The sequence below is a fragment of the Mauremys mutica genome, chromosome 2, assembly GCF_020497125.1.
Source record: "Mauremys mutica isolate MM-2020 ecotype Southern chromosome 2, ASM2049712v1, whole genome shotgun sequence".
In the NCBI taxonomy this organism is placed as follows: Eukaryota; Metazoa; Chordata; order Testudines; family Geoemydidae; genus Mauremys; species Mauremys mutica.
In genome coordinates this window covers 146,080,751-146,141,698 of record NC_059073.1, presented here as the reverse complement: position 1 = coordinate 146,141,698, position 60,948 = coordinate 146,080,751, and the positions used below count along the sequence as shown (strand labels likewise).

Genomic DNA, 60,948 nt, shown 5'->3' with positions numbered 1-60,948 from the left:
ACCTGCTGCCTATTAATTTCACTGGTAACCCCTAGTCCTTGTGTTCTGAATAAATAACATGTCCTTATTTACTTTCTCCACACCAGTCATGATTTTATAGACCTCTATCATATTCCCCCTTAGTGGTCTCTTTTCCAAGCTGAAAAGTCCCAATCTTATTAATTGTTTCTCATACGGAAGCCATTTCATACCCCTAATAATTTTTGTTGCCCTTTTCTGAACTTTTTTTGTGATGGGGCGACCACATCTCTGCTTCAGCTAGTACCAGTGATATCCAATGTGTGTAACTGGATCAGAACGAACAGTATTAGTCATTTCCTCTTACTACCTGCACCAGTGAATCTGGATTTGGAGATGAATAGACCATCGGATTGGGGGGAAGGGAATTTACTCTCCATGTCTGTTCAGGCCTAAGATTTCCACAGTAGAGGTTGCCGCTGCTCCAGACACCATAGGTTCAGAAGGAGAGCTAGTCTTCAGCAGTGGATTTCCTCCTCTATTCCACTTGAAGGTTTCCCCAGTTTTAAAGGGAGTGCTTTACCTTTTCATAAGAGGATTTCAGTCTTAGGTGGATTAATGGATAGCCGCCAGCCCCACATGGCCCTCTGAGTGGCAAAAAGAAGGAAAATCAGTCATCTGGTTCAGTGCTCTCACAGGTGTACTTTAACCTTCCCAGAGGACTGTCCTGTCCTGGGAGAAGGAGTTCACCTTCCATTAACTTTTACTCAGGCCTGGTCTACACTAAGGGCGGGGGTCGAACTAGGGTACGCAAGTTCAGCTACGCGAATAGCGTAGCTGAACTCAAAGTACCCTAGTTCGAACTACTTACCCGTCCAGACGCCGCGGGATCAAAGTCCGCGGCTCCAAGGTCGACTCCGCCACCGCCGTTTGCAGTGGTGGAGTTCCGGAGTCGACCGGAGCGTGCGGGGAGTTCGAACTATCGCGTCTAGATTTGCGTCTAGAGAAGCAGCTCGGCGGGGGGCGGGGGGTCGTTTTGCAGCGGCTGCTTATCTGGTCTGTGAGGAAAAAAACAAAGAGGGCTATTTGCTTTAGGGGGTCGGAACATGCAAGGCAGCTGCTGACAGTGTCCGCTCTAAAAATCCACTCTCTCTCTCCCCCACGCTCCCTGTCACACTCCACCCCCCCGTTTTGAAAAGCACGTTGCTGACACTTGAACGCTGGGATAGCTGCCCATAATGCACCGCTCTCAATGCCGCTGCAGATGCTGCAAATGTGGCCATGACAGTGCGCTGGTAGCTGTCAGTGTGGCCAGACTGCAGCGCTGTACCTCAGCAGGAAAAATTTACAATGTGAGGAAAAGGGTGTATTGCCGTCTCTGCCACTAGCTAGGGTGATCAGATGTCCTGTTTTTCGGGACTTTTTCTTATATAGGCATCTATACTCCCCCACACCCCGTATTGTTTTTTCACAGTTGCTATCTGGTAACCCTACCACTAGCTCTTCTACTTGCCTCTGTGGGTGTCAGGCCCAAACAGGGATCCTGACCCTGGAAGCCTCCTCACAGATCCTGGTCTTGACTTGCTATGAATGCAGTCTGGATGTCCCTGCTGAAGAAAGCCAGGCAGGGCCAGCTTTAGGCACCACGGGGCCTGATTCAAAGGAGCTGCTGCCGAAGTCCCAGGACTTTGGCGGCAGCTCCTTTGGGACTTTGCGGGGCCCTCTTAGGGGTGCGGCCTGATTTCAGGGAATCACCCTAAAGCCGGCCCTGAAGCCAGGCAGGAGGAACCATCTAGCCGGACAGGTGTCTGCTCGTGGAGTCTCTCAGGGGACAGACTAGAGCCTTGTAGGAGGAGATGGCTCAGCTGCAAAGCACCCACGACCATGAGGACTTCAGTGACAGGCTGCATAGGGAGACATCTGGGCTTGAGGAAGCGAGCCAGCGAGAGGGGAGGGAGAACCCGCAGCTGCTCAGGTAGGGGACTGGCTGCTGCCCACCTGGGGCAGTGGTGTTTGGAGACGCTCTTCAGGGGGGATGGCGGCCTGCTGGCCTGGCCATGTGCTGCCTGCCTGGAACCCACACGGGCACTGACCCCTAGCGCGCGGGGAGCGAGGGTGCCGGGGCCGCGCGCACAAGCGGTGATGCTGCAGGGCGGGGGCCGCGGAGACCCCCCCCCCCGGGCTCGCTCCCCGCCGCAGGCAGCTCCCTGGCCAGCCCACGAGCTGCCGCGCAGGACCCCTGCGTCTCCAAGGCGCCCGCGCTGGCTCACAAGGCGGGGCGGCGCGTGCGCCACAGACAGACGGCGCCGCGCACCAATGGGCGGCCGGGGCCGGCCGGCGGGAGGCCAATGGGGCGGGCGGGCAGGCCCACGTGGGAGAGGTCGGCGGCGCGCGGTAGCGGTTAACCTCTCGGTAGGCGGCAGGGCTGGGCCTGAGGCGGTGGGTGCGGGGGCGGATTCCTGCCCGGGCGGGGCGCGGCGGCGGCGGCGGGGGGCCTTGGTAACGGCGGCCGGGCGGCGCGTGGAGGCCGCGCGGTAACGGGCTCTGCTCTCTCGCGCTAGGAGGCCGCGCGGCTCGGGCGGGATGTTCCACCCGCTGCAGCGGAGGCCGCCCGCCAGCATCTACTCCTACTGCGCCCGCTGGGAGGCCCGCCCGGGGCCGGGGCCCGTCCTGTGGAGCCGCTACCAGTGGCTGCTGGGCTGGTTCCAGAGGGAGCCCGGGAAATGCCCCGGCCCGAAGAGCCTCCTGTCCCTCCTGGCCAGTCAGTGCAGCTACGTGACGGGCCAGCGGGTGCGGCGGGCCCAGCAGATCGGGCAGCTCTACGGGAACATCTACTCGGAGCGGGCGCGCTGGAGCCTCTTCAGCGGCCTGTGGCGCAGGTTCCAGGCCCGGCACGCCAGCGCCTGCAAGCTGATGGCCGCCCTCGCCGGGGTCTTCCTGTGGGAAGAGGAGCGGATCCAGGAGGAGGAGTTGCGAAGGTGGGTCTTTCTGGGGTCCCCCCCCCCAGGGCACTAGCAGCCCCTGGTCCCGGGGGTGGGTTACCGTGATCAGGAAGAGGAACCTGTGATCTCATGTTCCTTAAAATAAGTTTATCACTAGGAGCCCCGCGTTAAGGCAGTTCCCCCCCCCCCCATGCAGAGACCTTTCAGAGATTTGCCTTTGACGTTAAAAGTGCTAGCGAAGTCCGTACAAACTGAAATGTCAGACAATGACTTGTTCATACTGCTCTATATGCTCTACACTGAAATGTAATTACAATTTATATTCCAATCGGTTTATTTTATAATTATGATAAAAATGAGACTACATTTGTCAGTGATAGTGTGCTGTGACACTTTTCTTTTGTATTTTTATGTCTGATTTTGTAAGCAAGTAGGTTTTAAGTGAGGTGTAACTTGGGGGTACACAAGGCAAATCAGACTCCTGAAAGGGGGACAGTTGTCTGGAAAGGCTGAGAGCCACTGCCTTTATGTACTAGAAAATCAAGGCCATAATTCTGGTATGGATGGATGAGATGACTGGCTACAGCCTTTCCATCTCTAGCCTCTGATCTAAAACGTATCCATTCTTTAATAACAAGAGTAGGGGCAGTTCATGTTTTAAATACCTGATTAACGGTTTTGTGATTGATTGGGCCTCAGAAACATGGATGGGGGTGATATGTCATATACTTTAGCTTGAAACTGCCTGTAGAATGAAGGATTTGAGGGAGGTACAGAGATTGCAGGCCATTCCTGTCTTGGTGCCATCTTATCCAGATGTTTAAACTTGTTTGCATAATGTGTGTTTAACCTGTAAGAAAAGATGCACTCTATTAAATCACGAACTCTTAGAAGTGAAATAACCCTTCCATTTGCACCCATATTTGCTACTTTGTCTTTTAAAGGTTAAACAAAACTCTTCATGGCTTTGTATATATTTGAAATACCAAGAATGTTATCTGTTTTTTTCTATTTCTTTTTGAGGGGCTCAAGTGGGTTTCATGAGTTCTCTTAGGACCCAATGTTGTAAACAGGTAGGCAGGTGGGTCCTGATCCAATGCCCAGTGAAGTAATAGGAATTTTTCCATTGACTTAGATGGGTGTTGGATCAGGCTTACCATCAAGGCTACTCATGGGACTGTGTACAGTAGTTATTAAGATTCATTCTTTTGTATCAGAAAAGTCATGAAACTTTGTAATTAATATATTTTAAAAAATATGCAACTATAAATTAGTTTATGGAAGTCCCTAAAGCTGTATTCGTGAGACTAGCTACCAGTCATTTTCTTCAGCTTTGTGGTATTAATCACACATTATGGTTGATGCTTTTCTTCTGTCTTCCTCTTCTGTCTTGTCAGTTGAATTCTGTTATCTCTCTTTTTTACATTTAGATGCATAATCTGTTGGCTCATTAAAACTCTGATAGTGAGCTTTTCTACTTTTATTTTATATCTATTTTCCTTATTTTAATATCTTAATATTTAGTTTAATGTTGATGATTGAAGAGGCTTTTCCCTTCCTTAGTAGTTTAAAAAAACAAACCATGCTTTTAAAACTATCAGGTTTGGTAGCAGGGAATAAACTGCTCCAGTAAACTTCAGAAAGTTCCACCACATTTCTAAGTAATGTTTTTTCCTTCTCTGTAGAACTGACTGGATGAGTAAGTTTTTCTAGTACCAAAATTTCCCACCAGAGTGGATAAAAATCCATTATTTTGTTAAATCAGTTTTTATTTTGTTTAAATTGTTTGTTTATTTAAAAAAAAACTGTTGAAAATATCTGAATTTAATACAAAATATGTTAAGGCCTAAATTTGCTATGATTTCTTAACATTAAATAAAAAATAAATATGCTGAGTCCATGAGCCTCTATCAAAAACTTGGAGTTAAAGGCTGCTTTTCTATATAAAGACAGATGTGTCTTCCCCCTGATTCTAACTTTTGAGGTCATGCTGTATAAATGTGGCACAGTAGGTCAGCCTAAGTAATTTAGGAGACTTCCATTTTCAAGATTTGGGCTCCAGTGACTTTCACTTAGGCATATTTGAAAAATTTCCCAGGCTGACTTAAAATCAGTTTAATTCACTAACTACAGTTTATCCCTCTGTTTAATAAATGATTTTTTGTTGATGTGCAACATATTTTGGATACATAAACTTCTTATCAAAACATTTAAAGTTCTTTTATTTAAAATAACTTTAATCTGCTGTTGTTGGCCTGTAGGTTTTTTTACAATCCAGGGGATCATGAGAAGTTTGATTCCACAAGTTTGATACTGTGTTATCCAGTACATCAAGTTTTTAATGTGACTATCTTGGTATAATAATGCTTAATGTTTGGTTAAGCCAAGCCTCCCTTTTACCGTGCCCCCCTTTGTAAAGTAGATTGCTTAAACCTTGAGTTTCTTATTTCCCCAAATGAATTGGTTTATCATGGATTGCCATTGACCCAAGAGACTTCCTAGAACTAAAATGGGGAGTGTTTGGAAAAAGAAATTAATTTGGAGTCATATCTCCTTTTTAACTCTATAGATTGAGTTGAATATGTTGTTCAAAGCTATTTGCATTTGTTTAAAAGAAATCTGAATTTCTCTATCATGGTTCAGTTGCTTGAGGTCTGTGATGTCATAGGTTTTTACTAGTTGTTGTAGATGAGGTAGACAAGACCTGAATTTTTAAGTGTAGAAAGAAATGGAAGTTTTTTTCTCATCATAAAGAAGTGCCAAACAACGGAGTAGTGGGTGAGGTAAAACCCCTTTTTTGGGGTTCCTTTTGCAGGCCACCTTGAAAGCCAGTTTCTAGTACTGTAAAAATTACTAATGGCTCTGCCCTTTCTTGTGAGGGGAGTGATTCTTCAATAAAATCAGCTGCATACAGACTTCCTTGCTCAGTGTTTGTTTCACTTAATTTTAACTGGGAATTGTAGGAGCTTTGAAAAGCAGATTAAAAACTAGTTTATTTAACTGTATGGTATCTACTTCTGAAATGCTGTTCAACCACCAGCACACACACAGCTGGGATTTTTTCATCTGAGACCTCAAAGCACTTGACAATGGTGTGAATGTGTCATTCCCATTTTACAGATTGAGGTCAAATAGGAAGGCCGACAAAATCAGGAGAGGAACCTGAGAATCAGGGTGCATTGATTTTAAATCAAATGTGATTAAAATCATGGTTCAGCAAGAAGAAAACCTGGATTGAAATAATCAGTTTTAATCTTCTTTTGCATTTGTAAATCTTCTTTATTTTCCTAAAGAAAGATTGATTCTCATTGGTTGGTAACCATTAAAACGTGTTGTTTTGCAACATAATATAGTCTTCAGTAACTGGTTTATTAAACCAAGGAATATTATCTGTAGTAAATTAAATGAAGGAATTGTTTCTGGTCACCATGTCCTTCAAGATTTCAGAACTTGTAAATCTCATCCTCATGTCACATTTTTATTCATACACTGGAAGAGGAAAACAAGCTTTCTTAACTTTGAATAGAGTTGAAAAAGTGAGAAACTGATTTCAACCTATTAATTGACCTGAACTACACCTCAACCCCGATATAACACTGTCTTCAGGAGCCAAAAAATCTTACTGCGTTGTAGGTCAAACCGTGTTATATCGAACTTGCTTTGATCTGCCGGAGTGCACAGCCCCCCTCCCTGAAGCACTACATTACCGTGTTATATCTGAATTCATGTTACATCAATGTAGAGGCGTACTTGAATAAACTGAAATGAAGCAAACATTCTCTCTGCATGTGCAGAAGAGTCTACTGCTGTCAAAAGCTGGGTTAGCACTTCAAACTCTGGTTCCAAGTGCTTAGCCAGTGACTTGCACCAGCTCAGTAGTTTGACTTTCTTTAAAACTTCAGCAGCAAACGTGCCATTTTAATATTTTTATTTAAATTATAATATTATAATTCAGACCTTAATATAAACCAATATCAAATTTAATTTGAAATGATAAAAAGGAAAAATGTATTGGATTTAAATAAAAATCTGATTTAAATTAAAAAACAAAACCCTTTTTATTTGGCTCCCAGCAGCCCTCTTCTAGTTCTGTGCTGAGATTGCACTTTTACTTGCTGATCCTACATGTACCCTTCCATATGCTACAATTTTAACACTCAGGCGTCTGTCAGTTGAATACTTTTATGTGAATGTGCTCCTCTGCCTAATCCTGTTTTACTGTCACATTTCTCATGAAGTTCTCAGTAGTTTGAGCATTGGCCTGCTAAACCCAGGGTTGTGAGTTCAGTCCTTGAGGGGACCATTTAGTGGTCTGGGGCAAAAATTTGAGCAGGGGGTTGGACTAAATGACCTCCTGAGGTCCCTTCTAATCCTGATATTCTAAGTTATAGAGCAGCTTAAATAAAAATAAAGATCTATTCATTAGTAACTGATCTAAACCCTTGAAATGGGTGTCTGATGTTATAGTATCAAATCTAAATAAAGATCTCGGACAAGAATTTGTAGTTACATTTTAAGACAGCATTATCCTGTGGCAACTTCTGAAAAGGGGCAATTTAAGGGTCTCAGCATGCAGTGAGTATCCTGTTAGGAAGAAATGTAAAGAACATAAGGTTTTTTCCTATGTACAGTACAGCACTAAGCTATATATAAACTTATTTTTAAATAATGAGCAAGCAATCCAAAATTACTACCTATTCTATAGGCATAGGCGGATTAGAGATTTGTGGAGCCCTGGGCCAGAGCAAGTGGGGACCCCCCCACCCTTTCTGCCTGCAGACCCCCCCTGTGGGCCTCTAGCAGGTGCATTGTGGACAGTCACTAGAGAACTGAGTGTCTTTGGTTCTAGAACTCAGGCCTTTAATACTAACTTAGTGCTGATGTGAGGCCTTTTACAGAGAATAAATGACTGGCTGGAAAAGAGCCTGAGTTAAGGTTGTTTTTTTATTATTAAACAACATCTCAAGTAGATCTGTACTGAATATTCATTAGAAATCATGTTTCTCTTCCCTTCTCTTCTTTTCTCTTCTCCCCCCCCCATATTGTCCCTCTACAGTAGCATCTGATTATCATCTTGCATGCTTTTTCTAAATGGACTGTTTGGGAATAGTGACAGACCTTAGCCACAGCTGAGGATGTAATGATGTAATGGAGAGAGTTGAACATGGCGTACAGATCTGATATATATTCAGAGTGCAAGTGATGTCATCTGTTACATACAGGGAGTCCTCAGACTTATAACGCAATTCTGAGGAACAAATTGTGTCGTAAGTCGAAACCGCTTTTCCCATAGGAATCAATGGTGTGAAGGGGCTGAACCAAGGCTTGATACACTGTTTTCACTGCAATAGCCCAGATCTTTGTACTAAATGAAATCATAGGTGACTAATATTGGAACATCAATGTATTTACTGTACACTGTAGTTTGTAAACCGCATTCAAATAAACATATAAACTCATATACGCTGCTCAGAATGCCAGCAACACAGGCTCAGAAAGCCAGGCAGAATGGCGCACATGCTGAGCCTCAGCCAATCACTGTTCAAGCTTTCTGATTGGCTGAGCCCAGGGCGCAGAGCCAATAAAAAACAAGCATCAATAAGCTACCCTGCTGCCTTGAAGCCAATCAGAAGTGACCCCTTCCATCTCAATACCAGTATAACTCAACCAGGAAGTGATTTCAAGCAAACTGTGCAAATTGAGCACCAAATCAAGTGTCGTAAGGGCAAAATGAGCAGTAAAATTGAAAAGCGTCTGGCGTAAGTTGGGCATCGTAAGTCCGTGGACTCCTTATATTTGGGAGCTTCCACTGCTGAGCCTTCAGATACTGGAAGCATCAAGTCTTGAAACCTGACTAGCCCCAAGTTAGCTGCCCATCAGGTCATGTGGGATGTACTGTAGGAAATACTATATGCTGGAGCTGAGTGCTTCACTAATGGTACTATCTATGGAGTGATAGATGAAAAGTGTCTGCAAAAATTGTCCAGGGAGTTTGTTCGTCTCCTTCCCTTCCCCCCCCCAGGGAACCAGAAATTCCCAACCATGAAATGCAGAACTCCTGGAATTTTGTTTGGAAGCTCTTAATATTTACACGTCTGCTGTACTCGTGGGTTTATTTTTAGGTTGTAAATGCTGCAACAGGGACTGTCTCATTCTGCGTCCAGTTTGCTGGGCACCTTAGCAATGCAGCCAGAGCATTTATTTGCCAGCCAGAAATTACTTTAGCACAGGTTCAGTATAGGGAAATGTAGGCTGCTGCCTGACATTGGTAATTTGTGCACTTTGATTGACCTTTGCAGGTTGCTACAAGGCAAACAGTGACCCAGGAAGGGAGGGGCCTGGTTTGAGAACCTTCTATACTGATTCTGCCAAGTTGCTTTTGTGAACGCTTTTATCTGTTCCAGGTGCCTGCTGAAGTCTGGTGCCAAGGTCAGAAGTGACTTATATGATTATAGAAATACAAACTGCAGCCAGGCTTTTCCCCTCCCTCCAAAATAAAAAAAACAAATTAAAGGGAATTTTTAAGGCAATTTAGTCTCCCTGCTGTCCTGGCTAAACTTTGTTCTGGGTAACTACATCCTGCCTACCTACAACTCTCCCTTCAATTGAATAAGATTCATCGATTCCAAGCCAGAAGGGATCATTATGATCATCTAGTCCAGGGATCGGCAACCTTTCAGAAGTGGTATGCCGAATCTTCATTTATTCACTCTAATTTAAGGTTTCGCGTGCCGGTAATACATGTTAACAATTTTAGAAGGTCTCTTTCTAGAAGTCTATAATATACAACTAAACTACTGTTGTATGTAAAGTAAATAAGGCTTTAAAAATGTTTAAGAAGCTTCATTTAAAATTAAATTAAAATGCGGAGTCCCCCGGACCGGTGGCCAGTCTGAGTGCCACTGAAAATCAGCTCGTGTGCTGCCTTCGGTACCCGTGCCATAGGTTGCCTACCCCTGATCTAGTCTGACCTCCTGTATAACACAGGCCAGAGAGCTTCCCTGAGTTAATTCCTAGAGCAGATCTCTCAGAAAAACATCCTGTCTCGATTTAAAAATTGTCAGATTGAAAATCTACAGAGGCTCTTGGTGAATTGTTCCACTGGTTAATTACCTTCACTATTTAAAATGTACACCTTATTTCTAGTCTGAATTTGTCTAGCTTCAAATTCCAGCCATTGGAGTATTGTGTTCTACCTTTCTCTGTTAGACTGAAGAGCCCATGATCAAATATTCATTCCTCATCTAGATACTTAAACTAATCACATCACTGCTTAACCTTCTCTTTGTTAAGCTAAACAGACTTTAAGATCTCAGTATATCACTTGTAAGGCACGCTTTCTAATCCTTTAGTCATTCTTGTGGCTCTTCTCTCCAATTTGTCAACATCTTGAACTATGGGCACCAGAACTGGACACAGTATTCCAACAGCAGTCATACCAGTGCCAAATGCAGAGGTGGAATAACCTGTCTACTCCTACTCAAGAGTCCCCTCTTCATTGATTTCATTAGCTCTTCTGGCCACCACATAAGATTGGAAGCTCACGTTCAGCCGATTATCCACCATGACCCCCAAATATTTTGCTAGTCATTGCTTCCCAGGGTAGTCCCGCATCCTGTAAGTGTGGCCTATGGTTTTTGTTCCTAGATGTATACATTGACATTTAGCCATATTAAAATGCATATGGTTTGCTTGCACCCAGTTTACCAAGCAACGCTGAAACAGTGACCTGTCATCTTCATTACTTACCTCTCCCCTAAGTTAGCTGCCAATTTTATCACTGATAGTTTTAATAAAAAATTAATTAAACCATACAGGAACTGATCCCTGCAAGACTCTACTGGAAATATATCCTTTTGATGACAGTTCCCCATTTAGATACATTTTTGAGACTTATCAGTTAGGCAGTTTTTAATCCATTTAATTTGTGTCAATTTAATTTTATATCCTTCAAGCTTTTTATTCAAAGTGTCACGTATACCAAGTCAAATGCCTTACAGAAGGTACATCAACACTAACTTTTTTCAGCCAATCTCATCAAAAAAGATATCAAGTTAGTTTGATGTGATCTATTTTATATAATCTCATGTTGATTGGCTTTAATTGTTTCCTATCTTTAATGCTTTAATCGCGGGTTGACTCCTTTGTCAAAACTGTTATGTAGTGTCTGCTCTGCTTAGGTACTTGTATCGCACCAATCATTGGGGGAATCTGAGCATCTTCCAGAGGTACATAAATTCATGTGTCTGGCCTCTGTTGCACATGGCGCCTTTTCCATTCCTCTCCTCTCCCCAAGGGGAAAATTGAGTGTTGCACAATGCTTTTATTAGTCAAAGCAGGCAGTGTGTACCTTGCTTTTGCAATGGGAAGTGAGGCTTACAATAGTTTTTAAATCAAGTGGCAGTGAGTTCCATAGTCTTGCACTGGTCTTTCAGATTGTGCAGGAGACTACCTCTCTCCTTGTAATGTGCAGGACTACTGTGCCATGGGAGGGAGAGGATGACCATGGTCATGATCTGATTGTGACTATCCCATTCCTAAACTATTATGACCTTTGAAGATAAGGACCAAGATCCTGAACCAGGTGGGATAGTCAGATCATTGGGGGGGGGTGTAGAGTGTGCAGGACAGGTTTGATGTCACTATGTGATGTTAAAGCCCAGAGCTGGCTGCCAGTTGATGTTGGAGTGAAGAGTGGTGTGGGACTTCACCACAGCAGGCAGGGTAATTGCCTTAGCAGCAGCCCCGCTATAATCGACTGGGGGAATCCCCAGGATCGACCAGTTGCTTGTGATCAATGGGTTGGTGACCACTGCTTTAGAAGAAGGTGCAAGGAACCCTAGGCCTTGTTTTCATTAGGGCTACTTGCAAACATTTCACCCTGGTGCAGTAGCACTAGTAGCAGCAGTGCAAGTGTTGGCATTGATAGGGCTCACATCACCTCCGGTTTAGAGCCACTCTGAGCATAGTTAAGGAGTGAGAATGGTTCACTTGCAGGAAGTGACTGGATTAGTCAGAGAGCCCATGAGCTACTGGCATGGCAGCTGCAGCCGGAATGACTCTTAGTGTACTTGAAGGAAATGGCAAGATTGGCTGCACAGTAAAGTCAATGGATCTTTGGGAGTGTTACTGTACCACTGCAGTAGTATGAATGTACCAGAATTAAACACTTTGTCTCTTATCTGGTAGAGTTGCACTAACACTTCTGTAGTATTTGGCTACCAAAGATGCTGCCATCAGGGAAACACCATTCCCCTACTGCTGGCTCCAATAAGATATCTTGCAGGGGCCAGCCTGGGCGGCTTTCTAAGGGCTTTCTGCATAACGAATACATGAGGAGACATAGGGCAAGTCTACAGTGCAAAATTAAGTCAACCTAAGAACGTTGACATACAGCCACTGTAGTAATTAAAATCACTCTTGCATGTCTACATTATGCTTTTTGTGTCGGCGGTGCACATCCTCACTAGCAGTGCTTTCGTCGATGCAAAGAGCAGTGCATTTTGGGTAGCTATCCCACTGTGCAACTTGCCACCATCTAGCGCAGAGTGTTTTGGGAAGGCTTTGCAATGCCTCATGGAGGCAAACAAGTCATGCAGGGTTGATTGAAACCATGTTCCCAATGTCCCTTGAGGCAATTTTCTCCCTCCCATAATTTTATCTGCATCCTATAATGTTCTGCCCCTCTTTCCAAAAGCCCCATGTTTGCCATATCTCTGAGGAGCATGAATCTGATTCATCACAGCAGTGCAAAGCTGTGTGTTCCAAGCACAGTATGGCTGATCCTGCAGTATTTGCAGAGCCGCCAGAGACGTCGCGGGGAACAAGATGATGCCTTGGAGGTCTGATTTTTGTGGGACATAAGATACAATTCAAGGTTATTGTTAGCATTCACGGAGCAGCCGCAGATGGTGGAGTGTCAGTTATGGGCCTGAGAAACAAGCACTGACTGACGGATTGCATCATTGTGCAGGTATGGGATGACAAACAGTGGCTGCAGAACTTCTGGATGCACGAGGCCACACTCCTGGAAGTGTGTGTGGAGCTTGCCCCAGCCCTCCAGTGTAGTGACTCCAAAATGAAAGCTGCACTGACAATGGAGAAGCAAGTGACATTGCTGTGTGGAAGCTTGCAATGACCGATTGCTATCAATCGGTCAAGAATCAATTTGGTATTGGGAAATAGACTATGAGGGTTGCTGTGATGCAGCTGTGAAAGGCCATTAATCACATCCTGCTATGAAGGACTGTGATTCTGGGAAGTGTGCAGGACATAGTGGATAGTATTACAGCAATGGGGTTCCCAAACTCAGGGTGGGAGGGGAAGGGAGGCAATAGATGGAATGCATATCCCTATTTTGGTACCAGACCACTTTGCCACAGAGTACACCAACAGAAAGGGCTACTTTTCAATGGTATTGCAAGCTTAGTGGATCACTGGGGACATTTTACCAATATCAACGTGGGCTGGTCGGGGAAGGTGCATGATGCATGGTTTAAGAACACAGGCCTGTTCAGAAAGCTGCAAGCAGGGACTTTCTTTCGAGACAAGAAGATTACCATTGGGGATGTTGAAATGCCAATAGTAATCCTGGGAGACCCAGGCTACCTCTTACTCGTGTGGCTCATCAAACCATCCACCTCAACAGCAGCCAGGGGTATTTCAGCTACAGGCTCAGCAGGTGGAGAATGATAGTTGAATGTTCCTTTGCTGTTTGAAAGGCAGCTGGTGATGCCTGGGGGTGTGTGGATGGGGCAAGAGTCCTGCGGAGGAGGGGTGGATAGGGGGTGGGGGCTAGGCCATACCTGGCTGTTTGAGGAGGCACAGCCGCCCCTAACTGGCCCTCCATACAATTTCCAAAACCCTCAGGCCAAATCATTTCCCCCCGCCCTCTGGCATAGAGAATTCTAGGAAATACTTCTTGCTGAGTCTATCTTTCTCAAGGGGAAAGTATTTCTGATCTCGTGGAAAGCTTCAGTCCATCTGTACAAGGACCAGGCTCCTTTGCAGTTGCCTCCCCCTCCACGGGCAGTTTGGCTTCCTAAGGAGCAGCACTGCCATTAATGGCTGCCCCACTGTGCCCCTTTTTCCCTTCTCTTCTCCCCAAGAAAAGGTCTTTGCAATCCCCATCAATGCTTTCACTTGGAATCCTGCCACGCCTAGCGGGCAGCATGAAGAGCCCTTACCAGATTGAGGGAAAGAGTATACAGTGGAGCTGCTGTCCCATTCCTGGCCTGGCTTCTGAGTTTTGTTTCCTTGGCCAGGGAGTGTGGGGCCCATTGCTGGCACCTTTGGGGAATCCTATTGTAACATGGCTGCTGCTGGGATAAATGAAGCCAGAAAATGCTTTTCTGGCATCATAGGCTGTGTATGTAGCAAAATACTAGGTGGTCCTGGCCTCTTCTGTGGCAGGGCCTTGGCACTAACTAGCACAGTCTTTTCCTCTGTTCCCACCCCAGGTCTGCAGAGGAGATGAAGCACATGGAGGAAGTCTCCAGGCTGTTCCATGGCAGCGGGGGAGAGCACCAGAAGCTGGGTCCCAAAACCCATGTGGATATAACAGCCACTCGCGAGGAGCATCCCTGGGAGATGGTGATGGACAAGAAACACTTCAAGTTGTGGAGGCGTCCAATAGAAGGGACCCACCTGTATCAGTACAGAGGTAATTCCTCCATTCCCCCTTGCCTAACCATGTGTGTTGTCAGTCATGGTATGATGCCTGTTCAGATGCTGCATGGTGTGCCTGGCTCTTAAATGCTGAGCAAAAATTCAGTGTGGCCTGTCCTAAAACCTACTTCCTTCTTCCTCTCCCGACATCACGCTGCTCCCTCTCCCAGCTTTTCACTGGAATCTCTATCCTCCCCCATATTGTCCCTCTCCAGTCACGGCCTCTCCTCCCCTCTGTAGTGTGATTCCAGCCCTGATAGCAGCTTCTGGAAAAGACCTTTCCCATGTGATCCCATTGAACTGAGATACAAACTGGCTTATATCTGTGGTCTCAAGACTCTTTTGTTTCCCTTTACTGCAGTCTTTGGGACATATACAGATGTGACTCCCAGGCAGTTCTTCAATGTGCAGGTGAGTGTTTCTGGGCCCATATCTCTAATTCCAGGATGCATGATGTGGTGGAAATAAAATACCACTCTACCCACAGCATTTAACAGAACATCCACATAGGAGGGGCAGAGAAGTGGCAGCCACTGCATGCAGGTCCCAGGGCTTTCTTTGTTGTGATGCCTGCAGGGGGATGATTTGCTCTGTATTAACAATCCAACTGTAGTTCACCTGGCAGTGGACCTATTTGGCTTTACATATGTATACAGCTTCTGCTTACCTCCTGTTAGCTTTATGCCTTGTCTGGCTGGTAATCTCTTTAGGCTCCGTCATTAAGTAAATCCCTCGTATGAACCTCATGCTCCCTCCCCACATTTATTACCTGGTACACCTCTACCTCGATATAACGCAACCTGATGTAACACGAATTCGGATATAACGCAGTAAAGCAGTGCTCTGGGGGCAGGGGGCTGTGTGCTCTGGTGGCTCAAAGCCAGTTTGATATAATGCAGCTTCACCTATAACACAGTAAGATTTTTTGGCTCCTGAGGACAGCGTTATATCGATGTAGAGGTGTATGTCTTCTCTGGTGAATCAAAAATAGTTGACAAGATAGAGCTGCTTAAACTAGTTGACTCTATTTTCCTCCATGGTAGCCATCCTGGTCCAGCAGATAGGGCATGGCATTTGGATTCAGGAGACATGAATTCTGGATAAAAGATACTTTTCCATATAATGCATAATTAAACTGTGAAACCTGCTGCTATAGGATGTTGAGACCAGAAACTCGGCAAGATTCAAAAAAGGGTTTGAACATTTTATATGGCTAGCAAGAATATCCAGAGTTGCAATTGTTAATGCTGCCAAACCTGTCCTTTAAACCCACACTGCTCTCATATCCCACCTCACTGCTGGCACAACCTAGTATTAGAGAAACAAGGTGAGGGAAGTAATATCGTTTTTTATTGGACCAACTTCTGTTGGTGAAAGAGAAGCTTTTGATCTGCACAGAGCTGCTCTTTAGGTCTGGGAAAGGTGCTGGGGGCAAGTGTACACTACAAAGTTAAATTGACCTGAGGTTACATTGATTTACAGCCACCACAGTAATTAAACTACTTTTGCATGTCCACACTACGCTCCTTGTGTCAGCGGTGCGCATCTTCAGCAGGAGCGCTTGCACCGATTGAACTGTCAGTGTGGGGCATTGTGGAATAGCTTCTGAAAGGCAGAAACAATCGATGCAAGCAACTCGGTGTCTACACTGGCACTGCATCGACTGAGGCCATGTCCACACTTACAAGCTTTCAGCGGCACAGCTGTAAGGGCACTTGCGTAGCTGCATTATGCCATTGGGAGAGATCTCTCTCATGAACATAATAAAAGCAGCTCAATGAATGGCGGTAACTATGTCAGCGGGAGAGCGTCCAGAGGAGCCATGAAATTGACAAGCCAGCCAACAGCCGACGTAAGGAATGCAGTGTCTACACAGACACTGTCGCCCTATCTACATTGACATAAGCCCCGTGCCTCTCTCGTGGAGATGCAGTTATGTCAGTGTAGTAGGGCTCTTACCTCAGTGGGAGCAAGGCTGTAGTGTAGACACGGACATAGTTAGGTCGAGATAAGCTGCCTTAGGCCTTGTCTGCCTTTTGCCAACAAAAATTGTGTAGCTTTTGTTGACAAAACAGTGGAGGGTGTACACACTACAATGCTACTTTTGCTGACAAAACCCTCCTGTTTTGTCAACAAAATAAAACCACCTTGACAAGAGGCATAGAGCTTTTTGCAGCAAAGTTTTAATGACAGCATCAGTGTAGACATCACATTTTGGTTTTGTTTGCTGTAAATGGCCTCCAGGAGGTGTCCCACAATGCCCATCCTGACTTCTCTGGTCAGTAATTCGAACTCCACTGCCCTGCAGCCAGGTACGCAAACATCCCCCTTTAAAGGCCTAGGAATTTTTGAAATTCTACTTCCTGTTTGCTCAGTGTGGAGAGCTCACTTCGCATCTTCCCAGCTGACCAAGGTGGCTGCAAGTAGCAAACGCTCTCCCACTTGGACCATAGCAGAGCTGTTGGATCTGCTGTGTATATAGGGAGAGGAGGCTGTCCTGTCCTAGCTGCAGTCCAGCTGTAGGAACTTGGATACCTACGGGGAGATTTCTTGTGGTGTGTGAGATAAGGGCTCCGATCAGGACGCTGCAGTGCAGAGCGAAGGTAAAGGAGCTGAGGCAGGCATACAAGAAGGCAAGGGAGGCAAACTGTCGCTCCGGTGGTGTACCGAAGACCTGCTGCTTCTCTAAGGAGCTGAACACCATCCTTGACCGCAACCCCACCGCCAGTAGTCCCCTGGGTACCTTGGCAGGGCTGGAGGCAGCAGACAGTAGACCTAACCCCAAGGACGAAGTCATGGATGAGGAGATGGAGTTGTAGGACGATGTGGAGCCCACAGCTGTTTGTCAGGTGGCGCGGCAAGTCAGGAACTCTTCTTCACTCCGGAAGTGTCTAGCCAGTCCCAGCAGTCCCTTTCCAGCGAGTAAGAAGGAGAGGAGACACCGGTAAGTGATCTTTTTGAGTTGATGCTGCTTGGTTATATGACGTGCAGCTGCCCTTTGCTTTGTATACTGGAGAAGTGGGTGAAGGGATAGAAATGTACAAGGATAGCTGAGTTTGAGCGTGTTCCAAGTTACCCTGCGCAGCTAAGCAGTGTGGTGGAACAGTGTGATGCACACTGAGATTTCACAGGAATCCTCCAGAGAGATCTCTAGGAAACTTTCTTGGAGGTACTCTCCAATCCTCTGCTGAAGGTTCCTTGGCAGAGCTCCTTTGTTCTGTCCCCCATTGTAGGAAAATTTCCCACGCCACTTGGCAGTCACTTGTTCAGGGACCAAAGAGGCACACGGGTGAGCAGCATAGGGACCAAGTCTGAAGGCGCACATGTGCAGTAGATGCACCCTAGTGTCCTTGCTTACCCTCAGGAGTGATATCTGCTTCAGTGACCCCTGCCTGAGGAAAATGGTGGCAGAATCTACAATATTGTCCCTACTCCCCTGCACTGATCCCCTTAAAACATCACCTACACTCTTTGCTGCAGCTTGAATGCCTCCCACCCACTCAAGCCAAACTCACTGCGTTTATTGTGTTTGGCAAGGTGCGTGCTTGCTAAGGGTCAGTGAGAAAGTGATTGGTATGTTACAAGAGGGGTATTTTACTGTAATGATTCAGTGCTGTGCATGAACTAACAATCTTGCTTCTGTGTATTTTTCCTTGTGCTTCTGCAGATGTGGCCTTCAGGGGGAGCACCTCTGGCAGATAAGGAAGCAACCAAGCCGTAGCAAGGAAGACCTGTTCCGAAAGGTGCTCCAATCCTCTGAGGCAGAAAGAATGAGGCATGCGTTCAAAAGGCCTATGAGCAGATGATAAGTCATGGAAGAGCAAACAGATGCTGAAGTCCCTAATCACACTGCAGTCAGAACAGATGCGTGCTCTCCCCCATGCAGCCAAACTGTCTTCCAGGCCCTCCCCAAACTCCTCCCATACATTTCTTTCAACTTTTCAGAACATCTCGGTATCCCGTTCTCTCCACCTCTTCAGACAGCTTCCAAAATGGTAGTTGGACGTATGCCCAGCTCTGAGAGCTTACCTTGTCCTTCACTGATCTCTCTCTTCCCACCAAGCCTTTTGGTGTGTTAATTGGTGTTTAATAAAAACACACTCTGAAAGATAACCAGTCTTTGTGCCCTACACCTATTGATTGCAACTGGTAGTAAAACATAGGCTTGAGTTTAATCATTTGCTTACTGCAAATCCTGCTTAGGAATCATGTCAAGAATTAGGTAAACAAACAAAACTCCGATTAATGAAGCATGGCAGATTGCTGTATAGAAATACACATTACTGGTTCTCGTTATCAAAACATTGCCTCAGAGCCTCCCTGATTCGAATTGCCCCCTGTTGTGCCCCTCTAATAGCCCTTGTATCAGCCTGCCCAAAACCAGCAGCCAGGTGATCTGCCTCAGCACTCCACCCCAGGCAAACCTTTCACCCTTAGCCTCACAAAGATTATGGAGCAGGCAGCTATGACTGTTGGAATGTTTTCCTCACTTAGATCTTACCTGCCATAAAGGCATCACCAACATGTTTTTAATCTGCCAGATGTACATTCCATGGTCTTTCTGCACCTATGCAGTCTGTTGGCGCGCTCCTTTCTGCTGTCCGGGTTTCTCATGTAAGGCTTCATGAGCCGTGGGAGTGAGGGGTACGTTGGGTCTCCCAGGGTCAGTCTGGGCATTTCATCGTCCCCCACTGGAATCTTCTGGTCTGGAAAGAAAGTCCCTGCTTTCAGCTTTCTGTACAAGTCAGTGTTCCTTAAGATGCTTGTGTCATGAACCTTCCCAGACCACCCCGCATTGATGTCAGTGAAATGCCCATAGTGATCAACAAGAGCCTGCAATACCCTGGAGAAGTACCCCTTTCTACGATGTACTCCCTTGCAAGATCGTCCAGGGCCAAAATGGGAATATGCATTCCATCTATCACCCTGGCACAGTTAGGGGATCCCATTTCTGCAAAACCATTCACTATGTCATGCACATTTCACGGTCCTTCATAGCAGGATGCAATTAATGGCCTTGCACACTTGCATTAACGCAGTCCCCACAGTCTACTTTCCTAATCCAATCTGATTTGCAACCAACTGGATGGAGTTGCCAGCTTCCATACTGCCATCGCCACATGCTTCTCCACCGAGCAGGCTCCTCTCATCTTGGTATCCTTGCACTGCAGGGCTGGAGCAAGCAACACACATAGTTCCAGGAAGATGGCTTTCTGCAGCCACTGCTTGTCATTCCAGACCTGCATAATGATGCAGTCCCACCACTCAGTGCTTGTTTTCCAAGCTCAAAAGCACCAATCCACTATGTGCAGCTGCTCTGTGAATGCCAAAAGTAATCTGATGGTGGTTTCTTTCTATGGCACGCAGCAGGTCAGGCAACTCTGATTCCTGTTCAGATTGGGAGCTTGTGCTATATTGTATGTCCATCCGCGATGTGTTCATAACCACATGACCACAACAGTAGAGAGGAGTGTGGGATCCATCCCTTCGCACACAGATGGGCGCACAGTAAACGGGGGGCTGTTGAAAAATACCACAAAATACAGTCAGAAGACCATGGAAATACTGGGACCCAAAATAATGCATCATGGGACGTTGAGCCCACACCCATGATGAGCTGCGATCCACTCCACCTTCCCACAAGTTCTAGCTGCAGAAGGTGGTGAGCAGCACAGTGCGATAGCTATCCACAGTGCACTGCTCTCACTGTCAGTGCAAGCACCAAATGTGGACTTGCTCTGCTGACAGAGGGTACGTAGTATGAACGTGCAATAGTGATGTTGTTTATAGCATTTTTGATCATAGACATAAGTTTTGTCAACAACACTGTCAAGGCCTTAGATTGACGTAAGCTGCCTTATCAGCCTAACTGTAGCAGAGACCAGGGGTTAGTATCACAGCTAAATACAGGGTGGAACAGATTGTTTAGCATAAGTAGTTAACAGATTGTAAGAAACAATTCAAAGTGAAGTAGCCTGTTAACACCTCTGCTGTCATAGAACAAAAAAGTGGGGGGGGGGTTTAGTGGACTACAGCTTGTTGTAATAAGCCATAAATCCAATGTATGTCTTCAGACTGATTTTTTTTTAATGTCTAGTAAAATTATGAATTTAAGCTCCCAAGCTCGTATTTTGAAGGCGTTGTGCAGGTTTTCTTTGAGGACAAGGGCTGAGGTGTCAGATCTGGAGTGATCATTTTGTGAAAGTGTTTGTCTACAGGTGATGCAGTGTTTTTTATTTTACCATTTTTCTGTGTAAGTGGAATGAGAGTGGGTCACCAAGAAGATTCTAGTATTGGCCTACATTGTTTTCCGTGTGATGGTCTGTCGTAGGCCTCTAGAGTCTACCTCTAGGGCCTTCTATCCCCAGTCCCCCTCAGTAGACCATCTGCTTCCCAAAGCAACATTATAGAGGGGAAAAGCTATAAAGTCCTGTGTCCCTGCTGCAGTAGCCATCCCCGCCACTGTGTGTTTCTTCCCAGCAAGAGTATCTTAGGGGAACTTCCTGTAATACTCCCTGGCTCCCAAAAGCAGTCTTTTATTTTTGGTAAGTATAAGGAACTGCTCATTCTTCTGCCTTTATAAGGTGGGGAAGACGGGTACCTCCTCCAGCCATAACTTCGACTATACAAGAAACGTGCTACAGCTTCACCCCATAACACAATTGTCATATGTTCTTCCCTTGTTCTGTAGCTGGACACTGAGTACAGGAAGAAATGGGATTCACTGGTCATCAAACTGGATGTGATTGAGAGAGACCTGACCACTGGCTCGGAGGTGATTCACTGGGTAACTCACTTCCCGGTGAGTGTTCCTTCCTTCCTCTCTCACCCCCATGGCTTTCTTATGGCCTGTCTGGTGTTAGAAGGGACTGACTTGCATGTCTTTGTTCCTTTAGTACCCGATGTATTCACGGGACTACGTGTATGTTCGGCGGTACAACGTGGACCAGGAAAACAATCTGATGGTGCTGGTGTCACGGTATGGATCACTGTCACACCTAGCTTTGTAGTGTGAGGATGGGGTTGTCCTTAGACTCACTGTCACTGTGACAAAGATAGCATTGGCATTGTTTCTTTTGTAGGCCTTGCGCCTTTGCCATGCTTTTACCTGGGTCAGTGAGTTGTTATAGGTGCTGCCAGCCATGCCTATAAATCATTAAATTTGTCTGACACTTCCCAGTATAAGACCTTGTTTTCAAATTTGCTGTGCTGTGCTGGGTGTCTGGAATGAGACTGGTGCTGGTTCCGCTGTTTCTGAGAATGAGGCTTGGGAAAAACGTTTTGTAATATTAAATTCTGATGACCTGTTCTTTGAAAAGCTCTTGTGCTCCTGCATCTTGGAAGAGGGACATGAAATTTGGCAGGAAGGGTGGACTTTAGATTAGGGACGTGCCTTTTGCTGAGCCTGTGACAATCTGCCCTTATTTGACCAAGTTGTAACTCTTTGAAAAATCTTAGTTCACACATGCTCAGTAGAGACACTTCTTTGATTTTTTTGGTAAACTAAAATCTCTGAAGATTCGATGTGCACTGTGCATGCTCCAGCATCTTCAGCTCGTAGTGCTGACCAGGCTCTGCTTGTGCCATCTCCACAGTATAACTAAGCAATACCCGGTAGCCCTGGGCTGGAGGGAGTGAAGCTGGACTCTCCCCGTTATTGGCAGCTTTGTGCCAGGGTAGGGCTGGTCACCAAAACTGAGAGCAAGGAGTCTTTCTTTCTCCCAAGCTTTCAATGACCCTCATGCTGGCACCCAGCTAGTGTGAAGGAGTAAGCCACATGACTCAAATGTGGTGGGGAGAGGGGAAAAGCTGGACCTGGGGGGTGAGGGGGAGTAGGCTGGAACAAGAAGCTTTGAAGTGGAGGTGGGGGAACAGTCTGGGACTGGAGGCTGGCACAGGGGTGGGGACTGGGACTGCAGGGAGGGGGCTGAGCCAGTGGGAGTGAGAAGTGTGTGTGGAGGGGGGGGGAAGAGAGGGACTGGAGGCCATTGAGGGGGGAGAAGATGGGCCTGGGGAGAACTGGAATAGCTGGGCAAGGAGGCTGGGGATAGAGTCTGGAGGGGGTGAGGAGAATAGACAGAGACAAGGAGCCATGGGTAAGGACAGGCCTGGGAGGGGGACAGTGCAGAAAGGTTCCAACTTGGGCGCAAGGCAAAAGAGTGTCTCCACTAGAGCCTCAGTGCAGCCTTAATTCAGTCTTATGCCTATGCCCTAGTATATAGTCTCTAATTACATGGATATGTACCATCCTGCCTTTATACAGCACTATTGACGTTTGCTGCATAGACCATCAAACGCTGTCCCTGCTGTGAGGCACGTCCAATCTAGGTTTGATGGCAGACAAGGGCATGGGAGTGAGGGAAGTTTAGATGGTGACAGATCAAGAAGTTATTCTTTTTGCACTGTGTGCGTCGTGTTCCACTTCTTTGTTATGTTGATGTGGAGGAGGTTGTTTGGAGGAAGTGGGCTTTGAGATTTTTGAAGAGGAGTGAGAAGGTCTTTCCAGGATTAGGAGAGAGCGAGTGGGATGCTTGTGGGAGGAGGGCATGAAGGAAGCTGGAACTGACTGAGCACAAGGCCCAGGCATGGTGCTTGGATTCTGCTATGGCTGCGCAAGCCTCCTGCCTTGTGGTCCATGGAATGGCCTCTGCTCTGCTGGCTGAAGGATGAGCGATGTTCTTGATCCAGTAGTGGAGGAAAGAATGAGAGCTTCACAGGGGGATGTGGCTCCAAAATTGGAAAGGCCAGGGCTTCTCATGTCCCTTGTCAGAACCCCTTCTGTCATATCTAGCATGGTGAGGAAGAGCCCAGTGTCTGGATACCACTGGGTTAGGAGAGAATACTGGAGAGGGCTATCTAGTGTGTGTTTTAGTCACATACGTAGCAATATCTGGTTCATATACACACAGACACTATTTTAAAATGCCTTCTCAATGGCAGGGGAGGCAGGGTGGATAATAGGGCAGGTCAGTTTCCTGTTCTTCCACAGACTGGCTGTGTGAACTTGGGCAAGTCACTTCATGTCCCTGCCTCAGTTTCCCCATTAGTAAAATAGGGATGATATTGCCCTCTTTTGTAAAACGCTGTGAGTTAGGTATTACTATAAATGGCCTGTTGGAGCCTCTCTAAATGACTGCAAAATTTCAAGAGGCTCTCTGAGAATAACTTGGGTTCTCACCGTTGTGGAGAGAGTCCACATTTTATCATATGTGATGACTAGTACAGTCTGTCAGCATCTGTCCATTTAGACCCAGGTCTGAAGCTAACCTCAGGAAGGGTTACCCAGGGTTATAAATACCCTTTCCCATCTTGTGTATATTCCAGAGCAGTGGAGCACCCAGGCATCCCAGAAGATCCCGAGTTCGTGCGGGTCCGAACCTATGAATCCCAGATGGTTATCCGACCACACAAGACATTCGATGAGGTGAGTTCCTGGCCAGCCTGGAAAACCAGGGGAACAGTCACCTGTCGTTAAGGCCTCCCCAGTGGAACCCGAGTCAGTACAGGAGCTCTTTTTGAAAGGTGGTAACTGAATGTGCTGACTAAAGCTCTGCGGTCTGCAGCTGCTGCACCAGGGATACCAGCTCTAAGTATCAAGGGGAGAGCTGTGTGGATTCGCCTAGCCCTAATGACAAGAAACCACTCTGACGGGACCCAGGATTGTGAGGCCCTGCACAATTGGCTGCTTTTAGCATAAGGAAGTCTTGTCTGGGCCTGCTGTGGATCAGCTCCCTGAAACCACCAGCCTCTGGCAGCACAAGTACAGCCTTCCAGACCCCACAAGCCTTGTGCTGTATGTACCGGTAGCAATAGGCACGCACCAACCTGAGAGCTCCAAGTGTTCCCTGAAATGTCCAGCCCCTCATCCACTGAACACTCAGAATTCCCAAAGGAACAGGACACACCAGCTTGTCAGGGTCAACTCAGGGCCACCTCTTAGCTTAGCACCGCAGGACTGAGTTATATTTATAGTGAAAACAAGAATAAAGAACAGAGAATCAAGTGATACTGAGTAAAAATGTTGGCGAAATGGTTACATATAAAAGAGTATATGATTCTTTCTGAAGACTAAACTTGACAAGTTACTGTCTTGTCTAAAGAAGTTTTCCACCCAAATTTCTCTCCAGCTTTTTCAGCCAAAACTAGCTGAGATTCCAATTTCATGAAGCAAATTCGTTGTGCACTTATGCTGGAATCTATCACCTAGGAAGTGTCTTCTACTGTTTTGGGGCACAAAGAACAAACCTGTGATATGGTGGTTTTCCTCCCCTCCCCACCCCACACACACACTTGTTCTCTTCCTGTTAGTTTCTCTTTGACACTTCTTACAATCCTTCATTGGCATTCAGTTCAGATTGGTGATAGGTGGCTCATTGTGAAACATGTAATTCTTAATTTGAATTTAAGCAGACAGGTAAACATCTCTTGTCTGACAGAAAACTTTTCACCTTTTGTCGGTGACCAGTGCCTAGCTATTCTTTGAGAACATATTTTCAGTATATATGGATACTATGCAAGGAGTTATGTATACACACATTTACAGTTGCATTGTGACATAGGCTTTTATTTTATGATGCTCTCTTGGTGAGCTACCATGTACAGTCAGACTCAATTGTAACCTCCATGCCCCTTGCCAGTTGGCACCAAGAGATTCCTGGTTCACAATCACAAAGCTGTGACTTCCTTGGTTTTGACCCAAAGTCAAAGGTGACAGTTTAGCCAAGATTGTCATAGATTCCAAGGCCAGAAGAAACCACTGTGATCATGTCCTCTGACCTGCATAACATGGACACTTTTTCAAAGTGTTGTGTTCTGTTACTATTGAGTGACTGATTTTTGGGTGCCCAAATTGAGACTCCTCCTAAGTGCTGAGCACACACCCTCTAAAAATCAGGCCCCTTTAAGGGGTCTCAAGCACCCAAAATCACTAGTCACTCTTGGAAATCTTGGCCCTTGTGCTTCAACCACTTGGGAGGAGCTGTTATGTGGTCTTAGCAGAATACACAGCAACCTAGATCTGCCCCTTGGACTCTGGCTGGTCAACCTGTCTAGCAGCTAGCTGATTGGAACCAAGATTTGAGAGTAATCCCCCTCCCATTTGTGTATTATGCTCTTATTTCTGAACCCAGTATCTCTAATTTTATTGCTGTTATGTATTCAAAAGGCTTCTTATCAGCTGCCTCTCTCAGATCCTCCTGCTCAGGGTTTTGTAGTGTGGTCAGGGTAAATGACACGTTCAACACTTCACAAACTAACCCTCAGCTCTCCCAGGAAGGAGCTGACTAAATATGCTGTCATCATATGGGTTCATGTGGGAAAATGGAGCAAATGGGTGAAGCAACTTGCTAAAGACAAGTTAAATCTGATTTCCATACTCTGAGCCCTGTGCTTGCTTCCTCCATGTTGCGTCAGTCTTCGTGTTTTTGTGGATCTCTATCAAAGCTCAGCATGTCAGCCTTCTCTTGCCCCAATTGAAGAGAAACTGGAGGAGGAAAATGGTTCAGACTTAAAACATATAATGCCTATAGTATCTGCAGAGACTCTAGTCAGGATTCTGATGTATTTGCTTTCAGTCCTCATGCTTCCTGGCTAGAAGTGGTAGCCAGGAAGAAAGTTCCCTGTGTGGTATAGTGTTGTGCAATTAAAACACCTTCCTGTGAGTTATTTGGCACTGGAGGCTGGCTGAGATGGGGGCTTTATCTGCCCTGTTTAGGTAGTGGCTTTGTAAGATCAGCCCTGGTTGCTGAGAGGTTCTTGTGACAGGTCAGGTATCACTAAACTTACTCCTCTTGCAGAACGGCTTTGATTACCTGCTGACGTACAGCGACAATCCACAGACAGTGTTCCCGCGCTACTGTGTCAGCTGGATGGTCTCTAGTGGTGAGTCGCTGGCTCTAACCCTTCGCTGTGGTCTAGGGATGTAAAATAGTAACCGGTTAACCAGTAAGCATTAGTCTCACCAGTTAACTCAGCCTAACCATTAACCCCCAGCCCTTGGCGGGCCGGTGCAGCCATGGGCCTGCTGTGCCAGCCAGAGTGGCCCCACGGGCCACTCTCCATTTAATCAGTTAACCAGTTAGCTTTTTAAACAGTACTTGCATCCCTACACTGGTTTGGGAGTCTGGCTCCTTTGAGCAGCATGAGTCCTCCGGCCTCCTTGCTTTTGGAATGAAAGCAGTGGGAGGGTGTTTTGTGGCGAACCTTGCCTGTGTTGGTCAGATGGACCTCCTCTTTTGGGGACTGCAGACAGACTTTAGTACACAAACTAGAGATCTGGCATGGGGGACCTGGGGAATGGGTGGTGAAGGGCCTCAGACTTTTCTGTTGGTTTCTCTATCCCTATGGGGAGGGGGAGGTGCACTATGCAGGGGCTTCAGTTTGAAAAGCCTGAGAAAGATAACTGTATAGGAGAGCTGCCCAGCGGTGCTGGTTCACACTGATTTCCCTTGACCAGCAATCAAGGGGAAATGAGACTTGGGAAGCTTGTCCATGACTACTTGTCTGTCTGACACTTGAGAGGATTTACCTACTTTCCCATTGTGGCCTCTGTACCTCCAATCCGTGCACTCTGGAATGGCGTTCCTTCCCCCTCGCACCAGGTGATCTGCCCACCCCAGGGGCAGTTGAAGGCACACTGCCAAGGTTGAGACCCGCAGGCTGGAACTTGCTATTACAAAAAAATCACTATTTGTAAGATCAGGAAGAAGCTGAACAAACTCTCATCCCTTCCGAAAAGCTTCCCAGGGTGACTCTCGGAGCACTCAAGTAGGCTTGGCTCACTGGCCACTGCAGATGCACATGGTGTGTGTGAGTCTCCCTCGAGAGTGGGTGAAAACATAGAAGCTGCCTGCTCCTGGGATTGGAGTGGAAGGGCTGTGCAGCAAGGTGACTTTTATACCCGAATGCTCTGCTCAGAACCTCTGAGACACAGTCCATCCATTCAGTAGCTTAATCAACCCACTACCAATTAAAGGACTTTAGTTTCCCACCTCCAGACTCTATTCACATAGGCCCAAAAGCCTGTGTAAAATGAATGCTCCAAAGTTTGGGCTCTTTCGGACCAACAACATGAGGGAGTGCTAGAGACAAGGACCTTAACTGAAAACACCTTGCCACCAGCTGGGTCCTGCTTACACCAGGGTCTATTAGTTTGAGAACCATTACTGATGTTATCTGCAGACCATGGCAGCGCATCTTCTCAGTAGCATGGGCTACAGTAAGCAGAGCAGGTCTGGCATCCATTCCCTGTGGTGGCTTCCCATCAAATAGCAAGTCAAAATCAAACTCTCAGTTCTTGCTTTCAAGCTGCTCAGTGGTCTGGGTCCCGCATATCTAACTGAGGCTAAAGCCCTGGCAGGGAAGACACTGGTCAGCATCTTTGCATCTTGGGCATGATGGAAAACTCTTCCATGGGGTGAAGCACTTTTGTAGAGGAGACAGAGCTTTCTCAGGGGATGGTCTGCAGCTGTGGAATGAAATCTCCACCTGCTTAAACCTCCTCCCCTTCCCCTCCAAGTACCAGGTGCACTCCTCTGACCTATATTGTGGGGGCACTGCTCTCCGGGTGAGAACGAGCCACACATGTTGCTTGTTAGTCACATTACAATGTGAGTGACTGAAAGCACTAGGATACTACAGTTATGAGGATGGGATAAGAACCTGTGTAGAAATACATTAAACCATTAAGATTGCAAAGTCAAGCGCTCAAGTAGGGAAATGCAGAATTAAGGTTGCCCAAGGGAGCCAAATTAAGGGCTCCTGGACATCTGCACTATAATAAAATGAGATCATGTAATGAAATACTATTTCCCCATGGTACCCATCTCCTTCAGTTCAATGTTTCTCTTGATCCCCCTCATTCAATATGTGCCCTCAGGCTTTGCTTACCACACACCATCCAAAACCTGCACTGGATGGACCCAGAACTTGGAATTTCCTCCTGGCTGTTTCTATGGTGCTCTTACTGTAGCATTTGAGTGCTTCACAAACATTCATGAATGTCCTTTCACCACCCCCTTGTGAGAGTAGGTGATGCTGGTATGCCTATTTTTGCAGCTGAGGTACAGAATAAGACCAAAATTGCCAAGTGTTCACTAACTTTGGGTGCCCAGCTTGTGATACCTAAGATCTGGGTGGTATCGTCCTGTCTTCTCCCCCCCGCCCTGAAATACTTAGCATTTTTCTAGTCCTCTGTCTGATCAAAGAATAGCTCTGCTCTACTTCCATTGCAGTTCTGCACATCTGGACCTATGTGTCTCCTAGCACCCGGAAAAGGAGGAATAAACACACACCATCTGACTTTTGCGACAAATGAGGCAGAGGTCCTACAGACAGCCTCTGTCACTACACAACCCTGATCCATTCCCAGAGCACAAGGTCTGGGTGCTCTGGGAAAAAAAGTATGTGATCATGTAACCAAAAACTATCCTAATACAGACACACAAAGGGGCAAATGAAGGTTTAGAAAAGCTATTTAGAACTATTTAGAAAAGCTGGATGAGCACAAATCCATGGGGCCGGATGCGCTGCATCCGAGGGTGCTAAAGGAGTTGGCAGATGTGATTGCAGAGCCATTGGCCATTTTCTTTGAAAACTCATGGCGATCAGGGGAGGTCCCGGATGACTGGAAAAAGGCTAATGTAGTGCCCATCTTTAAAAAAGGGGAAGGAGGATCTGGGGAATTACAGGCCAGTCAGCCTCACCTTAGTCCCTGGAAAAATCATGGAGCAGGTCCTCAAGGAATCAATTCTGAAGCACTTAGAGGAGAGGAAAGTGATCAGGAACAGTCAGCATGGATTCACCAAGGGCAAGTTATGCCTGACTAACCTAATTGCCTTCTATAAGATAACTGGGTCTGTGGATGAGTGGAAAGCAGTGGATGTGTTATTCCTTGACTTTAGCAAAGCTTTTGATAGTCTCCCGCAGTATTTTTGCCGGCAAGTTATAGTGTGGGTGGGATGAATGGACTATAAGGTGGATAGAACGCTGGCTAGATCGTCGGGCTCAACGGGTAGTGATCAATGGCTTCATGTCTAGTTGGCAGCCAATATCAAGTGGCATGCCCCAAGGGTCAGTCCTGGGGCCGGTTTTGTTCAATATCTTCATTAATGATCTGGCAGATGGTATGGGCTGCACCCTCAGCAAGTTTGCAGATGACACTAAACTGGGAGGAGTGGTAGATAAACTGGAGAGTAGGGACAGGATACAGAGGGACCTAGACAAATTAGAGGATTGGGCCAAAAGAAACCTGATGAGGTTCAAGTGCAGAGTCCTGCACTTAGGACTGAAGAGGGATAGCTGGCAGGGAGGGATAGCTCAGTGGTTTGATCATTGGCCTGCTAAACCCAGGGTTGTGAGTTCAATCCTTGAGGGGGCCACTTAGGGATCTGGGGCAAAATCAGTACTTGGTCCTGCTAGTGAAGGCAGGGGGCTGGACTCGATGACCTTTCAAGGTTCCTTCCAGTTCTAGGAGAATGGTATATCTCCAATTATAATAAGAATCCCATGCACTGCTGCAGGCTAGGGACTGAGCGGCTAGGCAGCAGTTCTGCAGAAAAGGGCCTAGGGGTTACAGTGGCCGAGAAGCTGGATATGAGTCAGCAGTGTGCCCTTGTTGCCAAGAAGGCTAACGGCATTTTGGGCTGTATAATTAGGAGCACTGCCAGCAGATCGAGGGACGTGATCATTCCCCTCTATTCGACATTGGTGAGGCCTCATCTAGAGTACTGTCCTTTTTTGGGCCCCACACTACAAGAAGGATGTGGAAAAATTGGAAAGTGTCCAGCGGAGGGCAACAAAAATGATTAGGGGGCTGGAGCACATGACTTACGAGGAGAGGCTGAGGGAACTGGGATTGTTTAGTCTGCAGAAGAGAAGAATGAGGGGGGATTTGATAGCTGCTTTCAACTACCTGAAAGGGGGTTCCAAAAAGGATGGATCTAGACTGTTCTCAGTGGTACATAAGAACGGCCGTTCTGGATCAGAGCAAAGGTCCATCTAGCCCAGTATCCTGTCTACCAACAGCGGTCAATGCCAGGTGCCCCAGAGGGAGTGAACCTAACAGGTAATGATCAAGTGACCTCTCTATTGCCATCCATCTCCATCCTCTGACAAACAGAGGCTAGGGACACCATTCTTACCCATCCTGGCTAATAGCCATTAATGGACTTAACCTCCATGAATTTATCCTGTTCTCTTTTAAATGCTGTTATAGTCCTAGCCTTCACAACCTCCTCAGGCAAGGAGTTCCACAGGTTGACTGTGCGCTGTGTGAAGAACTTCCTTTTATTTGTTTTAAACCTGCTGCCCATTAATTTCATTTGGTGGCCCCTAGTTCATGTATTATGGGAACAAGTAAATACTTTTCCTTATTTACTTTCTCCATATCACTCATGATTTTATATATGTCTATCATATCCCCCCCCTTAGTCTCCTCTTTTCCAAGCTGAAAAGTCCTAGCCTCTTTAATCTCTCCTCATATGGGACCCATTCCAAACCCCTAATCATTTTAGTTGTCCTCCTCTGAACCTTTTCTAGTGCCAGTATCTCTTTTTTGAGATGAGGAGACCACATCTGTACGCAGTATTCAAGATGTGGGTGTACAATGGATTTATACAAGGGCAATAAGATACTCAGTCGTCCTTTCTATCCCTTTTTTAATGATTCCTAACATCCTGTTTGCTTTTTTGACCGCTGCTGCAGACTGCGTGGGCGTCTTCAGAGAACTATCCACAATGACTCCAAGATCTTTTTCCTGATTCTTTGTAGCTAAATTAGCCCCCATCATATTGTATGTATAGTTGGGGTTATTTTTTCCAATGTGCATTACTTTACATTTATCCACATTATATTTCATTTGCCATTTTGTTGCCCAATCACTTAGTTTTGTGAGAGCTTTTTGAAGTTCTTCTCAGTCTGCTTTGGTCTTAACTATCTTGAGCAGTTTAGTATCATCTGCAAACTTTGCCACCTCACTTTTTACCCCTTTCTCCAGCTCACTTTTGAATAAGTTGAATAGGATTGGTCCTAGACACTACTAGTTACTCCTCTCCATTCTGAGGATTTACCATTTATTCCTATCCTTTGTTCCCTGTCTTTTAACTAGTTCTTAATCCATGAAAGGACCTTCCCTCTTATCCCATGATGACTTAATTTATGCAAGAGCCTTTGGTGACAGACCTTGTCAAAGGCTTTCTGGAAATCTAAGTACACTATGTTCACTGGAAAAAGAACAGAAGTACTTGTGGCACCTTAGAGACTAACAAATAAATAAATGCTCAAATTTTTTTAGTCTCTAAGGTGCCACAAGTACTCCTGTTCTTTTTGCGGATACAGACTAACACGGCTGCTACTCTGAAATATGTCCACTGGATCCCCCTTGTCCACATGTTTGACCCCTTCAAAGAACTCTAATAGATTAGTAAGACACTATTTCTCTTTACAGAAACCATGTTGACTTTTGCCCAACAATTTATGTTCTTCTGTGTGTGTCTGACAATTTTATTCTTTACTATTGTTTCAACTAATTTGCCCAGTACGGACGTTAGACTTACTGGTCTGTAATTGCCGGGATCACCTCTAGAGCCCTTTTTAAAATATTGGCGTTACATTAGCTATCTTCCAGTCATTGAGTACAGAAGCCGATTTAAAGGACAGGTTACAAACCATAGTTAATAGTTCCGCACCTTCACATTTGAGTTCTCTTAGGTGAATGCCATCTGGTTTTGGTGACTTGTTAATGTTGAGTTTATCAATTAATTCCAAAATCTTCTCTAGTGACACCTCAATCTGTGACAATTCCTCCAATTTATCACCTACAAAAGCTGCCTCAGGTTTAGGAATCTCCCTAACATCGTCAGCGGTGAAGACTGAAGCAAAGAATCCATTTAGTTTCTCCGCTATGACTTTTATTGTCCTTTAAACACTCCTTTTGTATCTCGATCATTGTTTAGCAGGCTTCCTGCTTCTGATGTACTTAAAAAATATTTTATTACCTTTTGAGTTTTTGGCTAGCCATTCTTCAAACTCCTCTTTGGCTTTTCTTATTACATTTTTACACTTAATTAGGCAGTGTTTATGTTCCTTTCTATTTACCTTGCTAGGATTTGACTTCCACTTTTTAAAAGATGCCTTTTTATCTCTCACTGCTTCTTTTACATGGTGGTTAAGCCACAGTGGCTCTCTTTTTTTTTTAGTTCTTTTACTGTGGTTTTTTAAGTTGGGCCTCTATTATGGTGTCTTTGAAAAGCGTCCATGTAGCTTGTAGGGATTTCACTTTAGTCACTGTATCTTTTAATTTTTGCATCGTTCCCCTTTCTGAAATTAAATGCCACAGTGTTGGCTGTTGAGATGGTCTTCCCACCACAGGGATGTTAAAGCTTGTTATATTATGGTCACTATTTCCAAGTGGTCCTGTTATAGTTACCTCTTGGACCAGCTCCTGTGCTCCACTCAGGACTAAATCGAGAGTTGCCTCTCCCACGTGGGTTCCCGTACCAGCTGCTCCAAGAAGCAGTCATAAAGTATCGAGAAATTTTGTCTCTGCATTTCATCCTGAGGTGACATGTTTCCAGTCAGTATGGGGATAATTGAAATCACCCACTATTATTGAGTTCTTAATTTTGATAGCCTCTCTAATCTCCCTTAGCATTTAATCGTCACTATCACTGTCCTGGTCAGGTGGTCGATAATAGATCCCTAATGTTATATTCTTATTAGAGCATGAAATTACTATCCATAGAGATGACAGAACAAGGAGCAATGGTCTCAAGTTGCAGTGGGGGAGGTCTTGGTTGGATATTAGAAAACACTATTTCACTAGGAGGGTGGTGAAGCACTGGAATGGGTTACCTAGGGAGGTGGTGGAATCTCCTTCCTTAGAGGTTTTTAAGGTCAGGCTTGACAAAGCCCTGGCTGGGATGATTTAATTGGGGATTGGTCCTGCTTTGAGCAGGGGGTTGGACTAGATGACCTGAGGTCCCTTCCAACCCTGATAGTCATAGAATAAGGTTTCCTTGGCAACCTTAATTCTGTCATTTCCTAACTGTTGAGTGCTTGACTTTGCATCTTTAATGTTCTTTCAGTGTAGCTTTTTTGGGAAGTAACTTCCCAATTTAAAAAAAAGAAAAGAAAAAAGCTGAAGAAACAACTTCTCTCACTGTAGAATCAGACTGACGTGCCCATATGCCATCAGCAGGATTCAGCCCTCTCCCACTTGAGCTGGCAAAGGGGAATAGTACAATTACTACCTCCAACTCCATGTGGACCTGTGCTAAAGGGGGGTGGCACTTTGCCAGTGGTTTCACAGAAATTTACTGACAGCAGAGGAGTCTGGAGCCTGAGAACTCCATGGCTTGATACCAGGTTTTGGGGAAGTATACTCTAGTGGCTATAGACGATTCTGTTCCTGTACCCCAGCCTGCTTGTCCCCACCCTCTAGTTCCCATAAGCCCACCCTCGTTTTCTCACTCGTCTACAGAGATGCTTCTTCCTTCTACCTCCTTATTTCCTGGGTACCAGAAGGGGGAGCACTCAGCAAAGGAGAGGCAGGCTCCCTGCTCTAGGTTCCAGTGGCATAGCAACAGTCAGGAGGAGCAATTGCAGGTCAAGTCCAGATCAGCCCCAGGATGGAGTAGACTCACTTGGGGATGACACATGGGGGTTGTGAGGGGATGGAGCATGTTCAGTGCAGATGGAATCTAGGGTGATTTAGTGAACTTCAAGTCTCTAAAGTGCAAACTGAGACTTCTTCAGATGCTTGCGATTTGGCCAAATTTGGATTAATTTTTCACAGGGATGGCACAAGTCACATCCCTAACACCACACTACCTCCTCAGCCAAATTTCAAGACCCTGCTGCAAAGCATGGGGATGTCAGAGCTCCTCCTGTGAAGTGTTTTTGGAAGACTTTGTTTTAACTAACCTCCTCCTCAGAAATGACTGAACAGTTTAGCTGAAACTTCCCAGACAAATTCAGCTGGAGGCAGACACCTGTCATGAGAAATTTCAACCCAAAGTGTTAATGTTTGGCAGATTTATACGCAACTGAAAAGAGGGTATTTTAATGGAAAGTGTTGGGCAACCTTAATCTAGCTTTGCATAGAACAGAATAGGAAGTTTGCTGCCCCATCAAGTCCTCCTTGATTTGATGGCATCTCTGTGAACAAGAGTGTACACCTTCCTGTGAGTGCGCTTTCCCTCACTGCCCCATTGGCCCTGCTCGAGAGGAGGAAACTCGGCAAGTCACCTCACCTCTGTTCCTCGATCAATGTGTCGGTGATTGAGTTGGGAGTTCCTGGCTCCCACACTTATTCCTGCCTCTTAATTAGTCAGCTGGCTCAATAGCTCCGGGGGCATGGAGGTGCCTAGGTTTTGCGGGGATGGATGCTCCACTTTGTGTGCTACCCACTGGATGGATTGTTTTGGCGGCTGTTTGTGTTGAGGTATGAGCCTGTTCTGGGGCAGTCCAGATGTCCCCTCCCTGCACTTCCTTGGTACTCACTGTCACTGCCTTTCCTGCTAGGCATGCCCGACTTCCTGGAGAAGCTGCACACAGCGGCTCTGAAAGCGAAGAGGATGGAGATCGAAGTGCGGGACTACATCTCTGCCAAACCCATTGAGAACAGCAGCAGCAGCAGCGAGGGGAAGGCGAGCATGCCCGGTGCAGAGCGCAAGAATGAAGACACCCACAGCCCTGCGCAGCTTGAGTACGCCTAAGGGCTGGCTGTGCCTCCTGCGTCAGCACCCTAGCCTCTGCTCCTGGATCCACGGAGCAGGGCCGATGGGGAGCTGTGACGTCAGTGTAGCCACTGGACCTTAGTTCAGCCATTCTCCTTTTGACTCCAAACCCCTCCTCGCCTCTGTCTTCTGCTGCATGTGGGGAGAGGGGTCTCTCCCCTGTTTGAGCCTTGTTCGGAGCGAAGCCTGGCCATTGAAACACAACATTGTGTAATATCCTCTTTGTGCTGGTGTTTTGTCTCTGGTGAGGGGATGCCCTAGAAAAACATCTGTATGGACAACATGTCTCTCCCTCCTTCCTCCTCCCCTTTGAGCTAGTGTTGGGCACAGATGCCACTGGCTCCTGAAGCTCCAGGGCAGTTCAGCTCTGCAGTGTCGGGGGCCGTGTGTAGAGAACCTTAGCCGCAGGGTTGGTGTGATCGTCTGCAGCCAGCCCCAAACGGGTTAACGCGGGTGGGGGCAGGGGGATGGGATCTGTGTTCAGTGACTGTGTGTGTGTGTACTGCAGTGTTCCTCTGCCATGTGAGGGGAGCGTTCCTCTGCTGGCCAAGCACCTTTCCCCTGGAGCTGCCCTGGCCTCAGCTGGAAGTGGAGAGCTGTGTCTGGCAGGGGTTGTGGCCGTGCTCAGTGCTGCCCACTGGAACAGGATGATGCCTCCTTGGGAACCAGCACCATTGCAACTGTCACCATATTTTTGCCTGTGGTTTTCTGGTGGGAAGAATGAAGGACACTTGGCTGCATTACTACCTGTAGCTCTGCGGCCTGGCGTGGGAGAGGGACTTGGTATCGCTTGGGCAGGGAGCATGGATTAGGAGGCCTGGTTCAGCTGCCTTCTTACCTCCGTGGCTTTTTATTTTGATTTTTTCCCTGGGAGGGTCCAGCTCCTGCTGCTGTGAATGCCCTGCTACCATAACTAACAAGGGAACAGAAAACTGCCAGCAGCTGCCTCTTGTGCTGAGTTAGCTGCACCTCTCTTGTTGGATCAAGACACTCCTGCAATTATAGCTCCTACCCAGCTTCCCTTGTGTTGGGAGAGGAGGTACCTCCCAGGCATACCAATAAGGGGAAGCTGTCTAGATGCAGCCAGGCTGAGGGTCGCTTGCAGCTCTTGCTTTGGTAGGGAGGGGTCTGGAGCAATCTAGGAAAGTGGTTAAACCTTAATAAATGAATAAGCTCTTGTAGCAATGACTGAACAGCATATTGGGTCAGGCTAATTGCATGTGTTCACCCCAGAGGTTCCCGTTCTGCAGTGTAGTCCCGGTTTGGATCTAGAGGAGAGACCAAGAGTTCTCCCTGTCCTGTGTATTTCCTGTTACCCAGAATGTACTAGCCAGTGTGTTCCAGCCTTTTTCTCCTTGTGATAAGCAGAGTTTGGGAGAGGGGCTTCTCCCCATGTCCAGTCCCCACCCTGTGTGTGTGGGGCGGGGGGGACGCACACAGTCTAAATGCTCTTCCAGGGGGCTGAAGCCTCATGCTTTAACAGACCTAACTGCACCATCACAGAGAGAGACTCCATGAATTCTCCTGTGCTGTAGGGAGCTGCTGTTCATGGCACTTGCATAGTGGGGCTCCCCTCTCAGTGCAGGGAGTTGAGGGGTTAGGGTCAGAGCTTTCTGCCACCTCCCATTCGGGATATACCTGGTCCCAGAGGAAACAGAATTCTGTGCTGATAGCCCCCAGTGGTCAGGTACCCCCCCACCCCACTCCCTTATAGCATGCGGTTTGAAGTCCCATGTAGGACAGACAGCATGAGCCAGGTGGGCTCCCACAAACAGATGCTGCTGTGGTGCCAGAAAGCAACTCTTCCCACCTCCCCTTTCCTTCAAGGGCCTGGCTACCGTGTGGTACAGTGGGAGGGGGCTTGACTCTCATCCAAGTGCAATTGAGGGGTGCTGTGTGTTGGAGGCCTCGTGGCTCCTCGGTTCCTGTTTGTGGCTATTGAGGTCCATTAACATAGTCATTCTGGATTTGTTACAGCTTCACTCAAACCTGGCATTTCTATGAAAACGGATGTGTGAATAAACTTATACTGGTACAAACCCGAATGGAGTTGTAGCATCCTTAGGCTGAGAGGGAGAGTGTGGAGCTGGCAATGGGGCAGCTGGAAGGAGTTAATTGCCTCTGGCTCTGGCCAGCTGCTTCTCAAAGATATGCAGGGCCCAGCTGAGGAGGGGGAATGTGTCTTCCAAGGAACAACAGCAATTGGTGCACTGCGAAGCACCCTGCTTGCCAGGAGATCTAGATACAGCCTCATACGTGGATGGCACATGTTCTTGCATGCCAGGTGAGTGGTGTCAGTTCAGGGCAACTGCACCTGTATTCCCTCTCCATGATCTGGAAGGGTAACCACTCTAGGGTCCCAGCTCCCCAGCTGTCCCTTCTTGGGCAGAGACCTGCCTACCTCTCTCCTGAATGGGCTTTTCCCAGCCAGCACAGTTCCCTGCCTACACTGTATTCCACAGAAAGCCAGATGGCCATTTCTCCAGTTTGTCCAGATCATTTTGAATTTTAATCCTATCCTCCAAAGCACTTCCAACCCCACTCAGCTTGGTATCATCTGCAGACTTTAGAAATGTACTGTATGCCATTATCTAAATCATTGATGAAGAAATCGAACAGAATCGGACCCAGAACCGATCCCTGCGGGACCCCACTCGTTATGCCCTTCCGGCATGACTGTGAACCACTGATAACTGCTCTCCGGGAACGGTTTTCCAACCAGTTTTGCACCCATCTTATAGTAGCTCCATATAGGTTGCATTTCCCTAGTATGTTTATGAGAAGGTCATGCAAGACAATATCAAAAGTTAAAGTCAAGATATACCTTATCTACTGCTTTTTTTTTTTCTCTTCTCCCTCTCTCCCTCCCCCCCCCCACCCCCCCAAATCCGCTAGGCTTGCTACCCTGTCAAGGAAAGCCATCAGGTTGGTTTGATACAATTTTGTTTTTGACAAATCCATGCTGGCTGTTACTACCTTATATTGTCTAGGTGTTTGCAAATTGATTTAATTATTTGCTCCATTATCTTTCTGGGTACAGAAGTTAATCTGATTGGTCTGTAATTCCCTGGATTGTCCTTATTTCCCTTTTTATAGATTGGAAGAGGGCAAATCTAGTGCCAGTCTTCAGGAATCTCTCCCATCTTCCATGACTTTTCAAAGATAATGGCTAATGGATCAGATATCTTCTCAGTCAGCTCCTTGGGTATTCTAGGATGCATTTCATCAGGCTCTGGTGACTTGAAGACATCTAATTTGTCCAAGTAATTTGTAACATGTTCTTTCTCTATTTTATCCTCTTCTGATCCTACCTGATTTTCACTGGCATTCACTGTTAGATGTCCAATCACCACCAACCTTCTTCGTGAAAGCTGAAACGAAGTCATTAAGCACCTCTGCCATTTCCACATTTTCTGCTGTTTTTCCCTCCCTCATTAACAGGCTTGCCCTATCCTGAGTCTTCCTTCTGGAAAACTCCAGAAGAAATTCGCAAGACCTTCAATCCCAAGAATGACTTCATGTACCTGTGCTTCCTCTTCAGTGAACAGAACCAGTGGTGTGAACAGAAGTGAAGTTCTTATGCTTGACCTTCTAATGCTGTAAAAATCGTTCCAAATACTCGTTGCACTGCTTTGTTTATAATTGTTAATATTAGACAAATGCAGCAGCAAATGAAGTTGTATTAACAGGATTTTTTTCCCTGTGCATGTGTAGAGGTTTTTTTGAGTATAGTTTTTAAACCCTAGGGTTGAGTTTTTACCAGTGTAATCAGTACATACAACCCTCCCCATGAGGTAGTACCTCTTTGGAGGTGTTACAACATGTGTGAATAGGCCTAAACACAAATTTTGCACTCCCACCCCATGACAGTGGGAATTTTTGTAATTTGTATTAAGCCTGTGTATGCTAGTGTTACCCAATGTATGGACAAGGACACTGCTCTCAGCGCAAGCTCAGAGGCATAGAACAGCTTGTGTTGACCAAATTATATCACTGTCTACGCTACAGCCTTGTCCTGCCAATGTAAGTGCCCTACTATACCCACACAAGCCCTATGCGTGTCATGGAGGTGGAGTTAAGGCAAGGCAGTGGCTGTGTACATGGCATTTCTTACGTTAGCTGAAAGCCTGGCTCATGCTGCTGCTTGGTCTCTACTCTAAGTAGGGCTGCCACCTAGTATCCTAGCTTGGGTTGTCACCTGGGCTCTCTGCTGGGAGCCCTGTTGCCCCCAGGGTTATGGCTCCATGCTCTCCCTGGGATTCCAGGTGGCCCCCAGACACTTTGCTCCCAGCTCTCCATCAGATGTAAGAAGCCCTAGGCATCTGCCCACCTGCTCCTGGCTGGGAGCGGGGAGATTGGGGGGGTGCAGCTGGACTCCCACTGAGGAGCTGCGCAGAGCAGAGAGACCTGGCTTTCAGCCGCCCACACACACGGTTCCTCTTAAGTTGGTGGCAGCAGCACTGACAGAAGGAGCCTGTAAATCAACCTAACAGGTCGATTTAAGAGTGTGGTGTAGACATGCCCTAAATGGGTCATTGGAAAAAGACTGGCTGCGCCAGACCCCATCTTAGTGGAGAATTGATGACAACACTGGCAAAGCGAATCAGCAGGATGCTGACCCCTAGCAAACAAGGAGCCAGAGGCAGAGGGATTTTCACCACCTCTCAGAAGGGAGGCTGGGCCCCATTCCTCAGCTGGAGAACAAAGGATCATAGAATGTCAGGGTTGGAAGGGACCTTAGGACGTATCTAGTCCAACCCCCAAGCCTGACCTTAAAAACCTCTAAGGAAGGAGATTCCACCACCTCCCTAGGGAACCCACTCCAGTGCTTCACCACCCTCCTAGTGAAATAGTGTTTCCTAATATCCAACCTAAGCCTCCCTCACTGCAACTTGAGACCATTACTCCTTGTTCTGTCATCAGGTACCACTGAGAACAGTCTAGATTCATCCTCTTTGGAACCCCCCTTCAGGTAGTTGAAGGCTGCTATCAAATCCCCCCTCATTCTTCTCTTCTGCAGACTAAATAATCCCAGTTCCCTCAGCCTCTCCTCATAAGTCATGTGCTCCAGCCCCCTAATCATTTTTGTTGCCCTCTGCTCCAATTTTTCCACATCTTTCTTGTAGTGGGGGCCCCAAAACTGGACACAGTACTCCAGATGAGGCCTCACCAATGCCGAATAGCGGAATGATCATGTCCCTTGATCTGCTGGCAGTGCCCCTACTTATATGAGATGGGAGGTGGGGGATAAGGGCAGGCTGCTGGAAGGAATCCAGGCTCTCAGCTGGAGTCTGACCAAGTTGCTCAGACTGAGATGCACAGAGCTTGAACATTGTGGTTCACTACTCCTTGGCTGGGCTGTGGGCTGACCAGGCTGGGCTGTGCTTGACCCTTCAGTTCTCGGGGCTATCCTAAGGGCTGCCTAGGCTGGGTTCCAGTTGATTAATAAACCTAGTTCTGACAATGCTATGTGAGTGTGTCTGCAAATGCTGGGGCAAGGTGCATTAGTCCCTGAGGAGTGGGCAAGTCTCCACGAGGGTCTGTCTCAGCCAGACTCAACTGACTGGAGCTCAGGCTGTGAAGCAGGAGTGCTAGAGGTCTAGCTTAAGCAGGCAGTGCAGCCTCATGGCTTACCCTGGAGGAAGAGCGAGACATCTTGGGGGGGGTTGGCACATTCAAGTGTTCTGCTTAGAGCCTGTTCCAATGCTGGGTGTGTAGCGCCGACCCTGTGGATCACACTGTGATACCCTCCACCCCCTTCTAAGTTCCTGGAGCTCTGGGGGAGGGAATCCACAGGAATTACAATCCCAGCCCCCAGTGATACATAAACTTACTGTAATATCTCACAGAGCTAGGGCAGGGAACTGCCATGTCTGCCACATCTTCCCCTAGGGGAGGGACTGCAACTTGGTAGGGTGACAGGCATCCTAGGGGAACCCATAGGCTTACTGGCCACATATATTTCCTGGATGGTGTTTTGGCTGTGATCTTTTATCATTTCAGCCATTCAGATAATAAACATTCTGCTAGCAAACCAGCACCCATCCTTCAAAACTCTGCAGAGTCACTTGACAGCTGTCCTGGGGAAGTTCTCTCTTTGGAACCCACGGGGTTTCCTGCCCCCAAACCACTGGGCAGCATGAATTAAAATGGTTGATGTTTTTTATTATTTGTTATAAATTTCTAAAAATAAACCTGTTCAAAATGAATTTTGAATTTAATACAAAATATGTTAAGGCCTAAATTTTATTATAATCTTGTAAAACATTCAAATAATAAATATGCTGACTCCATGAGTCTCTATCAAAAACGTGTTAAAGGCTGCTTTTCTATATAAAGAAAGAATCAGGGAAAGCATCTAATTTTTAAGGTCGAGCTTTATAACTATGGCACAATAGGTCATATTCTGTATTAAGGGCTGGATCCCGGGGCAGACCCAGAGGCTGTGCTAGTGGGCACAAGAGGCTGGCAAAGTTATCACAGGCATTGGGACCCAGCCTCTGCCTCCAGGATACACCATCATGTATCTCCTCAGGATGGTTCACTGAGCACATAGGCCTATTTTAGAGCTGCTTCCTACTTCAGCTCAGATTGGCTCAAATTATGGATATTTATGACTCCACCCACCACGGAAACTTACTTTCCCGCTCATGGAAACACTGAAGGTTTTGTTTAATAAAAATAAATTTTACAGGCAGCTTGGCACAAATCATGAGCAAAAAGTTAAGGCATTGTCAGAACTGGGTTTATTAATCAAATGGAACCCAGCTAGGCAGTCTTTAGGGTAGCACTGAGAACTGAAGGGTAAAGCACAGCCCAGCCAAGTAAGTGAGTAAACAAGCCATAGCTCATTCCCTATTCTCTAACATACTAGAAATGTGCCGTTACTAAGAACCGGAAAATATTAGGCTATATAATTGCTTAAATACATGTATATGGTTATAGTGTGCCCTTAGAGCAAAGATGTACCAAATCTAGTGTAATGCAGTTCAGGGTCCTGGAAGCAGCCAGGAGTGGGACCCGCTGCTGGCTGCTTCTGGGGCGCAGCGCAGGCTGCGATGCCAGAACAGGCGTGAAGCCTGCCTCTGCACCCCAGCTGTGCTGCTGACTGAGGCGCCGGAGGTGAGTCTGCACCCCAACCCTGTGCCCCAATCTCTGAGCCCCCCCAACCTAAAAACCCTTCCTGCACCTCAACCCCCTCATCCCTGGCCCTACCCCACCCCTGCACCCCCAGCCCAGAGCCTGCAGTCCCCATTTTGTCCTTTTCTGAAAAGCCAAAAGCTCTTCTCTGAGAGACATCTGTGCCCTAAGGGCTATGCTGCTGCCTTCAGGATACCTGGGATGCTACCAACCTGAAACACAAAGTGCCTTGTTCCACAGGATTCCTTTGAGCAGAAAAGCTGAGCCACCTCAGCGGAGCTGCTAAGGATGGGAGCTGGCTAGGGAAAGGACTGGGTACACTGCATGGTGGGAGTGTGCGCGCGGGGTGGGTGGCTTTATAAGGCAGACCTCGGCTACTCTGGCTCAGGGGCTCCCCACAAAGCTAACTCCAAATTAATTTCTAATAAAACTTTTATAAGGGGAGCAACAAGTGCGAGGCTCCTCCCACTACTACAATGTACACGTCACCATCAGGTGGCAAAAGCGAGGAAGATAATGTCTGGAGAGCAGCAGTGCTGCTGGGTGCCCGCAGGTGGCGCTTGCCACGCAGGTCTCTGCATGTGGTTGGGATGAAGGGCTTTGTCACCGGCTCTTCTCTATCCCTTTCAAATCCCAGCCTGGCCTTGGCGCATGGGGCTCTTTCATGTCCAGGGCTGGGCTAGTCAACCCCCTGTTAGCGGCATGGCCAGGGCTGTGAGAATTGCTGATGTTGACTATAATGGAATATCTGCCCAGGACAGGACAGCATAAAAACAACCGGCTTTGCTCCCATCGCTCTGTTTGTTATGCTGCCGTCTGCTGAATAGAATCAAAACGGCTCAGTGGATCACAGTCTCCATACTGCTAAGGGAGATTCTTCTTTAGTGCTGGGGCCAGTGATGTAGGAGAAGGAGGCGGTGATAGAGCTCCCAGCCCGTGTCTAAGTCCCCACCATGGAGTAGCGAACATCTCTGGCTATTTCATTGACTCATAGACTATCAGGGTTGGAAGGGACCTCAGGAGGTATCTAGTCCAACCCCCTGCTCAAAGCAGGACCAAACCCAACTAAATCATCCCAGCCAGGGCTTTGTCAAGCCTGACCTTAAAAACTTCTCAGGAAGGAGATTCCACCACCTCCCTAGGGAACCCATTCCAGTGCTTCACCAGCCTCCTAGTGAAAAAGTTTTTCCTAATATCCAACCTAAACCTCCCCCATTGCAACTTGAGACCATTTCTCCTTGTTCTGTCATCAGGTACCACTGAGAACAGTCTAGATCCATCCTCTTCGGAACCCCCCTTTCAGGTAGTTGAAAGCAGCTATCAAATCCCCCCTCATTCTTCTCTTCTGCAGACTAAACAATCCCAGTTCCCTCAGCCTCTCCTCGTAAGTCATGTGCTCCAGCCCCCTAATCATTTTTGTTGCCCTCCCCTGGACTCTTTCCAATTTTTCCACATCTTTGTAGTGTGGAGCCCAAAACTGGACACAGTACTCCAGATGAGGCCTCACCAATGTCGAATAGAGGGAATGATCACGTCCCTCTATCTGCTGGCAATGCCCCTACTTACACAGCCCAAAATGCTGTTAGCCTTCTTGGCAACAAGGGCACACTGTTGATGCATATCCAGCTTCTCGTCCACTGTAACCCCTAGGTCCTTTTCTGTGGAACTGCTGCCTAGCCATTTGGTCCCTAGTCTGTAAGAGTGAACGGGATTCTTCTGTCTTAAGTGCAGGACTCTGCACTTATCCTTGTTGAACCTCATCAGGTTTCTTTTGGCCCAATCCTCTAATTTGTCTAGGTCCCTCTGGACCCTATCCCTACTCTCCAGCATATCTACCACTCCTCCCAGTTTAGTGTCATCTGCCAGCTTGCTGAGGGTGCAGTCCATGCCATTCTCCAGATCATTAATGAAGATATTGAACAAAACCGGTGCCAGGACTGACCCTTGGGGCACTCCGCTTGAAACCGGCTGCCAATTAGACATGGAACCGTTGATCACTACCCGTTGAGCCCGATAATCTAGCCAGCTTTCTATCCACTTTACAGTCCATTCATCCAGCCCGTACTTCTTTAACTTGTTGGCAAGAATACTGTGGGAGACCGTATCAAAAGCTTTGCTAAAGTCAAGGAATAACACATCCACAGAGCCAGTTATCTCCTCATAGAAGGCAATTAGGTTAGTCAGGCATGACTTGCCCTTGGTGAATCCATGTTGACTGTTCCTGAACACTTTCCTCTCCTCTAAGTGCTTCAGAATTGATTCCTTGAGGATCTGCTCCATGATTTTTCAGGGACTGAGGTGAGGCTGACTGGCCTGTAGTTCCCCAGATCCTCCTTCTTCCCTTTTTTAAAGATGGGCACTACAGTAGCCTTTTTCCAGTCATCCGGGACCTCCCCCATGAGTTTTCAAAGATAATGGCCAATGGCTCTGTAATCACATCCGCCAACTCCTTTTGCACTCTCGGATGCAGCGCATCTGGCCCCATGGACTTGTGCTCGTCCAGCTTTTCTAAATAGTCCCGAACCACGTCTTTCTCCACAGAGGGCTGGTCACCTTCTCCCCATACTGTGCTGCCCAGTGCAGCAGTCTGGGAGCTGACCTTGTTTGTGAAGACAGAGGCAAAAAAATCATTGAGTACATTAGCTTTTTCCACATCCTCTGTCACTAGGTTGCCTCCCTCTTTCAGTACGGGGCCCACACTTTCCTTGACTTCTTTCTTGTTGCTAACGTACCTGAAGAAACCCTTCTTGTTACTCTTAACATCTCTTGCTAGCTGCACCTCCAAGTGTGATTTGGCCTTCCTGATTTCACTCCTGCATGCCTGAGCAATATTTTTATACTTTGCCATGGTCATTTGTCCAATCTTCCACTTCTTGTAAGCTTCTTTTTTGTGTTTAAGATCAGCAAGGATTTCACTGTTAAGCCAAGCTGGTCGCCTGCCATATTTACTATTCTTTCTACACATCGGGATGTTTTTTTCCTGCAACCTCAATAAGGATTCTTTAAAATACAGTCAGCTCTTCTGGACTCCTTTCCCCCTCATGTTATTCACCAAGGGGATCCTGCCCATCAGTTCCCTGAGGGAGTCAAAGTCTGCTTTTCTGAAGTCCAGGGTCTGTATTCTGCTGCTCAAATTTCTTCCTTGTGTCAGGATCCTGAACTCGACCATCTCATGGTCACTGCCTCCCAGGCAGGGGCGGCTCCAGGCCCCAGCACGCCAAGCGCGTGCTTGGGGCAGCATGCCACGGGGGGCGCTCTGCCGATCGCCAGGAGGGCGGCAGGCGGCTCCGGTGGACCTCCCGCAGGCACGCCTGCGGAGGGTCTGCTGGTCCTGCGGCTCCGGTGGTCCACCAAAGCCGTGGGACCAGTGAACCCTCCGCAGGCACGCCTGCGGGAGGTCCACCGGAGCCGCCTGCCGCCCTCCCGGCGACCGGCAGAGCGCCCCCTGCGGCATGCCGCCCTGCTTGGGGCAGTGAAATGTCTAGAGCCGCCACTGCTCCCAGGTTCCCATCCACTTTTGCTTCCCCTACTAATTCTTCCCAGTTTGTGAGCAGCAGGTCAAGAAGAGCTCTGCCCCTAGTTGGTTCCTCCAGCACTTGCACCAGGAAATTGTCTCCTACACTTTCCAAAAACTTTCTGGATTGTCTGTGCACCGCTGTATTGCTCTCCCAGCAGATATCAGGGTGATTAATGTCTCCCATGAGAACCAGGGCCTCAATCTAGTAACTTCTGCTAGTTGCTGGAAGAAAGCCTCGTCCACCTCATCCCCCTGGTCGGGTGGTCTTTAGCAGACTCCCACCACGACATCACCCTTGTTGCTCACACTTCTAAACTTAATCCAGAGACACTCAGGTGTTTCTGCAGTTTCATACTGGAGCTCTGAGCAGTCATACTGCTCTCTTACACTTACATACAATGCAACTCCCCCACCTTTTCTCCCCTGCCTGTCCTTCCTGAACAGTTTATATCCATCCATGACAGTGCTCCAGTCATGTGAGTTATCCCACCAAGTCTCTGTTATTCCAATCACATCATAATTCCTTGACTGTGCCAGGACTTCTAGTTCTCCCTGCTTGTTCCCCAGGCTTCTTGCATTTGTGTATTGGCACTTAAGATAACTCGCTGATTGTCCCGCTTTCTCAGTCTGAGACAGGAGTCTTCCCCTCTTGCGCTCTCCTGCTCGTGCTTCCTCCTGGTATACCACTTCCCCACTTACCTCAGGGCTTTGGTCTCCTTCCCCCAGTGAACCTAGTTTAAAGCCCTCCTCACTAGGTTAGCCAGCCTGCTTGCGAAGATGCTCTTCCCTCTCTTCGTTAGGTGGAGCCCGTCTCTGCCTAGCAATCCTTCTTCTTGGAAGACCATCCCATGGTTGAAGAATCCAAAGCCTTCTCTCCGACACCACCTGCGTAGCCATTCGTTGACTTCCACAATTCGACGATTTCTACCCAGGCCTTTTCCCTGCACAGGGAGGATGGAGGAGAACACCACTTGCACCTCAGACTCCTTTATCCTTCTTCCCAGAGCCATGTAGTCTGCAGTGATCTGCTCAAGGTCATTCTTGGTGGTATCATTGGTGCCCACGTGGAGAAGCAGGAAGGGGTAGTGATCCGAGGGCTTGATGAGTCTCGGCAGTCTCTCTATCACATCATGAATCCTAGCTCCTGGCAAGCAGCAGTCTCATTTGGGGCGGCAGATAGATGACTCAGTGCCCCTGAGGAGGGAGTCCCCGACCACCACCACCCTCCTCCTTCTCTTGGGAGCGATGGTTGTGGAACCCCCATTTAACCAAAGCGCCCTGTGTCGTCCCCTGTGCCTAAAATGTTACTTGATACATTTGTCACAGCTGTTCCACGGAAATTCCAGCAGGTGGCAGAGGCCACTGCAGGTGTTTGGGGACCGGCTCACACTTCCTTGCTGCTGCAGGGGGTTCCAGGACGGCAAATGATGCTTGAACTTTTCCAGCTCCTCTAGTCAGCGCAAGGGCCAGTGTTGCCAACTCTACATAGCAGGAAGTCACCAGACCAACCCTGAAAAGTTGATTCCACTAAACAAGATTTCCAGAGCATTATATCTACGTGTGCGCGCCCAGGCGAGTATCATCACACAATCATTCACAATCCGCTCAATCATGTTATAAAATCCATTCCATGCCCTCAGGCTTTTGCACACCAAGCAATGTCATTACCCCTCAACTGAGCATGTCCTCGGAAGGAATCGCGTTCCAGGGCTTTCGGGCTGAGACCATGATAATCTGCAGGCGAGGAAAAGAAGTTGAGGAAGGCTAATTAAATGCTTGACTAAAGCCAGGCACACTTTGGAGAGAGCAGCACATTAGCCAGGGCTTGTTTGTACCCAAACGTTCTTCCCTGCCGCTCTGTAGTAGGTAGCGCAGCCTGTGATGCAGGGGAAGATGTCTGAGGAAACAGGCTGGGTGGGGGAGGCAGGTTAGTCAGCGAGGAGAGCCGCACAGATGGAAGGTGGGGTGGGGGCACCTGGCCCCCAGGGATGAAGCTGTTACTACAGGATCAAAGGTGGAGCTAGTTTGATTTCAGCTCCCTTTACTCCTTCCCCAGGCTTGGCCTGGGATTAGCTGCCCAGCTGTTTTCAGAAATGAAACCCTGGAAGTGGGGGGGATTGGGAAGGGGTCTGGCTAGCAGATTTTTGTTTTTAAATCTACTTTCTTGGCTCCCCCCAGCACCGCGCTCAAGTCAGGCGAATGCCCCCTTCGCCCCACCTCTGGGCTCTGCCTTTCACTCACCTGTCGGCTCAAATCCAGGCTGGCAAGAAAGGGAGACTCGGCTGAAATTAACCAAGCCCAGCTGTACTGCGGTGTACAGAGTGTGCCTAGCCCCTTCTCACCCTAAGGGCCTTCCCAACCATGGTTCAAGGGCATGGGCTGACTGTTCCTCTTGTGCAGCGTTGCTGCTGTGTGTCATTGCAAGCAGAGGGGCCGGAACTAGGGGTGCAGGGGGCGCTGACGCACCCCCTGGCTTGAAGTGGTTTCCATCACATACAGAGTTTAAAGTTTGGTTCCATGACTCTCAGCACCCCCACTCTACAAACTGTTCCAGCCCCCCCTGATTGCAAAGGGGAGGTGCTCTGCTGGGCCAGATGGCTAAGAACAGGTCATGGCTCACAGGAGAGCGGTAAAGCAGAATGTGGCTGTGTCTGGACTAAACTGATGGGAGTCCTCTCCCCAGTAATTCTTGGTCTAATTTGGGGGCACTCCAGCTGTTTACATTCTGTGGGGAGATCCCAACTCCCACGGCTTGCAGCTCAACGTTTCGTCATGGACAGACCCTGGTGGTACACACTGGACTACAAGAACATCAGGCATCCCTCTTGACAGACAGGTACTTCCCCTTTTCCCCCCAGCAGATGCTTGTAGGCAGCCTCTGGGGGTGGCCCAGAAGAGTCCAAGGGGTTTGCAGTGCAGAGGTGGCCTTTACCTTGCTGTGATCTACGTCTGAAGGTCGATGGGTCATGGCACAAATGAGTAATATGACAAGGTTGAGAGCCTTCGCTTCTCTGGGCACAGCTGCTGAGCAATGGAAACAGGAAGGCAAACAATGGTGGGGAGGGGATGTGGGCGGATTACATTTCCTCTCTGTGCTGTTGTGGTTTCTAAACTAAGCTGTCTTCTCGGCTCTAACAAAGGACTTGAGTGCGAAAGTTAGAATGCAGGATGCTGGTCGTGCCCGTGTGGGATGGCATTGAGGGACCAACTTCAACTCGGGACATTAGGTAAAACTTTCAAAAGCGCCTACGTCCTATTTTCAAACGTGAACCTAAATCACGTCTGAAAATAGGACTTACTTGCATCTGAAAATGTTCCCCCTGGTCTGTAATGGAAAGCTATGCTGGTTTCAGTAAAATTCACTTTAAACCCTGATTTAGTTCAACTAGTGAAACCTCCTAATGTAGATGCACTTAAACCAGTTTAATCTCTGCTGATGTGTCTGCACCAGGGTTTTGCACCCAGTGGATTAGAGTGATTTTACAGTTAAACCAGAGACACTTCCCAGTATAAGCAGGGCCAGAGCCAAGGCTTTCTTCTCTGCTCCAAGCTGCACCCCCTGCCCCTGGCCCTGCGCCATCTGCTGACTGCTGTTAAGAACATTTGGCAGGTAGCAGGAGAGGAGTGTGTCGTCTGGGGCTCAGCTCCAGTGTTTGTGGCTTTGCATAGGGATAGCCTATTTTGAGGAGCTTTCCCTTGTGCCATTCAGATGGGAAGCAGGGACTGTAACTGTTTGTGTGTGGACAGTACTGCCAAGCTGGAGCTTTAGGGTCTGACGCCCTGTGACCCAGAACCTCTCATTGCCCCGGCAGGGGGGAGACAGACACACTCTGATTGTAGCAGGCACATTGTGGAACGGTGCATGAGCTGTGTCACACTGGCCGCCATCAACAGCGCCGTGAAATGTACGAACGGATCCCGTGGCAGGTGTGGTGTGTGATACTGAAGATGTTTTCAGAGAGGCTGTATCAAGGGCTGAGTCACCAGCAGAGGTGGAAGCAGGTTTTCTATCAAACCTCTCTGCCGGGAATAAAACAAAGCATTGTGGGCTGTTCACATGGAGGCCAAGGGAGAGGTGTGAAGTCAGCAGGAAAGGAGCACAGAGGGGAGCACAAAGGAGCAAAGAGAGTGAACTGGGAGGGTGTTTCTAGCCAGCCCTGGGTTTCTGAGAGTGCCCAGTGGCTAGAGGTCTGGACCCTGCAGGGACCACTTGGCAAAGGCCCAGGGGCCGGGGGCAGGGAGCCATTCACCAGCCAGCGCCAGGCCTGTACTTGTGCTGCCAGAGGCTGGTGGGTTCAGGGAGCTCCTGCTAAGGGCAGGTGGTGTGAGTAGGGCTGTCCCTAGGGGGGTGCAGGGCTTGGGACACCCCGCCCCTTTGGCCCAGGCCCTGCCCCCACTCCACCCCTTCCCCCAACCCCTGCCCCGCCTCTTCCTGCTCCTGCTCCACCCCCTCCCCACCCGCATTTCACCCCTTCCTCGAAGCTCCCACCCCACCTTTTTCCAGCTTCCGCCCCCTCCCCCAAGTGATGCCAGGAGCCGGCGAGGCGGAGTGGGGTGGGTTGGGGCCGGGTTGCTCACTACTGCTGCCGGTGCCAGGCCCCCCACCAGTCCCCCAGGCTGCCCTGGACCCTGTGTCCCAAAGCGTGGGGCCCGGGGGGGGGGGTTGCCCTGGTCTGTTCTAGGTCTGTCCGAGGTCCCCTTGGGAGTGTCACATGTGACCAAGCTAGGGAAGAGCAGACAACATGCTCCCGAAAGTCACAAGCAGCCGGGCCTTTGAGAAAACCTGTAACAATCACCAGAGACGGCACCACGGACAGGCCTTTTAAAAGTCCTTCTAAGGCCTCTGTCGTTCATTTGGGTGGTGAAAATGGCTGGTCTTTGCTGACTGAGCCCTAGTGCCTGTTTTAAGGAGAAGCTCTGTGCGATGAATTCTGTGCTTAAGCTAGGGGACATTTTTTCTCTGAACCCGGAGGCTCAAGCCGGGGGGATATGAGGAGTGGTTGGGCGCTGTCTCCCCTGCCCCCTCACATCGCATGACAAGTGGGTGGGCCGCTGAAATCCAGGGGCCTGCCTCAGAGGCCTATGCTGACGCTAAGCACAGGCTTACCTGCTCTGCTGCCTCGGGGCTTTGGGACCCAGAAATGTCCAACCCTGGAAGAAGTGACAATTGCCCATCACCTGGGGGAAGTGGTGGAAAGTTCCCAGGGGCGAGTGCTTCAAAACGAGCCGTGAGATGGGGACGGGGGTGGTTCTCTGCACTGCTAGGCAGGGCCAGGTTGGAGGATCTAATGGGCCCACCTGGCCCGGCTGGGAATCTGGTGGAGGAGGAGCCGGACAGCGCTGGGCAGGGCAGCAGCCTCAGCTCCCCCTGAATTGGAGAGGGGGCTGCTTGGCTCATGGCACTGGAAATGGGTCTTTCGTTGTCCTAGTGTAACACCGGACAGGCAGCCACATCTGTGCAAACTCCTGCTGTAATCACACTGCCCCAGTGCGACTGACCCTACCCAGCTCACCAACCCCCTCAGTCCCTGGCCACTGCTAGAAAGATACATACACTACGCGGATTAAAAGCTGACTGACGGATAGTTCTCCAAATGTAAGCAGGGAATTAGGTGTGTTTCTGGAGGGCTCAATTCTTGGCCCTATGCTCATTTTTATACATAAAACAAAATCATCCCTGATAAAGTTTGCAGATGACACAAAAACTGGGGAGGTGGTAAACAGTGAAGAGGACAGGTCACTGCTACAGCGTGGTCTGGATCACTTCGTAAGCTGGGCACAAGCACGCCCTATGCATTTTAATATATACATCTAGGACAGTGGTCCCCAACCTTTTTTTGTCTGGCGGGCGCCAGACGACGAGCCATGGAGGACCATGGCGGCGGACGAGCATCCGCTGAAATGCCACCGACAAGCAGCAATGTCAATAGGCATCGCCGCCGAAATACCGCCGACAAGCAGCATCATCCAGAGGCGTCGCTGCCGAAAATCAGCAGCATTTCAGCGGCGCCGCCGCTGGATGACGCTGCTTGTCGGCGGCATTTCAGCAGATGCTTGTCCGCTGGCCAATATGTGGGCGCACTTAGACGCCCCGGCGGGCACCGCGCTGGGGACCCCTGATCTAGGAACAAAGAAATAAGCCAGACCTACAAGCTGGGGGACTCTGTCTTGGGAAGCAGTGTCTCAGAAACGATTTGGGGGGTCACAGTGGATAAGCTGCAGAACGTGAGCTCCCAGTGTGACGCTGTTGCCAAAAGAGCAGTTGTGATCCTGGGCTGCATAAACAGGGCAATATTGAGTATGAGCAGAGAGGTTATTTTCCCTCTGTATTTGGCACTGGTGCCACCATTGCTGGAACCCCATGTCCAGTTCTGGTGCCCACAATTCAAGAAGGATGTTGACAAATGGGTGCTGGCTGGTGAGTCTTGCCCACATGCTCAGGGTTTAGCCGATCGCCATATTTGGGGTGGGGAAGGAATTTTCCTCCAGGGCAGATTGGCAGAGGCCCTGGGGGTTTTTCACCTTCCTCTGCAGCATGGGGCACGGGTCACTTGCTGGAGGATTCTCTGCACCTTGAGGTCTTTAAACCACAATTTGAGGACTTCAGTAACTCAGACATAGGTTAGGGGTTTGTTATTGAAGTGGGTGGGTGAGATTCTGTGGCCTGCGTTGTGCAGGAGGTCAGACTAGATGACCATAATGGTCCCTTCTGACCTTAAGTCTATGAGTCTATGAGAGGGGTCAGAGAAGAGCCATGAGAATGATTAATGGTTTAGAAAACCTGCCTGACAGACTCACAGAGCTCCATCTATTTGGCTTAACAAAAGAAGGTCAAGGGGTGATCTGATCACAGTCTATAAATACCTACATGGGGAACGAATACTTAACAATGGGCTCTTCAGCCTAGCAGAGAAAAGTCTAATACAACCCAATGGCTGGAAGCTGAAGCTAGACAGATCCAGACTGGCAATGAGAGGGAACAGGGAGAGCAATTAACCCCTGGAAGAATTCACTGAGGATCGTGGTGGATTCTCCATCACTGGCCATTTTCAAACTCAGATGGGCTGTTTCGCCCAAAGCCCTGTACTAGGGGTTACTGTGGGCAGGTCTCTGGCCTCTGCTGGGCAGGAACTCAGACTAGATGGTCCCTTCTGGCCTTGGACCCTGTGCATCTCTGGTTTACTTTGGGGTAGCTGGAGTGGGCCCATCCCCTCACCAATGAACTGGGAGCCCAGCGGCTGTGTGTGGGGGGTGACATTAGTTCTGGTCCAGGTCCCGGGTGACGAATGTCCGCTTGACAAAGAACAGTCACGCAGTGGGTGTGAACTGCCAACATCTTAGCTGGGAGCCAGTGGCGAGATTGAAAGGGGGCTATCCCTGCAGGGTAGGGGGATGGGGGTGGGGACGGGCATCTGCCCTTCTCTGGGGCTATGCCAAGGCCTTGAGGCACCAGGGCTGCCAGCTGGCCCCTCTCTCCTGTGCCCACTTACATACACAACCAGTTAGCAGACCACTGGGGAGCTGCCCCTGGACAAACAGCTTATGGAGGGGCTGCAGCTACTTGGCAAAGGGCACTGCAAAGGGTTTGGATGCAAACAAGGTGCCACTGAGCTCCTAGCTGGCCAGGCACTCTGCAGTTAAAAGCTACCCCCTCCCTCCCAGGCCAGCCATGCCTTCAAAGCCCCAGTGCACCTGCAGCCACTCTCCCCAAAGAGACTCTGGCTCTGGGACTCAGTGGGGATTGGGGCTGAAATTAGCTCCTGCTCCCCTCCCCAAAGGAGCAGCCAGTCCATCCTGCTGATGCTCGCACCCAGCCTTTCCCAGCCGCCTGGCCCCTTTCACTGCCCCCCCGCCCCGGGGGGCTGGGGCTGGTTGCAGCCAGGAGGTGCATTTGACTTTGGAGGGCCCGGGGTGCAGCTGTCCCTTATAAAGGTGACAGGGGAGAGAATGTCCCGCCAGGACATGAGGGGGGATTGGTTCCTGCCTGCGCAGAAGGGGGTTAGCAGCCTCTGCGGGGTGGTGCATCACTTAATTAGGGTGACCATACGTCCCGCTTTGGCCGGGACAGCCCCTTTTTTAAGCACTGTCCCGGCCGTCCTGACTTTTTAGGCAAAACTGATCATCCGTTGGCAAAAGCAAACAGGACAAATGCCCAGTTCTGCCAAAAAAGTGGGGCGCGACCCCTAGCAGTGCGCAGAGGAACATGCGGGTGGAGGTTGGAGAGTGGCATCGCCAGCCCTGAGCGGAATGGAGGGAGGGCTCGGGAGAGCAGCTCCCACACAGGCGGGTGGCAGGGGGGCTTCGGGCCAGCCCTGCGCAGGGTCCCATTTTCCCTTTGGGAAAATATGGTCACCCTACACCTAATGGCAGGGTCTGTGCCCAGAACAATGGCTGTAGACGTGCCCCAACCCCGCCAGGGGCAACTGTCTCCATGCTGCCAGCGAGCTGCAGGGGTGGTACCGCGCCAGGGCCGGGGCTCCATTCCCTGCAGGCGTGTTGGGAGAAGGGACCCCCCCACCTGCTGGAGGAACTCAGCAGTGAGGCTGCTAGCTGGCTCTCCTGGCTCCTCCAACTCTCCTCCACCCCACCAGGAATCCTGGGGAGGGGGAGAGACCAAGTTTCCCAGGTACTTATGGCAATGGCAGTGGTGTCTATGGTTAGAGCAGGGCCTGCCTAGGCGCTATTTCTGCCTGTGGGAGGGGAGTGAGAATCCAGGGAGGGCTGCTAAGGAGGGTGGTCCATGGGGAGGGCAGGTGACAGGAGGTCTGTGCTCTGGAGGTCTAGTCATGGTTCAGGAAGGGAGTGCTTAGAAGGAAAGACTGGGGGTCAGGACTCCTGTGTCCAATGCCCCCCCCCCCCTCAGCTTGCTCTGCGCCGCCAACTGCCTGATGTCACAGCCCTGCACTTGTGGAGGTGCTGTGGGACCATGGCTGAGGGGTTACAGCCTAGATTGAAGCTGTTAACAGCCTGGCCCATCTATAACAACCCCACCTCCCCGGCCCTTCCCTTCCAGTCCCGGACCTCCTCTGTGATGTGCAAACACCCCACGGCTCGCCTCTGGCGGATGCGAGGCACTGGCCCTTTAAGGTCACCACTGGTGCTCAGCAGCACAAGGGTTAACAGGGCTAGCAAGTCCTGTGGTCCATGGCTGCAGGTTGCCAATAAAGGAGAAGAGAATTCCTCCTTCCCCACTCCCTTAGAAAACAATGGCCTGAGTGCTGGAGCCAGGGCCTGGTCCCCTGCTGGGTGTGGGGACAGACACCCCCTCCCCTAGCAGAGCCATTCACTGAACCCAAGATACACCCAGTCCCACTGCCGGGTGGCCAGCGCCCTACACAATGGGGGGCGGGGATTATTGGCCATAAGGTCCAGGGCATCCGGCTGAAAGGTCCCGCTGGAGCTCTGCTCTGCTTTCCCCCCTGGGGGGTTAACCCAGTGCTGGAGGGAGGAGGTACTGGAGCCATAGGCCCCGCTCACAGATGCTGCTGGCCTTTAGTGTGAGCTTGCAGGCAGAAGCAGGAAGGAAAGGCCTTGCTCTCAGCTGCGCTTGCTGCATATTAACCAAGCACCACCCAAGGCCTCCCTCCCACAAAGCCACCTGGGCCATGCTGATCCCCGGCTCCCAAGCACAGAAGCTCAGCGCATTGAACCTCTCCAGTCGGCAATGTTTAGCCTGGCCCTGATGGTCCAGGGCCTCCCAGCTGCGGGGGGTACAGGGTCAGAGTTAGCAGGGCTTTCGCATGAGGAAATCCCGTATCTTGGTGGGCAGAGCTCAGCTGGTGCTGGAGTGTCTCGCCAGCAGCGGCTCCTGATCGCCAGATTCAGACTGGATAAGTGGCATTAAAGCTCCCATTCCAGGATGCAGGTCTGCACCATCCTCACTGTACAGCTGGGGAAACCGAGGCACAAAATGGTGGCGGGACTTGTACACGGTCACACTGCATCAGTAGCAGAGGCAGGAATAGCACCCAGGAGTCCTGATTTCGGCTCATTTCCTAGACTCATAGTTACTCCAAACCCCTGTTGGAGCCCCCTGTTCTGGGCTTCCATGGGGCCCCCCTCCTCTGGCAGCAGAGCTCATTAGGGACCTGGCCTGCTGAGCACTGCTGCCCTAATGAGCTCTAGCCAGTTCGCTGGGCGATGCCTGGCTAGTCTCAGGTTCCTGCGTGGCCGGCTGAGCTCAGGCTTGTCCCTGCTAGTGGCACGGGGCTGGGGAGGGAGCCGGCCGGTTTGCTGCAGTTGGGAACCTGCCTGATAGTTCGCACCACATGGGAGTGTCCCAGGCAGAGGCGAGGGCTGGGATTGCGGCAGGTGCTTGGATGCCGTCAAACTGGTCTGGGAGGCGCTGGCAGCTCCTGCCTGAGCACAGGGACTGACCCCAGGGAGCTGGGGGTCAGGCCTGTATCGCCCCTTCCCCAACGGGCTGGGCAGACGAGCCCTGCTGAGCTGCAGCAGAGCAAGGGCAGGGGGGGTGCTGGAGCCAGCCCTGCTTTGCTGGCTCTTTTCTCCCCCTCCCCCTCCTCTTGCCCCCCCCCGCTGGCCCACCCCCAGGATCATGTGAGGGGGGAGGGGAGGAGCTCCTCTCAATGACCACCCCTGCCCCCATGGTCAAGAGTAGGAAGGACGGGACAGCCTCACCCCTCCTGCCCCCCACTTGCCTCCTGGGCAGATTGTACTGCCTCAGCTCAGCATGGGCCTGACCCACTGTTGGGGGCCTGAGCAGGTAGGGATCCCCCTTGCCCGGGTTGGGCAGGTTTCCTGGGCTAGGCCAGCTGGGCCCCTCTGCAGGGCCCTTTGCCCCCCGAGGCCAGGCTGGGTGCAGAGCGGGGCGTGGTGTTGCTGGCTTGTTTTCCTCTCCCTCTGACTGAGTGGGGCAGTGCCCCGTTCCCATGCTGGCCTCGCCCTGTCCCGCAGTCCTCTCCCACTCTCTGCCCCAAAGTGGGACGCCCAGTCACCTGCAGTGCCATGAGCTGCCTCGCCCAGTGGGGAGCCTCGCCCCAGTACTGAGCCCCGGTCATCACGTCCCTGCCACCACGTCCTCACCCAGGTTCCTGCTCCTTGTGCTCTAGGTTGGCTGGCACATGGGGTGCTGGGGGCACTGCCACACCTCAGCTCCCTGTGTGTGGTGTTGGGCTAGATCTGGCCTGCAGGAATGTCAGACAGCCTGGCAAGGTCAGAATCAGCCCCCCACTTCCCCACACACCGGTTTGTGATGGGCCGAAGAGCTGGGCCAGGCCAGTGTTGCCCACTACCCTGTCACGATGTCAGCATGTAACGATCCTGCTCTGAGCTGAATGCATTTCCACAGGGGGCCTGGAGCCACTTCTTACCAGTCAGGTGCAAAGGTCCTGCCTGGGCAGCTGCACGCCCCACCTCCAGCCATGCCCTCTAGCTGTGTAAGGGGGTGAGCTCCATGAACCGCTCATCCCAGGAGGGCCATCTTGCTAGACTCGGGGTTCTGCACAGTCCCACACTGGTGGGAAATCCGTGCCACGAGGATGCTGGGAATCAAGAGGCTAGGAGGAGGGCACTGGCAGTGATAGGAGGCAAAGGAACAGGCCAGGGTTTGTGGGGGTGGGAAGGCTGGACTGTAGGTTGAAGGGTGAGATCAACTTGGTGGAGCATGAAGGGGTGGGTCAGGCACCAATGGTCTGTGGAAGATCAGGAGCCAGCGCTGGATGTAGAGAGGAAAACAAAGCCCTCATGTTTCTAAGGGCTACCGGGTCGGGTGGCCAAGCCAGCCAGGCAAAGGGAGCAGCACTCAGGTGCCCATGATCAGGAGGGCTCGGGTGGGTGTGGGCAGCCCAGCAAGCTGTGGAGAGCTGCAGAGATTAACCCTGAAAGACGTTAGCCTACAGCCTGGAGAGCCAATGAAAGCCCATGAAGGGGCAAGGATGACTCCTCCTCTCAGTAAGATCGGCTGGTTTGCTTTATTGGGGTTTGCCAGACACTGCAGTGCCGAGCACCATGTAAACACCTGGGCGGATGTTACAGTGCACATGCCTGTCCTCCACTCTGTGTCATGAACCCCCATTTCTAGGGCTCAAGCCCCATTCATTCCTGAGCTTCCCTACTAACTGTGCCCGTGCAGGGCCAACTAATACTGACTAACACTGAGGCCCCTCAAACTCATTTCATGTAGCTCACCAGACAGCTGTCGGGAAGTTGTCTGTTCCTGCCGTTTAAAATGGCCCTGCAGTCCATTCTCCTGCTCCCTCTAGGGTAGGCCTGTCCCTTCACCTGGGGCCAGAGCAGAGCCAGTGCCCCAGCGGGGCAAGGCCCTGATCCCATTCCCCACCCCATGAGCCAACTAATCCCCCTTCCTGGGGCTGGATCAGAGTCAGTGCCTCCTAGAGGGGAAAGGCCCCAGACCCCATTCCCCACCTCTGGGATCCTGCCAGCCCCCTTCAGGTCACTAGCAATTTCAAATGTCTTTTCACTGCCCAGACTTTTTGGCTAGGCATCCCTGGCTGTGGAGTCACTGGGCTGACTCCAGTCCAAACAGGGGGCTTTGCCCATCCATCTTCCTCATGGGCACACAGCAGATGGCTGCAGCTTGGAGCCAGGCCTATGGGGCAAGAGGACGGGGGGTTGGGGCGGAGGTACCCTGTCTGAGCTGCTCAGGGATTCCCCATGCGGCGGGATCTAGATGAGGGATACGGCATACTCCTGGCCCTCACTCCCAGTGGGGACCAAGGCCACCTCAACTGGGTCTGAGAGTAGTGGTCTTTGGCCTGGTCTGCACTTAAAATGTAAGTCACCATAGCAATGGAGCTCTGGGGTGTAAAAAATCCATCTACCTGAGCGCCATAGCTACAGAATCATAGAATTGTCAGGCTGGATGGGACCTCAAGAAATCATCAAGTCAACCTAGACCGGCCCTGACAGACGTTTGTCCAACTTGTTTTCAAAAGCTTCCAATGACGAGGGGATTCTACAGCCTCCCTTGGAAGCCTGTTCCAGAGCTTAACTCCCCTTAGAGTTAGAAAGCTTTCCCACTATCTATCCAAAATCTCCCTTGCTGCAGATTAAGCCCATTGCTTCTAGTCCTACATCCAGTGGACATAGAGAACAATTGATCCGTGTCTTCTTTATAACAGCCCTTAACGTATTGGAAGACTGTTCTCAGGGCCCCTTTCAGTGTGCTTTTCTCTGGACTAAACATACCCAGTTTTTTTTAACCTTTTCCTCACAGGGCAGGTTTTCTAAACCTTGGATTGTTTTGTTGCTCTCCTCTGGACTCTCTCCAGTTTGTTCACATCCTTCCTAGATTGTGGTGGCCAGGATTGGACACAGGACTCCAGCTGAGGCCTCATCAGTGGTGAATAGAGCTGGACAATTGCTGCTTGTGGCTTACATACAGCATGCCTGTTAATACACCCCAGAATGATGATAGCTTTTTTTCACAGCTACATCACATTGTTGACTTGTTTTCAGCTTGTGATCCACTCTAACTCCCAGATCCTTTGCAGCAGTACGAGGGCCTTGCCAGTTACTCCCCATTTTATAGCTGTGCATTTGATTCTTCCTCCCTAAGTGAAGGACTTTGCCTTTGTCTGCACTGAATTTCATCTTGTTGAATTCAGACCAATTCACCAAGTTGTCAAGGTGATTTTGAATGTTAAACCTGCCCTGTGCTGGCAACCCCTCCCAGCTTGGTCTCATCTGCAAATTTTATAAGCAAACTCATTACTCCATTATCCAAGTCATTAATAAAAATATTGGATAGTACCAGACCCGGGACTGACCCCTTTGGGATGCCACTAGAGACACCCTCCCAGTTGGACAGCAAACCATTGATAACTACCATGCTGACCTAAACCTGGTGTAGTCAATCCACCCCCATCAGCACTGTTGCTATGCCGACCTAACCCTGGGGTAGCCACTCCACCCCGTCAGCGCTGTAGCTAGGCCAATTTAGCCCCAGTGTAGACAATCCACTCCTCAGAGTGCCGTCCTAATCCCAGTATAGACAATCCACCCCTGTAAATGCTGTAGCTATACCACCCTAACTTGGTGTAGACAATCCACCCACCCTGAGTGCCAGAGCTGTGTTGATCTAACCCCAGTGTAGACACAGTTTGGTTGATGGAAGAATGCTTCCTTGGACCTAGCTACTCTCGCTCGGGGCGTGGGTGTTCCTACACTGATGGACAGCCCCCTTCTGTCGTGGCAGGCTATGTCTACACCATGGGGTGATGCCAGCAGAGCTATGCTGCTGCGGTGTAGCCATGGCAGGGCCCTCATGGTCGCGTGCGGGGGTGCATTCCCCAGGGACAAGCTGAGCTGCAGACCCACAGTGAGAGCTGGGAGTAGCCATGAGTCACAGTCTGTTTCTACCCGCCCCACCTGGCGCACAGGGCAGCCTCCCCTTGCCAATGTCTCCTGCTCCCGGGCTGCCCATGGACAGTCTGAGGGCAGGTGTCAGTGGGCAGCGTGCTGGGGAGGAACAATGGGGCTGATCTTTCAGATCGGCCTCCCACACAGCAGCATTTTGTTCCCGGGTCCATCCACCTGCAGCCGCACTTCTGGACTGTCCTGGCTGTCCCCGCCCTAGGGCAGCCGCAGCTGTGGGACAAAACACCCGACCATCCATAACACTGGCCAGCTGGGCAGGTTTTCCAGGACAGGTGTGTCAGAAAAGGGCCGATCCTGGGAGAAGTGGGCCGGGTGGCTGCCCCTCTCCCCCCGCCCCCACACTCTGGGCGGGCGGCTGTTCTGGTGGGGAGGTCAGCAGGGGCAGTGGCAGGAGGAGGAGCAATGAACACCTGGGGCTCTGAGCTGCCTCTTCCCCCAGGCCTAGCTGCTTTGCGGGAGCACCTACAACCCTAGCCTCCACGCCACACAACGCAGCCCAGACTCCCTGCCCCGAGGTGCCCCTCCCTGCTCCCGCCTCACGGACCCTCCTGAAAGGCCATGTCAGCCGGCAGATCTAGCCTGTGTGGGGGCTGACCCTGCCCTCTGGCTTGATCCTCCCCCCACAGCCCAT

The 60,948-nt window shown here is 49.3% G+C and overlaps 1 protein-coding gene across 2 annotated transcripts; it reads left to right on the top strand.

Annotated features, from left to right (window-relative positions):
• The first annotated feature begins 2,280 nt into the window (after positions 1-2,280).
• On the top strand, positions 2,281-37,347 carry STARD7 (StAR related lipid transfer domain containing 7). 2 transcript variants are annotated; one of them, XM_045005103.1, is made up of 9 exons: positions 2,281-2,370; positions 2,520-2,936; positions 14,360-14,562; positions 14,929-14,978; positions 21,259-21,369; positions 21,464-21,546; positions 23,892-23,991; positions 26,363-26,447; positions 35,088-37,347. In XM_045005103.1, exons 2-9 carry the CDS (start codon positions 2,542-2,544, stop codon positions 35,279-35,281), a joined length of 1,221 nt encoding a protein of 406 aa, XP_044861038.1. In that variant the 5' UTR covers positions 2,281-2,370; positions 2,520-2,541; the 3' UTR covers positions 35,282-37,347. The 2 variants fall into 2 exon arrangements, with proteins under 2 accessions (XP_044861038.1, XP_044861040.1); XM_045005105.1 differs by lacking the exon at positions 2,281-2,370 and adding an exon at positions 2,382-2,397.
• The last annotated feature ends 23,601 nt before the right edge of the window (positions 37,348-60,948 follow it).

Excerpts from the sequence above, each read along its gene's own strand:
- STARD7 (XM_045005103.1), top strand. The coding sequence starts at position 2,542 with ATGTTCCACCCGCTGCAGCGGAGGCCGCCCGCCAGCATCTACTCCTAC. Across the intron at positions 23,992-26,362 it reads CACACAAGACATTCGATGAG|AACGGCTTTGATTACCTGCT; the intron begins GTGAGTTCCTGG and ends CTCCTCTTGCAG. Across the intron at positions 26,448-35,087 it reads CAGCTGGATGGTCTCTAGTG|GCATGCCCGACTTCCTGGAG; the intron begins GTGAGTCGCTGG and ends CTTTCCTGCTAG.